Here is a 72089-nt window from a genome sequence, read left to right as displayed (position 1 = left end):
CAAAAGTCAACTATACTAAACAGCTATAAGATGTGAGGTTCCATTTTCTAATCTGAAAAATGAGCATAACAGTAACTACCTCACCAACTTACTGAGGAGTAGTTTTGCTAATACCTAAAAAAATGCTTGGCATTATGTCTGGCTCATAGGTGCTTAGGACAAGTAAATTCTCTGCATAAAAATATTAATACTCTGCCCCAAAACAAGATCTCTTGATCTGTATTTTGATCTGGATCAAACAGACACATTAACAAAGAGAAGAAAATCACTATAATTATGAGGATTCAAAGGTACAGCATTCACATTACCTTTAACAAACTAATTCAGGAACAGAAAACTAAGTATCATCTGTTCTCACTTATAAGTGGGAGCTAAATGATGAGAACACATGGACACATGGGGGAGAACAACACATACTGGGGCCTGTCAGAGGGCAAGAAGTGGGAGGAGGGAGAGGATCAGAAAGAAAAGCTAGTGGAAGCTGGGCTTTATACCTGGGTGACAGGATGATCTGTGCAGCAAACCACCATGGTATACGTTTACCTATGTAAAAAAACTGCACATCCTGCACATGTACCCCTGAACTTAAATTAAAGTGGGAAAAAAAGTCTGGAATCCATCAAGATAACACTGTAGTATAAACTACCTCAAGGATGGTATAAGACATTTCAACTTATTTTCATCGCTAAGTAACTAGGCTTAAAGTTTCTAAAAGCATACTACCACTGTATTTGGAGAAAATCATCCTATCTCAAAGAAAATTTTAATTCTAAAAGGGTATTTTACTGATATCTTTCATTTCCCAGCAATTACCTATCCATGTAAAATCTATTACCTGTGTTAAAACATTCTTGATTAACCCTCCAGGGGATCTATAATTGCTCAAAAAGCCAAAAAAAGCAAGAAGAAGAATTGAATAAACAAATTCAACTTTAAAAGATTTAGAAATACTATTTAATATAGAGAAAAATAACTTGTAAATTTAAAAATCAGTTCCAGATTTTTATCTTGATGTAGATAATTATATCAAACAATATCTGTGTGTATGTGTGTGTGTGTGTGTGTGTGTGTGTGTGTGTGTCTGTGTGTGTCCCTATAACTACTTTAATATGATGGTCTCATGTCCTATGGTGTTAAAAACTCAAGAAGGGTGATTTTATAGAGAATACTCTTTTTTATGGCATGCACACTTTGTTTCAGGATTTCCTCTCAATAGGGAAAATTATTGAATATTTCTCTCAAGACATTATTATTGCTAGCTTAAAAAGAGAGAGAAAGAGAGAAATTGGGCAAAAATCTACTCTAGAAGTGATGGAATAAGCCAGACACAGCTATTGAAACTGTAAATAAAATGGTGTGACTTACAAACACAGCCAGCCATGAAGTCATGAACTCAGGCAAAGAAAAAGAGCAAAACAAGGCAATTTTATTTCCTTGGAGAATGGTGATGGTGTGAAACTCTAAAGCATATGTCTAAGATTTCTTTTACATAATTATTACACTCTAACTTAGCTTTAGTAAATATTGCCTTAAGTATATTTAGTAAAAATTACTAAAATTTTTGGAATTGTTAAGAAATAAAGGCATTATGTGATTTCAATGATCTCAAAGTATTGAATGAATATGAAGAACAAACTCTATTGAGAAGTGGGGTAATAGTTTCCTTGGTATTAAAATTTCCTTTAGTTCCACATCTTGCCATTCATTCAAGCGCTGGATATATTAAACTAATAAGATTGTCAGACATATTAAACAGTCCGAGTAACAGGGTATTTTACATTGACTTTTGGAATACCAAATTAGATATAGTTTTCTACTGGTTCATATTCTAGTAATGACTTATTTGAAAAACTGGCATCCAGTATTACCATCAACATGGTCATGGTCATGAAAAACTATCATGATTTAAGCTGGGATTAAAACTTGATTTCTTACCTAATTTTATGTAATAAGAACAGTGACTAAGAGCAAAGTCTCTGGAATTAGACTCTCTAGATTACATCTCAAGTTTATTACTCGTTAGCAATTTTTTATACTCTCTTTTTATCAGTCTTTTAATTTGTAGAATAGGAATCATAATGGACACTATGCCATACAGTTTTTGTGAAAATCAAATGAATAATATAAGTTTAGGAATTACCTGGCATTCAGTAAGTGGTCAATCGGTGTTAGTAATTATTACATTTTAATTGATTTCTGTGTAGTACCTGCTTTATATTATCAAATAATTATGTAATGCTAAAATTAATTTATTGTTGTGACTTTCATCAATTTAAAAATACATCTTTCTTAACTGCTAAAACCTGAAAATCAAATTGATTTCTACAATCACCATTGATTCATTTTATTTCGATGGTTAATTTTGACATGGAGAAAACCAAAATGATACTGACTGAAATGTATGTAATTGTTTTTCTTTTATTTTTTGGTACCTATTTGAATTACCATGGAGTTAACATCATGAATATGTTGCACATTGTTCAAAAGGAACCAGGAGTTTTTTGTCAACATCGTAATGTAAATTCCTTTGAAGACAGTAACTGTAGATGGAAAAACTTGGGCTATAAAGCTAAATGCTTTCTACATCAGATGTTTTGATCAAGTAGCTTGACGGTATAGGTATAGGTAAGGAGATATTTAAATATAAGATACAGCAAAGGAAGTGTAAATATTCAGAATCTTTGTTAAGATCCTGAAAGTAATAATCTATAAACAATGAAATATTGCTCTGTTAGGTTCTTTTGACATGTTTTTCCATGTATAGTTTTCCCTATTTTTGAATTAATTTCCAATTATTTGACTTTAATTTATAACTTGAAGCTGTGAAGCAATGGATATTTGTACTGTTTAATGTTCTGTGATGCAGAACTCTTAAAATTTTGTGTGTGTGTGTGTGTGTGTGTTTTATAAAATCAAGGTTTAAGTGAAAGCGAGGAAATAAAGTTGTTTGTTTAAAAAAAAAATGTTCACCGTTCTGCTTTTTTTCAAAAATATTCAGGAAATTACTTATTTGTAATAGTAAATGTTTTCATTGCACTTTTGATAAATTTTTTCTTCCCTTGGTTTGACTTCCCTTGGTAAATAATTGCTTGGCTGCCTTAGTTACACAATATATAACGTAGTGAAAAAACACTTCTCTATATATGCTTATTTAAGAGCAATTAAACCCTTATTTCAGGATTAACATTTAATTTTTAAAAAATTAAGTATTACGTGTTTTCTTCAAAATAGCAATGATAAAGGTAAGGTTGATAATAACAATAAATAAAAGCACCAATTATTGATTATGTAAAATCTACACAGTGATGGACATATAACAAAATTGTCTCTATCATCTCAAATATCCTGTATCTTATAAGAAAAATGAGAAGATAAAACTATGACTTTCTGTAAGATAAAACTATAATTGTAAATGATTAACTTAAAACTATGAAAATGACAGTTCCAAGGTCCTCAGGGACAGTGTCAAGTTTCAAACAGAAATCCATCTTCAATAAAGTGCTCTAAAAGCCATGCTAGAAAAATGAAGGCAGTATATCAATATAGTTTAAAAAAGAGTCTTTATAATTTGCCTTGGCTGTATTTTAAGTACTGGTTTCACCACCTGTTACCATAAAATACAATGGTAAAATAATAATTGAATCTATCAATCTTTAATAATTAGGCTTATTGTTTGGTTTGGGTTGGTAGCAAAAGTAGCAACCCACCTGGAACAAGGTTAGACTAAGAGAGTAATTAACTGAAAGGATTATAGAAAGAAACTCAAAGATGCAAGTCTTGCATTCTCCATCTTTCACTATTTTATGTGTCTGCTTGACTGCCTGCTACTGAACATCTGTTTCTTCTACAAAAGCAGGTCCTTCACTACACTCCACAATGTCAGGCACCAGGGAAATACAGAGAACTTCCTTTTCTGAGCTCAAGTTCAATAATCTCTCCATAAAACTCTAACTGATTGTACTTGGGTCATATTTCTTGCATCCTCTTTTTCTACTCAATCTCAGTGGCCAGAGGAAAGGTGTTTATGTAAGATAACCTCTTCTAATTGACTCACGGTATGAAAATTAATTCTTTAGGAGATGGCATATACTACTGTCCTGAGCAACTAAACATTTTATGTCCAAAATACTACCTCTGAATATTAAGTCAAATAACTTATATAAAGCACTTGGCATGCTGGATGGCATGGAGCAAAAAATTTTAAGTCAAGTTCTTTTGTATACATTCCATAACTAAAAGGGCACATAGAAATTATACAGAGAAAATCATGTATTTGAAGCCATTCTAGGACTTTAGCATTGGGTGTGACATAGAATAAGAAGGAGGGAGTAATTATATAAAAGGCTGAGGGTTTTGGAAAAGATAGGACCCATGGTGTATTTATATGGGGATTTGAATAGTATGTTTTGAGGTATCTGGATTTTTCTCATTTTCTTCACAAGTTCCTTGATGTTTATATGAATTTTGTTTTATTTTATTTAAAAACGACATGTAAGCTGAATTTATTTTGGTGGCAACTTATAGAAAACAAACAATTTTTAAGTGAATTTATTTACTTGGATAACTAAGAGCAGAGATATGGTACCTTCAACCTTCAAGAGAGTCTTGATTCAGCAACAGCCATAAAAATCTCAGGGATTGTTTTTGCATTGCCTGTCTTACCTGCTTTTGTAATGTCATCTTGGCCCTTGGGGTCCATATAATAGTTGCCTTTCCCACTATAACTAAGTCCTTTGGCTGCCCTAAGCACTTCTCCTTAATGTATCAAAAAAGTTACAATAATTTTTAACTTCATATACAAACATAATTTTATTTAGTGGAAAATAAATTTTATTTCTTTTCTTCGGATGGCTTCAACATATGTTCACCTTTACAGGTGAAAAATCTTAGCCCCACACTAAGGAAAAGTAGTACTTACTCATCAACTGTCCATGTTTTCTGTCTATATGTTTTCTGTGTATTTCCCTGCCTCTTTTAAAATTGGATCGAGGTCATGAGATTACCTCTGCCTAACGGACTACAAACGGAAATGGTATGTCACTCCTAGACTGAGGCTATCAGAGCAATTGTGTTTCCAGCGAATCTCATTCCTTTCTTGATGACTTTCAATTTGTATGTTTAGGTGGCAGCTTTGCAAGAGGTTGGTATACTGAACCTCAAAGTCACGAGTTGAAGCAGACATGGATTTTCCTACAATGAACTTATCATGAGGGAGAAATAAAGCTGTGTTTACTTAACCACTAAGATTTGGAGGTTTAATTGTTATTACTACATAATTTGCCTATTCTTACTAATACACCCACAAAACCACTTGTTTGCAAAAAGAGTGACAATAAAAAAATTAGCAAGGACTCTTACCTCTGTCACTTAAGAATCATAATTAGAAGTTATTTCTCTGGCTCCTTACCTAATTAGACTTCATTTCCATGCGTAGAAGAGAAATAAAAAGAACTTCCAGCAGAATATTATATTTAACAAATATCACTCCAGGGTACTAAATGGATTTATCAGGACTAAAGAACCCATGACCACCCTCAGAAGTCATATGCACCTACATCTAATGTATCTCTAACAACTGTCAGTTAAAAATCTATTCTCATTAAGGCTATATAACTTGAGTATAACTTAATGGGAAGATTTATTGTATATAATAATACTAAACATTATAATTTATAGCAAAGGATCTTTAACCCATTGACAAACAAAAATATTCAATGCACAGTTATTTGTAATAGCTCAGATAATTTATTCAACTCTTATACATTTGATAGGTTATCAAACTGTAAAACTTGTTTTATTAATGATGTATCAAGTGATAAGATATTAAACCAGATATTCTCTATTCATAGATTACATGTCTACATATTTGTTGCTTATATTTTACCTGAAAGAAGCAGAATATACAGTAGAGCTAATAGAATGTCTGGGTGCAAATACAGAATATAGCTGATGTGACTGAATGACAGTGAACCTTCGTTTACACACCTGTGGAGTCAGCAGACAACGTATTGTATCAACCAACCAACCAGGACTTTTTGTGAGTGAAACAACATCACTAATAACAATTGTGCCAACAAAGTAAGCACAATCATACATAACTTTTGTGTGATGTAGCACGCACCAAGTCTCTGCTATCCATACAAAAAGTGACCCATGGTTCTCCTTTTCATTTATAAAATTAAAGTATTTTAAAAATTGAAGTCCACAAAGAATGAGTGTACAGAAAACAAATGAGAGAGTAAGTTTAAGATAAGTAATACAGTTAGGCATAGGCTTTTGACTTCAGAAGGCTCTTTATCATAAACACAAAAGTACAAAATGCTAATCCCTCTAGTCCTTGGACTCTGGCATTATTCATGGCATGGAACAACCCAGAAACCAAAATACCCACTTTCCTGACAGTCTTTAGGCATCATGGAATCATTCATCTTCAGCTATCCCTGTGCCTAGAAAACAAAAAGCACCTGTTTCTCTGGTTTGTGAAGATTTGTAGGCTGCATCACTGCTACAATGGAGAAAGCATTCTGGTGTAAGAGCACAGAAAGAATTAAAACAGTGAAAGAGCTAAAGTAAAATAAAAAATACAGTAATTGGCTTTCAGATTACTGGAATGCAATAAATATAATAAAACTAAATATTTTCTAATTGAATTAAGCATTAATTTTCTTGCTTCCCTTCATGTTGCTTTGCCTGGATGCAGAAATATTTATGAGTAAGTACATTTGTGAAAGTGGCATGAGACAGCTAAAGATATTTTACATCATTTTACATTCACTTTATTTTATATTTTTGATAAAAATATACTTTGCATATAATCAAATTACATTTTTATTGTTATTGTGAATATAACATAAATTATGTACAAATTTTGATTATAACATAGTAATCTTGTAAATAACTATAAAATATATAAAATGGAATGCTGGATAATTTGTGAATTGTGTATTCATACTTATTTTCAGAACACCTGCACTCTGACATTCTTTGAACTTTGAGTCATTAAAATCATAGGTTAGGCAGAGCTAGAAGGAAGCACCAGCTTTGGTGGAATAAAAAGCCTCAGAAATCTGTCTCCTCATCTAGCCAAAAATTATACTGGCATAATCTTTCTGATATAACCAATTTTGAACTCTTTTGAGTCTACAGAAAGCTTGCAACTTTTAGAAGTTGTAATTAATTTATCTCTTAACATGGAAGGAGCTGTCTATCATTCATCACTTGGTCACAAGGCATGCAGCCTGTGGAGCATTTTGCACATGATTTGTGGGAGTCAGAGTGGACAATAAAGACCCCATCTTCCAAATATCCAGGATCAGTGTTCTGTTTACTGATTTTGATTGCAAAGATGTCAACATTTATGTAGGAAATCATTGTTATTAGTGTCTCTTCCAGTAGCTGGTGCCATTCAGGGAATTTAAGGAAACAGAATCATTTCTCGTTTCATTTTTCACCTTTCCCTCTTTTGAGGGACATAAATTTAATATAAACAATCAAAAGCAACTACATATACTAAAGAATTCAAAAAGTCACTGTGTGTGCCTAGGGAACAGCACAGACTCAGAAAGACCTGAGAAGACATTAAGTTACACCACAAGCTGAATCATGGCATAGAAATATCCCACAATAATTTTTTAAATAAAAAAAGACTAACAAAACCATTATTAAAAAAAGAGAATTTGATTACTACAGTTAGTGTATTATAAAATTAAAATTATGGTTTTCAGCAAAATGTGTGTATACACAGGATGCACAGAAAAAACAAAATTATGACATATTTAAAAAAAAATAAATATACAGAAACTGTCTCTGAGAAAAACCAAATGGGCATACTAGACAAAGACTTTAAAATAGGTATTTTAGAGATATTCAAAGATATCAAGTAAGTCATATATAATGTCAAGAAAATGATGTCTAAGCAAAGTGGAAATATCAATAAAGGGAAAATAATAAAAGGAAACTAAAAGGAAATTGTAGAGCTGAAAAGTACAGTAACTAAAATAAAAATTTTACTAGCAGTATTTAAAAACAGATCTTAACAAACAAGTAAATTAATTAGTTACTTTAAGATACAACAGTTGAAATTACTGAGTCTGAGAAGCAAGAATAAAAGGATTGGAGAAAAGAGAACAGAGCCTAAATAACCTATGGAACATGATCAAACTGACCAACATATACATTGCGAGAGCCTCAGAAGGAGAAGAGAAAGAGCAGATTGTTTGAAAAATATTGGCTGGAAACCTCTCAAATTCAATTGAAGACATAAATATAAACATTCAGGAAGCTCAAAGAATACCAAACAGGATAATGCAAAGAGACCCCACATGAGAACACATTAAAATAAATCTGTTGAAACCCAACAACAGAGAGAATATTGAAAGCAGAAATTAAAAAAGGACTTGTCATAGATTTTCAATAGGACAATGAGAAGATTTCTGATCAGAAACCTTGAAAGCTAGAAGACAGTGGACTGTTATACTAAAATTGCTAAAGGGGCAGAACACAAACAAAAACCTGCCAACTAGTAATTCTATGTCCAGCAAAATTATTCTTTAAAATTAGAGGATAAATTAAGATATTACAAATAAAGAAAATGTGAGGGAGGCCAGGCACAGTGGCTTATGCCTATAATCATGGCACCTTGAGAGTCTGAGATAAGTAAATTGACTGAGCTCAGGAGTTTGAGACCAGCCTAGGCAATGTGGCAAAACCCAGTCTATAACAAAAATTCAAAAAATTAGCCAGGTATGGTGGTTCACACCTGTAATCTCAGCTGCTTAGGAGGATGACGCATGAGAATTGTTTGAACCTGGGAGGTGGAGGTTGCAGTCAGCCGATATCTCTCCATTGCACACCAGCCTGGATGACAGAGCAACACTCTGTCTCAAAAAAACGAAAGGAAAGGGAAGGGAAGAGGAAGATGAAGGGGTATGGGAAGGGGAAGGGGAATGGGAAGGGTTAGGGGAAGGGAAAAAGAAAGGAAAGGAAAGGGGAAAAGAAAAATAAAAGAGAATGTGAGGGAATTTATTACCACCAGACCTACTTTGTGAGAAATGCTAAAAGAAATCTATAAGGGCAAAATAAAAGAACACTAGAGAGTAATTTGAGACTGTGTGAAGAAATAATGATTCCTGGTAAAGATAAATACTAGAAAATTATAAAAAAGTAGTTCAACTGTAACTGTAGTTTGTAACTACACTTTTTTATTTTCTATATGATTTAAAAGACTAATACATTGAAATAAGTACTAGTCTATGCATTTTTACACACAGTATACCAATATGTAATTTTGTGACATGAATAACTACAAGAAGTGGGAGACGGGGTTGTATGGGAGGAGAGGCTTTTATGTTATTTATGTTAAACCAGTATAAATTCAAATTATGGTTTTGTAACTTCATTATTTTAAATGTAATTCCTATAGCAAACACAAAAAGAACTACAAAATATACATAAAATTAAATAAGAATGGGACTAAAATGCCTCTCTCCAAAAATCTAACAAGTACAAAAGAAGATAGTAATGCCGGATTTGAAGGAGAAGATAAAGCTACAGGGCATATAGAAAACAAATAGATGACAAGTTCCTGTTATCAATAACTACTCTAAATATGGATGAATTAAAGTTCCTAAAAGAAAGAGACTGGTAGAATAGAGATTCAAAAGAGGATGTAATCCAACTATATGCTGTTTACAAGAAACTCACATCAAAACTAAACTCATAAGTTGAATGTGAAAAGATGAAAGAAGATTATATTTTCTATAATTAGTGTTTTTTTCTTTTTCTACTCAATTCATTACTTGTCCACATAATCATTTTACCAGAAGCCAATGTGTACCTAATATAATTGGGGAATGAGTGAAAAATCTCTCTTTGCAGATAACCTGACTGTATATTTAGAAAACTCCATGGTCTCAGCCCAAAATTTTCTTAGGCTGATAAGCAACTTTAGCAAAGCCTGAGGATACAAAATCAATGTGTAAAAATCACAAGCATTCCTATACACCAATACTAAACAAGCAGAGAGTCAAATCATAAGTAAACACCCATCCACAACTGCTACAAAGAGAATAAAATACCTAGGAATACAACTTACAAGGGATGTGAAAAGACTTCTGCAAAGAGAATTATAAACCACTGCTCAAGGAAATAAGAGAGGACACAAACAAATTGAAAAACATCCGATATTCATGGACAGGAAGAATCAATATCTTAAAAATAACCATACTTCCCAAAGTAATTTATAGGTTCAATGCTATCTTCATCAAGCTACCACTGACATAGAAATATCTAATGAGATGATGAGTTAATGGATGCAGCATAACACCATGACAGGTTTATACCTATGTAACAAACCCACATGTTCTGCACATGTATCTCAGAGCATAAAAGTATAATAATAATAAAATAAAACAAATAAAATAACTAATTTTAACCAAGCAAAATATATTAGGGAGTCAAATCTTTACAGGAGAAAAATTTTAAAATAAAAGACAAATATATGCAAGTCTCTTCAAACAAAATTATGAAGGAGAGGGAAAAAAATGGATGCCAAAACTAAATACATATCTGTGAAAGGGGACTAAACTATATATTACATATTGTATACCTATATCAAAATATTTTATATCCCTGTAAGTGCATATACCTATTATATAAAAACAAAAATTAAAAACTGGGGAAGCAGCAAGATGGCTGACTAGATGCAGCCAGGGTGAACATCAGCCACTGAGGAGTAGGGACATTGGGAAGACTGGTGTACTCCTAGCAGATCTTCAGAGGAAAGACACTGAGAGTAGACAGAGAAAAGATATTGATGCTGGGCTGAAGGGAAAAGAATCAGGGAAACTTTCATGGAGCTGGCCTCTAATGACTCATGGGAAAGGGGTGAGTCCAGCAGGCAAGGAGCAACCTGCTCTCACCAGAGAAGTAAATGTTGAAGAAATTTGTTATTACCAGATGTGCCTTACAAGAGGTTCTGAAATGAGCACTAAATATGGAGAAAAGACTGTTACCAGTCACTACTCAAACACACTTACGTATGCAGACCAGTGACACTTCAAAGCAACCACACAAACAGGTCTACATAGTAACCACTAACAATGTGACAGGATCAAAGCCACTCCACACATAGTAATACTAACCTTGAATGTAAACAGGTTAAATGACTCAATTAAAATGCACAGAGTTGCAAACTGAAAAAAGGATCAGAACCCAATTATATGCTTTTCTCAAGAGACCCAGCTCACATGTAATGACACCCATAGGCTCAAAATAAAAAGATGTAAGAAAATCTACCAAGCAATGTAAATCAGAAAAAAAGCAGGGGTTAAAATTATAATTTTAAATAAAACAGGCTTTAAGCCAGCAAACTTTTACTTAAAAATGGCATCATATAATGGTAAAGGGCTTAATTCAGCAAAAAGACTTAACAATTGTAAATATATATATATATATATATATATATATATATATATATATATATATACACCTAAAGCAGCAGCACTCAGATTAATAAAGCAAGTTCTTAAAGAGCTGCAGAGATGTAGACTCCCACACAATAACAGTGGGAGGCATCAACAACTCACTGACAGCATGAGACAGATAATTAAGGCAGAAAATTAACAAAGATATTTAGGACCTGAATTCAACACTGGACCAAATGAACCTTATAAACATCCACAGAACTCTCAACCCAAAACAACAGTATGAATCTGCATTATTCTCATCGCCACAAGGTATATACCTTAATACTGACCAGACTATTAGAAGTAAAACAATTCTCAGAAAATACAAAAGAAATGAAATTATACCAACCAATGTCACAGACCACAGTGCAAAAAAACAGAAATCAAACTAGGAAAATTACTCAAATACCATACAATTACATGAATATTAAAAAACTAGCTCCCAAGTGACTTTGGGGTAACTAATTTTATTAGTCTGTTCTCACATTGCATTAAAGAACTATGTGAGAATAGGTAATTTCTAAAGCAAGGAGTTTAATTGACTCATGGTTCCACAGGCTGTGCAGGAAATATGGCTGTGGAGGCCTTGGGAAACTAACAAGCATGGTGGAAAATGAAGGGGAAGCATGCATGTTTTACATGGCCAGAGAAGAGAGAAGAGAGTGGAGGAGGTAGTACTATGTGCAATTAACTAAATCTTATGAGAACTTAGTATTATGAGAAGAGAAAGGTGGAAGTCTGCCACCATAATCCAATCACTTTCCACCAGGTCCCTTCTTCAACATTGGAATTTACACTTTGATATGAAATTTGGAGAAGAACACAAATTGAAACTTCGTCATGCTGCCCTGGCCCCTTGAAATCTCATGTTCTTCTTACATCACAAAATATAATCATCCTTTCTCAAAATTCCCCCATTTCAACATTAACTCGAAAGTCCAGAGTTCAAAGTTTCATCTGAGAAAAGGCAAGTCTATGAGCCTGTGAAGTCAAAAACAAGTTAGTTAGTTCCAAGATACAATAGAGTCACAGGAATTGGGTAATTACACCCAGTTCAAACAGAAAAAATTTGCCAGAACAAACTGGCTACAGATCCCATGCAAGTCTGAAACCCAGCAGAGCACATATTAAATCATAAAGCTCCAAAATAATCTCATTTGATTTTATGTCTCACATCCAGGCCACACTGATGCAAGAGTGGGCCTCCATAGCCTTGGAAGGTTCAACCTCTGTGGTTCTGCAGGGCCTAGCTTTCATGTCTGTTTTCAAGGGCTTGCATTGAGTGCCTGTGGCTTTTCTAGGTACATGGTGCAAGTTGCTAGTGGATCAACTATTCTGGGGTCTGGAGGATTCTGGTCCTTTTCTCAAAGCTCCACTAAGCAGTTCCCCAGTGGGGACTTTGTGGGAAGGCTCCAACCCCACATCTTCCCTTCATACTGCCCTAGTAGAGAGTCTCCATGAGGGTTCCACCTCTGCTGCAGACTTCTGCCTGGATATCCAGGCATTTCCATATATCCTCTGAAATCTATGCAGAGGTTGCCTAGTCTCAGCTCTTGCCCTCTCTGCATTCACAATCTTAACATCACATGGAAGCTGCCAAGGCTTAGGCCTGCACCATCTGGAGCAGAGGCTTGTGGTGTATCCCAGGTCCTTTAAGGTACAGATGGAGCTAGAGAGTCTGGAATATAGGAAGCAGTGTTCTGAAGTTGCACAGTTGAGCAGGGCTCTAGACCAACTCCAAAGCTAGCAGAAGACAGGAAATAACCAAAATCAGAGTTGAACTGAGGAAGATTAAAACACAATAAAACATTAAACACATCAACAAATCTAGGAATTTGCTTTTAGAAAAAAAGTAACAAGACAGACCACTAGATATATTAAGAAAGAAGAAAAGAGAGAAGACTGAAATAAACAGAATTAGAAATGTCTAAGGGGATATTACCACTGACTCCACAGAAATAAAAATATCATCAGAGACCACTATGAGCACCTCTATTCATAAACTAGAAAATCAAGAAGAAATAAATAAATTCCTATACATATACACCCTCCCAATACCGAACTAAGAAGAAATTAAATACCAAAACTTACCAATAACACACTTGAATCAGTAATAAAATGGCTACCAATAAAAAAAGCCCAAGACCAGATGGATTCACAGCCAAATTCTGCAGATGTTCAAAAAACAGCTTGTACCATTTTAACTGAAACTATTTGAAAAACTGAGGATGTGGGACTCCTCCTCAATTCATTCTATGAGTCCAGCATCATTCTAATACTAAATGCTGGGAGTGACACATGAAAAAAAATAAAACTTCAGGCCATATCCTTGTTGAACTTTAACACAAAAATTCACAACAAAATACTGGCAAAATGAATCCAGCAGTACATCAAAAAACTAATCTACTATGATCAACAAGGTATTATCCCTGGATGCCAGGTTGATGCAAATCAAGAAATGTGATTCATCACATAAACAGAACAAAGACAAAAACAACATGGTTATCTCAATAAATGCATAAAAGGCTTTTCATAAAATTCAACATCCCTTCATGTTAAAAACTTTCAACAAACTAGGGATTAAAGGAACATACCTCAAAATAATAAAAGCCATATATGACAAAACCACAGCCAACATCATAGTGAATAGGCAAAAGCTAGAATCATTTCCCTGGAAAACCAGCACAAGACAAAGATGCCCTTTCTTGCCAATTATATTCAACATAGTATTGAAAGTTCTGGCCAGAGCAATCAGGCAAAAGAAAGAAATAAAGAAAAAAAAATTATCTCAGTTTGCAGATGATAAAATTCTGTGTTTAGAAAAATCCCATAGTCCCTGCTCAAAGTTTCTTGATGTAATAACCAACTTCAGTAATTTTTTAGAATGCAAAGTCAATGTACAAAAATTAGTAGCATTTTTATACATGAAAAACAGACAAGCCAAGAGCCAATTTAGTAATGCAATCCTATTCACATTTGCTGGAAAATTAGTTAAATACCTAAGAATGCAGCTGATAAGAGAGGTAATAAAGCTCTACAATGAGAATTATAAAAAAACGTTCAAAGAAATCTGAGATGACACAATCAAATGGAGAAATATTTCATGCTCATGGATAGAAAGAGTCAATATTTTTTTAATAAGGCAATATATTTTTCTTTTTTTCTGAAGGAAAGAAAAAAAGGAGTGAAGGAGAGGAAGAAAAAGAGGGAGAGAGAATGGAAATGTTGCTTTATTCTAAATTGCTAAAATAGTCAATATTGCTAAAATGGCCATACTGCCCAAAGCAATTTACAAATTCAGTGCTATTTCAGGCTGGTCTGAGTGCAGTGGTGTTTACAACTAACTGATCACAACCGGTTACAGATTTCTTTGTTCCTTCTCCACTCCCACTTCTTCTAGCCTTTAAAAAAAAAATTCAATGCTATTTCTCTCCAACTATCAATGACATTCTTCATTTTTACAGTAATAAACAAACACTATTTTAAAATGCATATAGAACCAAAAAAGTCTTGTATAGCAAAAACAATCCTATGCAAAAAGAACAAAGTTGGAGGCATCATGTTACCCAACATCAAACTTTACTACAGGGATTTAGTAACCAAAACAGCATGATACTGGTAGAACAGCAGACATAGACCAACAGAAGTGAACAGAGAGTTTAGAAATACTGCTACACACTTATAACCATCTGATCTTTAACAAAACTGACAAAAACAAGCAATGTAGAAGAGAATCCCCCACCATTCAATAAATGGTGGTGGGAAAGCTGACTAACCATATGCACAAGATTGAATCTGGGCTCCTTCTTTACATCATATACAAGAATCAATTCAAGATGGCATAAAGACTTAAATGTATGACCCAAAACAATGAAAACCTTGGAAGGTAACTTAAGCAATACCATTCTGCACATAGGAAAAGGCAAAGATTTCATAATGAAGATGCCAGAAACAACTGTAACAAGAAAAGTAACTGATAAATGGTCTCTATTTAAATTAAAGAGATTCTGATCAGCAAAATAAACTATCAACAGAGTAACAGAGATAAAACAGAATGGGAGAAATTTTGCAAATTGTGTATCTGAAAAAGGTCTAATATCCAGCATCTATTAGAAACTTAAAAACATTTACAAGAAAAAGCAAACAACCCCATTAAAAAGTGGAAAAAGACATGAACAGACCCTTTTCAAAACAAAATATGCATGCAGCCAACGAGCATATGAAAATAAGCTCAATATCACTAATCATTAGAAAAATGCAAACCAAAAGCACAATGAAGTGCCATCTCACACCAGTCAAATGGCTATTACTAAAAAGTGAAAAAAAATGTTGACATTGCAAAGCAAAGGGAACACTTAGATACTGTTGGTGGTGTTAGTTCAACCATCATGAAAGACAGTCTGACAATTCCTCAGATAGCAAAAAACAGAATCACCATTTGACCCAGCAATCCTATTACTGGGCATATAACCAAAAGAATATAAATCACTGTAACATAAAGACACATGCACATGTATGCTTATTCCATCACCATTCACGATAGCAAAGGCATGGAATCAACCTAAATGCCTATTAATGGTAGAATGGATAAAGAAAATGTGGTTCATACACACTAGGGAGCACAATGCAGTCATAAAAAAGAGTGGGATCATTTCATTTATAAGAACATGAATGGAGCTGGATGCCATTATCTTTAGTAAACTAACACAGGAAAAGAAAACCAAATACTGCATGTTCTCACCTATAAGTGAGAGCTAAATGATGAGAACACACGGATACATACAGACACTGAAACAACAGACACTGGGACTGATGTGATGGCAGAGGGTGACGGGGGTAGAAGTAGGAAAAAAAACTATGAGGAACAGGCTTAGTAACTGGGTGATGAAAGAATCTGTAAACAAACCCTTTTAACTGGAGTTAACCTATGTGACACACCTGAATGTATACCTCTCACCCTAAAATACAAGTGTAAAAAAGTAATAGCTACAATGCTTTTTAAAAACACTAAATGGGACTGCCACCTCTTTAGTATTGTTATAGACAGAAATTGTAAGAGTGTTTGTAGGCTTTTGCAGAAAATAGGTGCTCAATTTAACATTAGTAAAACTTGAAAATAATAGGTTCACTGAAATATTTTGGTTTTTTCATTATGAAGATGTTTGTCAAGAAAGAAAAGTAGTTTTTAACATTTTGCAAGGTAACTTATAAGTTCTAGATATCTGGACATTCAAGTATGTACTGTGTTAATCTAAGCCTGATCATGTTGTATGGGTGAGTAGGGGTATTGTTAAAAGAATTCTGATATTTCACTGTAGGATAAGAAATGTTAGCTGTTACAACAAAAATGCTATTTCACAAGACCAGTGGTTTTCAACATTCACTGCAAATTAAAGCCAGTGGGGAACTTTCAAAAGGTACAAATGTTTGGGCCTCACCTTCCTTACCGGTCTGGAATATTATTTCATGGCTTCAACATCTGTTCTGGGATTTGCTATTCTGCTTTAATTCAAATTGAAATTTGAATCTGAAGTTATAAATTACTGAGTTAGAGAATAGTGCTCAGACATTAGCATTCCTCAGAGTAATCTGGAAGGCTTATTAAGACACGTATTGCTGGGCCTCACATGCAGTTTTTTATTCACTAGATCTTGAGTGGGACCTAACAAGACATTTCTAGCATATTTTTGGTATGCTAATGCTGCTGCTCAGGGACTACACTTTGAAGATCATAGGCCTGATAATAGCTCTTATATTTTTAGAAATAATAAAATATTTTAAAAATAATAGATACTATTAAAATTCCCAACCCCCAAAAAGTGTGTCTATATATCTATGTGTGTGCATATACATATACACATACATGTATCTAGCATATATGTATATATACACACACATAAATACATATAAATTATATCTATATATAAAATATTGCGTATAATTTCACAGATTTCACAAATTAACAAACACCTCCATTGAACTTTTAGGAGTTCAAATATTTGAGGCTACAACTCTTGATCTAAAAAATTTCTAATATTATCATCTATCCCTTTAGCTCAAAGATCCAATGTCATCATTTTCTGTTGAAAAATAATTTTATTACAAATAAAAAATTAAAATACTTGCCTATCATTTAAGAATTTTTATTGAAAAACAATGTAATTGTTTAAATACACAAAAGATGATTTGAAATCTTAGATGAAAAATCAACAGGGGTCCAAAGTGGCTCCCGCCGGAGGTCATGGCACTCGCGAAGGCGAGGTCATCAGTTCAAGGCTAACCTGAGCAACCTCATAAAGCTCAAACTGATTGGCAAAAAAAAAAAAAAAAAAAAAATCACATTGCTTTCATCTACCTTTTTTCTTATTTTTCACATTTATATTTTTGTCTATTTTAGTGTAGGAAATAGGCTTAATCTTATAAGTAATTTTATGATCATTATTTTTAACTTTTATTTAATAAAAGACTAAATATTTTACTGACATACTCATAAGAATCAATGCCACACTTTTGTTTTTGTTTCATTCATTTATTTATTTAATAATACGTATTGAGACTCTGTTAGTTCAAGGCACTGTGCTTGGTAATGGGAATAGTACAATGAACTAAATTTAAATTGTTCTATCTGTCAGATAATTAAATTTTGAATAATTTCTGGCATAAAATGGCTTTTGTATTTTCAAACACTCTTTGGGGATGTTTTTGGCCCTGTACCAATGCATAACTTTTTAAAGAAATATTTTGAAAGACTTGCCTGTTGTAAATATATTTTTAATGAGCCAGCAACAAATAGTAACTGTTCACTACATAAGGCACACATGATAAAGGTAAACATTATAAATGCTTGCAATATATTTTGGACTCTACTGCTTTATAGATATGTTGAATTTTAGGCTGAGAAAATATGTTTCATTTTATAAAATTTAATTTTGTAGTTTTTGAAATACATTCAACAATGGCACAGTACATACAATATAGTAACAGATTTTAAGATAATTTGATCTGGGCCAGGCGTGGTGGCTCAAGCCTGTAATCCCAGTACTTTGGGAGGCCGAGGCGGGTGGATCACGAGGTCAAAAGATCGAGACCATCCTGGTCAACATGGCGAAACCCCATCTCTACTAAAAATACAAAAAAAAAAAAAAAAATTAGCTGGGCATGCTGGCGCGTGCCTGTAGTCCCAGCTACTCGGGACGCTGAGGCAGGAGAATTGTTTGAACTCAGGAAGTGGAGGTTGCGGTGAGCCGAGATCGCGCCATTGCACTCCAACCTGGGTAACATGAGCGAAACTCCGTCTCAAAAAAAATAATAATAATAATAATTTGATCTACATCAAGGTATCTCAATAGTAAGGTTTAGTATGTTTAGCAAAATGTAATTGCATAAAGAAATTCACCTGCTTATGTAATGTTAATTAGACAGTCATGTTCTACATGTCACTGCTAGCTTCGCTTCATAGAGCGACAGAAATTGCCACTTTTGAGCTTGATAAATTGTTCTTTGTTCATTTAGCTTTTAATTTCTTTCTAACAGTGCACAGTTCCAGTATCATAAATCACTGATCTCTAGTGTCCTTGTATTCTTTATTTTTTAATTTTTACATTAGAAGGAACAAAGAACTCATGTCATGTCAGCTTCATATATTCTTTTAGTTGACCATGATCGATTAATTCAAATGCAAACTGAAGATCACAATAAGCATTGTCAGAAGTACCAATATTGGGTTAAGGCGTTTGTTTTTTATTAATCATTGCTGCTATCCTAACTAATGTAAAACAAATTCACGATTTATTTTCTGTATTAGGAAAAATACCTTATAGCTGAGACATACAAATATGTATATTTAATTTTTAATGTTTTTTTTAACTTTTAACATTTTTATTTAAAGTTATTTTTATTCATTAGAACATATAAATAAATGAATAATAAATAAACACTCTAAGGATAAATATAAATTGAAAACAAGAGGCTTAATTTTTCCTGGTGAAAAGGAGGAAGAGATTTCTCTCGGAAAACTTGTGAGTACTTTCTTAACTCTTTCTGATGGATATAAATCCTTTTGAAGATTGAATATTTGTCAGCTGGTCTTTTGTCAGCTTTATGATGCAAGTATGTATTTCTCCAGAACCTGGGAGCCATGTCTTTGAAATGTATACAAGGAAGAGAGCATCTCTCCTAGTTTCCATGAAAGAGCAGAGCCTAACTTCAGTGGGCACCTTGCTCTAAGTTGTAAAACTACCTCCTATCATAAAGATAGGAGAAGGTTGTTTCTCCCCTTGGATCAAGCCAATTAGCTAACACAGATGGTCACCCCAATTACCAGATAAATTAAAAATAAACTATGTGTGACTAATGGTACTGTCATGTCCTCTTTGCTGAGAACTAGTTATTGTTTTTCTTGAAAACATGTGCATAGTGAGTTATATCTGGTTGGCTATATAAAAAGGTGAGCTTATCTTTTGTCCTTGCAGTCCTTTAGCAAGTGGATTTCCTGGTATTTGTGTTAAATGCTACCAATGGAGGAGCACATATTTATGATACTAAAGTAAAAGTGAAAATAAGAAAGAAAACATAAATGAAAGATAGAAGTTTTCCAAAAGCCTTTTGCCTTTTAGCCATGAGCTATTCAACTCTCGTTCAAACATCTCTGCTTCAGTAGCTCCCTGTTCCAACTAAAGCAAATTATTTGGTGGCTTTTATATACACCTCATCTTCTACTTTCGTACTTTAGCACATCTTCTCTTTTCAAATGAAGACACTTCTTCCATCTCCAAATATTAAATGTCTATCTTTATTTATGCTTTTATTACAATATTTATCTACCTGTAGGTGTTTATATGTGCATATGGTTTTATATTCCTGTGATACTGTAATCCTCATAAGAAGAATCTGTGATTTGTTTACCTTCCTCAGAAAATCAAGATGGGGAGATCTGAAAGGAATACCATAGTGATGGCCAGAGGCATTGTATATAAGAAATGCTTCAATTGAGAGCCACTCCACTTTTCTAGCATCATAATTGCCATAAATATTTTTACTTCATATAGCATAGACATGCATACTATCTCTTATCTCTCTCCACAGTTCAGAGTTATCTTGAACATTTTCTCCTATCGTGCCTCAAAATTTTACAATAGACAGTTGCTGAGTTTAAGATGATTAGCATCATGCTTAATATTATCGTGAATCCCGCCAAATCTATTATTACAGAAGCCCAAACAATTCTATTGAAATCATCATAAATGATGAAGATCATTTTTTAATACATCAAATCAAATGACAAGTGAAAAACTATCGTCTGGTTTATTTCACTTCAGAAATGGTTAGGACGGGATACAATGTTATGTTTTGTTGAAGTGGTTTGTTTTTGTTTTGCTATTAAATATACTCTTCATAATCCCAGCACTTTGGAAGGCCGAGGCAGGCAGATCACGAGGTCAAGAGATCGAGACCATCCTGGTCAACATGGTGAAACCCTGTCTCTACTAAAAATACAAAAAATTAGCTGGGCATAGTGGCATGTGCCTGTAATCCCAGCTACTCAGGAGGCTGAGGCAGGAGAATTGCCTGAACCCAGGAAGCGGAGGTTGCGGTGAGCAGAGATCGCGCCATTACACTCCAGCCTGGGTAACAAGAGTGAAACTCCATCTCAAAAAAAAAAAAAAAAAAAAAAATGTATATATATATACACTCTTCATTCTAAAATGTAAACAAGAAAAGTCAACTAGTTATTACCCTAAGCTGGTGAAGTATAAGCATAATGACGCTGCAAAGTGTTTCCACAGTTTAGAGGCCTCTGAGAGAGCATTTCAAAATGCTGAGTGAGGTAATTTCTGTATGTAATTTCTAGAAGTCAGTGCTTTACAAACATTTGTTTTAGAACATGGAATTTAAGCTTATACCACTAGCAAAAACATACAACAGACTAGAAATTCTGTTTTTTGCCAGTAGGCAGAAGAAGAGAAAGGATCAAGGAAATGGCTTAACAACAAAGTGGGAAATCATGTTTTTTAAAAGCTTAAAATACTTTAAAAATCAACATCCTAAAGCTACGAAGTGTTTTTATTTTTCAAAGAGCACAGAAAGATTTCTAGGGAAAAGTGGTAACCTAAGTAAAAACATAATATGTTTTGCTTCTCCACTTTATCCCCTCTCCAGAATCATCCTCCAAAAGAAATAACCTACTAAACTTTGAAACAGAAGACACTGTGCACAAGCTCTGTTTGCAGCAGGGCCCAATGACTACCAAGAGTAACAGCTCCTACATGCTTAAGTCAGTCCGGTTGATTTTATTTGGAATCAACGGCATTCTGTATGACACAGTCAGCTACACTAGACAAGGGGTGAATGACGATGAAGGAGGAAGTAACAGAGATGCAGTGTAGAGAAAGGCATGATTAACAGACAGAGTGCAATTCTTCATTGACCAGAAGATCAGAAGTGCTGTCAGGTAATGTCAGACAAGCAACTACAATGGCAGTTTTAATAATGAAGATAAAGAAAATCTATCAGTATTGGCATATGGTAAAGTTATCAGGAGATTCATCTGAAAAAAATGTATATAAAAAGTGAGCCTTTCCAACATGGTGAAACTAATAAAATAAAATAATTAGCCAGGCCTCGTGGTGGATGCCTGTAATCCCAGCTACTTGAGAGGGTGAGGCAAGAGAATCCCTTCAACCCAGGAGCCAGAAGTCGCAGTGAGCCGAGATTGTGCCATTGCACTCCAGCCTGGGCAACAAGAGCAAAACTACATCTAAAAAAAAAGTGAGTGGTCAATGAAAATACCTCACATTATAATATGCCAAAACATATGGCTTGGTATAAGAAAAGCCAAATAATTAACTTAATAAAAATATTCCAAGAAATGAATAGAAGCTACACAAAGAATTTAATAAAATAATCATAATAAATAAAGGAAAGCCACAAATAAATACAGAGAAAAATTGGGAGAAAGGAAGATGGCCAAAGCAGAGGATAATATCAAATATCCACTCACTTTGAAAATAATGTTTTAAATTTGTTATTAAATAAAGTATACAAGAAAGCTATCAATAATCTAAGGGGTATAAAAAAATAAAAGCTTATGGTTAAAATACATAAAGCTTCATAGGGAAATGGGATGCACATCTTCATCAATATTAATGAGTGCTAGAATGCATATGAGACCAAAAGACATACCATTTAACCACAGTGATGCAAGCTTCAATGTAACAGTGAAAAACTCCTTTTACTTATCAACCCACTCCCCTTTACTCATTTCCTTCAGTGGTGGTTTAGCTTTTACATATATTCCTACACATTAAAAATAAAGGACAACATATTTTAACTAGAATCTAATTCATCTCAATTTAGTCCAAATGTGTCAGGAAAAATAAAACAGCTTGTCATTGAAAATCTGCATTGTGAATGATACTTTCAAAATTGGAACTGACATAACTGTAAATTAAAATTAATTTCTCTGAGTTTAAACAAATGTTAATTTTAAAATGTCTCCTTTTTAACTTCATAAAATTCTCAGGTTTTCATAAGTAACTACATTTTAAAGAAAAAAATTTTAATCTAATGGGAATTTCATTTGAATATCATGGTCATATAAATCCTAAATATCTTTTAAGAGTTTCTTTGGTATTTTATCTCTATATCTCACTAAGGCTAGTGATTTAAGTGACCAAACTCAAATTAAATATGGAATTGTATGGCCAATCTGGGAAGATAAGGAATATTAACAAAACTCTTGTATTGGTGTAAAAACATTAACATTTCAGCAAAGAAATCTTAATTTATATTATAGAACATATGTACATGCTTTCTAAAATAGATCAAAATTTATTTTTAGAAACTCATACATGTAAGTAAAGACTCATGGTTTGTTTTTCATTTTTATTAATTTTGATAAATAATTGATATTATCAGTTCATGTATTTTTAGAAAGAAGCTATGATATGACTTATTTAAAAAGTAAGGGCTACTTCCTATCTCACATAATACAATATCTGAGCTAAGGTTAGTAAACAACTGATTGATTTGAAATGTTTAAAACTATCTAAGACCTAAGTTTCATTGTGAATGCTTGAGATGCTCTTTATCATCATAAAGCACAGGAGCTCCAAGCACGATATCTGTATATAACATCATTCTAAAGATGTCGCCCTAGCTTGTGTATCTCACTTCAGATGAGACTAAATTATTCTCAAAAGATCTCTGACCCACTATATTTTCTCATAAACTATTATCCAAAATTTACTTTTTAAAGTTAATTCAATTTAAAAGGCTACTTCAAGATTGGAATGTAGCCTTAACCAGGATACAGAGTTAACTTGTCCTTAGCTGAGTTTCTATTAAAAAGCAGCCATAAAATATTTAAATAAAAAGTTATGTCTTCACCTCAGGCAACTCATATTTCCAATATAATATTCAATATTAATATCATGTCAAAAAATCATTACTTCTTTCCTCTGAAGAATTAAAGACATCAAAAGAACTCTAACATGTGAACCAAAAGATCTCATCTAAGACCTGTCACTCTCCAGTGATGTAACCTTTGATAAATTATATGCATATAAATCTGATTTATATATTTGAAAAATAAGAATAAAATTAATACTTCTGTAAGTACTTAAGAATTTAAGAAGCAAACAGATATGCATTTCAATGCACTTTATAAATTATAATGTAGTATATAAACTTGAATTATACTTATTTATTACTTGATATCTTGTCACATCAAATTAAAAAATAAAAATAAACATTATTATTATTTAAACTTAATTACTATCTACATATCAGTTTTGTTCCAAAGGAGAAACAAGTTGGCAACAGAAAAGCAATGAAGACTAGACGGTTCAATGAGATGTATTCAGAAAAGAATAAAAATTTTCTTCTTTCCCCCATGCAAATACAAAGATTTGTATTGCATCCAGGATGTTTCATCTTTTAAACATAGTCAGCGATAGGTTTTTGTTTAAATTTTTAATTTCTGTGGGCACATAGTAGGTAGATATATTTATAGGGTACATAAGATATTTTGATACAGTCATGCAATATGTAATAATCACATTGTGAAAAATGAGTATCAGTCCCTTCAAGCATTTATCCTTTGTGTTACAATTCGATTTACTCTCATCATTATTTTGCTATCAAATAAATACTAGGTTTATTCATTCTTTTTTTTTCCTTTTTTTGGTATCCATTAACAATCTCCATCTGCTCTTCACTCCCAACTACCCTTCCAGGTTTCTAGGAACCATTCTTCTACTTCCTGTCTATATGAGTTCAATTGTTTTGATTTTTAGATACAACATATAAGTGAGAATACAGGATGTTTGTCATTCCATGCCTGGCTTATTTCAGTTAACATAATGACCTCCAGTTTTATCCACGTATTACAAGTGACAGGAGCTCATTCTTTTTAACTGCTAAACAGTACTCCATTGTGTATATGTACCACATTTTCATCATCCATTCATCTTTTGATGGACGCTTGGGTTGCCACCAAATCTTGACAATTATGAATAGTGCTGCAACAAACATGAAAGTGCAGGTATCTCTTCTATATACTGACTTTCTTCATTTTGCATATCCAGTAGTGGAATTGCTACATTATATGGTAGCTCTATCCTGAGTTTGGGGGGAGAACCTCAAAATCATTCTCCATAGTGGTTGTACTCATTTACATCCCTGCCATGTACAACCAAACTTTTTCTCCACATCCTTACCAGCATTTGTCATTGCCTATCTTTTGGATCTTTTGGATATAAGTCATTTTAACCAGGATGAGATGATATCTCATTGCACTGCTGATTTGCATTCTTTTTGTGATCAATGATCACAAAAGGTTGAGCACCTTTTCACATGACTGTTTGCCATTTGTAGGTCTTATTTTGAAAAACATCTGTTGAGATCATTCAGATATTTTGCCTATTTTTAAATCAGGTTATTAGATTTTTCCTAATAGAGTTGTTTGTGCTCCTTATATGTTCTGGTTATTACCGCCTTGTCCAACAAGTAGTTTGCAAATATTTTCTATTTTGTGGGCTGTCTCTTCACTTTGTTGATTGTTTCCTTTGTTGTACAGAAGCATTTAAACTTGATGTGATCTCATTTGTCCAATTTTGCTTTTATTGACTTTGCTTGTGGGGCAGTGCTCAAAATTTTTTGCCCATACCATGTCATGGATATTTCCCCAATGTTTTCTTGTAGTAGTTTCATACGGTGTGGTTTTAGATTTATGTCTTTAATCCATTTTGATTTTCATACATGGCAAGAGATGGGGTCAAGTGTCATTTTTCAGCATATGAATATCTAGTTTTCTCAGCAGCACATATTAAAGAAATTGTATTTTCCCCAGTGTATGTTCTTGGAACCTTTGTCAAAAATGAATTCACTGTAGGTGTGTGGATTTGTTTCTGAGTTCTCTACTCCATTCCATTGGTCTGTGTGTGTTTTCTACGTCAGTACCATGCTGTCTTAGTTACTTTCCACAGTATGATTTGAAGACAAAAAATGTGATTCCTTCTGTTTTGTTCTTTTTGCTCAGGGTAGCTTTGGCTATTCTGGGTCTTCTGTGAATCTACATACATTTTAATATAGTTTTGTATTATTTCTGTAAAGAATGTCATTAGTATTTTGATAGAGATTGTACTGAATCTGTATATTAATTGGGTAGAATGTACATTTTAACAATATTGATTCTCCTACTCTATGAACACAGAATTACTTTCTATTTTTTGTGTTGTCTCCAATCTCTGTCATTAGTATTTTATCATTTTAATTGAAGAGATCTTTCATTTCTTGAATTTCTAGGTATTTAATTTTGTTTATGGGTATTGTAAATAAAATTAGTTTTTTGATTTCTTTTTCAGAGTGTTCATTGTTAGCATATAGAAATGTTATTGATTTTTTATGTTGATTTTGTACCCTGGAATGTAACTGAATTTATCAGTTCTAATGCTTTTCTGGTGGTGTCTTTAGGTTTTTCCAAATATAAGATCAGGTCATCTGCAAAGAAAGATAACTTAACTTCTTCCTTTCCAATTTGGATCTCCTTTATTTATTTCTCGTCTGATTGCTCTAGCCTGGACTTGTCAAACAACAGTAGTGAAAGTGGGCACCCTTGTCATGTTCCAGATTTTATAGAAAAGGCTTTCAGGTGTTCTTCATTCAGGATGATACCAGCTGTGAGTCTGTCATGCATGGCTTTTATTATGTTGAGGTATGTTTCTTCTATATCTAGCTTTTTAAGGTTTTTTTTGTCATCATGAAGTGATGTTAAATTTTATCAAATGCTTTTGCAATGTCAATATAAATTGTCATATATTTTCCTCATATTATATTGATATATCACACTGACTGATCTGCAGGTATTTTACCACCCCTGCATTCATTCCTAGGAAAAATCCCACTTGGTCATGAGGAATAATTTTTTTAATACACTGTTGAATTTTGTTTGCTGTTCTTTGTTGAGAATTTTTGTATTAATATTTATCAGATACACTGGCCTGTACTTTTCTTTTTCTGATGCATCTTTGGTTTTGGCATCAAGGTAATATTGGTCTCATAGAATGAATTTGGAAGTCCTTTCTACTCTGTTTTTCAGAATGCTTTGAGTAGGATTAATATAAGTTCTTCTTTAAATGGCTGGTAGAATTCAGTAGTGAGGCCATCTGGTCCCAAGTTTTTCTTTACTGGGAAATGTTTTATTATGGCTTGGATGTCATTACTTGCTATTGGTCTGCTCGAGTTGTTGATTTCTTCACAGTTTTAACAGTAGGTTGTATGTGCTTAAGAATTTGTACATTTCCTCTAGATTTTTCAGTTTATTGGCATATAGTTACTCATAGTAACTACTAATAATCCTTCGAATTTCAGGGATATCAGGACTTCTATAACAACTACCTGGCTACCATCTACGTTCACTCAAGATTTTAGGGCTCTACAATCAGCAGACAATGAAGCCAGACAAGTTTTTCTTTTTCTCTTTAGGGCAGTGAGTTCTCCCAGGCCTGAGGCAGGTCCAGAGATACTGCCTGGGAGCCAGGGATTGGAGTCAAAAACCTTCTACATTTACCTGATGTTCTAGTCCACTGTGGCTAACCTGGAATAAAACCACAATTCAAAGTCCTCCTGCTCTTTTCTCCCCTTTCCATAGGCAGAAGAGCAATCACCACCTCTGGCTTATGGGGGTTCTATCAGTTCGCCACTCTTTACCTAAAGCTTAAGAGCTCTTCAGTTATCTGGTGGTGAATGTTAACAGGCCTGGAACCCATGCTTTAGGGTAGTGGACTCACCTCTGACCCAGGACAGGTCCATAAATACTGTCGAAAAGCCTATGCTTGGACTCAGGGACCGCTGGAGCCTCGTTTGTGCTCCACTTTACCATAGCCGAGCTGGTACGTAAGGTGCAACACAAAGTCCCTTTTATTTTCCTTCTGCTTCAGGAAAGCAGAAGGTGTCTTTCATTTTAGTCACCACAGCTGGGAAAGTGCTGGTTCACACCTGAAGCCAGTACATCTTAGAGTTTGAAGCCCATGACATCATACTTTTGTATCCCCACTGATTATTCCAGGCCTATGGGTTCTTTAGTCAGCAGGTGATAAATCCTAGCAGAATTGGGTCCTTCACTTCAAAGCAGCAGGTTCTCTTCTGGCCTAGGGTACTTCTAAAAACTGTCATCTGGGAGCTGGGTCCTTGAATGGGGGTCTCATGACCCTGCCCAGTATCCTATCTTAGTGTGACTGAGCTGGTATACAAGGTGCAAGACAAAGTCTTTTTACTTTTGTTTGTTATATACTTTAAGTTCTGGGGTACATGTGCAGAATGTACAGTTTACATAGGTATACACATGCCATGGTGGTTTGCTACATCCATCCTCCAATCATCTACATTAGGTATTTTTCCTAACGCTATCACTCCCAATCCCAACACCCTTGCTATCCCTCCCCTAGCCTCCCACCCACAAAGAGGCCCTGGTATATGATGTTCCCCTCCCTATGTCCCTATGTCCATGTGTTTTCATCGTTCAACTCCCACTTATGAGTGAGATCATGTGGTGTTTGGTTTCTGTTCTTGTGTCAGGTTGCTGAGAATGATGACTTCCAGCTTCATCCATATCCCTACAAGTACATGAACTCATCCTTTTTTATGGCTGTATAGTATTCCATGGTGTACATGTGCCACAGTTTCTTTATCGAGTCCATCTTTGATGGGCATCTGGGTTGGTTCCAAGTCTCTCCTATTGTGAACAGTACCACAATAAACACATGTGTGCATATGTCTTTATAATAGATGATAGATTTATTTTTATGTGCTTATATTTTCAATTATTTTATTTTTATTGTACTTCAGGTTCTGGGGTACATGTGCAAATCATGCAGGGTTGTCACACAGGTACATACATGGCAAGGTGGTTTGCTGCCTCCAGCCCCCTTCACCTTTATCTGGCATTTCTCCCAATGTTATCCCTCCCCAAACTCCTACCTGCCACTGTCCTTCCCCTAGTACCCCCCCAACAGACCCCAGTGTGTGATACTCCCCTCCCTGTGTCCATGTGTTCTCACTGTTCAATACCCACCTATGAGTGAGAACATGTGGTGTTTGATTTTCTGTTCTTATGTCAGTTTGCTGAGAATGATGGTTTCCAGATTCATCCATATCCCTACAAAGGGCATTAACTCATCATTTTTGATGGCTGCATAGTATTCTATGGTGTATATGTGCCACATTTTCCTTGTCAAGTCTATCATCAATGGGCATCTGCGTTGCTTCCAGGTCTTTGCTATTGTAAACAGTGCCACAATGAACATATGTGTGCATGTGTCTTTATAAAAGAATGATTCATAATCCTTTGGGTATATAGCCAGCAATGGGATTGCTGGGTCAAATGGAATTTCTATTCCTAGATCCCGGAGGAATGGCCAAACTGTCTTCCATAATGGTTGAACTAATTTCCACTCCCACCAACAGTGTAAAAGTGTTCCTATTTCTCCACAACCTCTGCAGCATCTGTTGTGCCCAGATTTTTTAATGATTGCCATTCTAATAGGCGTGAGATGATATCTCAATGTGGTTTTGATTTGTATTTCTCTAATGACCAGTGATGATGAGCATTTTTTTCATATGTTTCTTGGCTGCATAAACATCTTCTCTTGAAAAGTGTCTATTCACATCCTTCACCCACGTACTGAATGGGCAAAAATTGGAAGCATTTCCCTTACAAATCTCCACTAAACAAGGATGCCCTCTCTCACCACTCCTACTCAATTTAGTATTGAAAGTTCTAGCCAGAGCAATCAGGCAAGGAAAAGAAAGAAAGGGTATTCAACTAAGAAAGGAGGAAGTCAAATTGTCTCTATTTGCAGAAGACATAACTGTATATCTAGAAGACCCCATTGTATCAGCCCCAAATCTCCTGAAACTAAGAAGCAACTTGAGCAAAGTGTCAGGATACAAAATCAATGTGCAGAAATCACAAGCATTCCTATACAACAATAACAGACTTAAAGCCAAATCAAGAGTAAACTCCCATTCACAATTGCTACAAAGAGAAAAAAATACCTAGGAATACAACTAACAAAGGATGTAAAGGACCTCTTCAAGGAGAACTACAACCCACTGCTTAAGGAAATAAGAGGGGACACAAACAGATGGCAAAACATTCCATGCTCATGGTTAGGAAGAATCAATATCATAAAAATGGCTGTACTGCCCAAAGTAACTTATGGATTCAATGCTACCCCCATCAAGCTACCAATGACTTTCTTCAGAGAACTGGAAAAAAACACCTTAAATTTCATATGGAAACAAAAGAGAGCCTGCATAGCCAAAACAATCCCAAGCAAAAAGAACAAAGCTGGAGGCATCATGCTACCTGACTTCGAACTATACTATAAGGCTACAGTAATCAAAATAGCATGGTACTGGTACCAAAAAAGAGATATAGACCAATGGAACAGAACAGAGGCCTCATAGGTAACCCCACACATCTACAACCATCTGATCTTTGACAAACCTGAAAAAACAAGCAATGGGGAAAGGATTTCCTGTTTAATAAATGGTGTTGGGAAAATTGGCTAGGAATGTGAAGAAAGCAGAAACTGGACCCCTTCCTGACATCTTACACTAAAATTAACTCCAGATGGACTAAAGACTTAAACATAAGACTTAACACCATAAAAACGCTAGAAGAAAACCTAGGCAAAACCATTCAGAACATGGTCATAGGCAAGGACTTCATGAATAAAACACCAAAAGCAATGGCAACAAAAGCCAAAATAGACAAACGGGATCTAATCAAACTCCAGAACTTCTATACAGCAAAAGAAGCAATCATTAGAATGAACTGGCACCCAACAGAATGGAAAAAAAATTTTGCAATCTACCTATCTGACAAAGGGCTAATATCCAGAATCTACAAACAGCTAAAACAGATGTACAAGAAAAAAACAAACAAACCCATTTAAAAGTGGGCTAAGGATATGAACAGACACTGTTGAAAAGAAGACATATAGGAGGCCAAGAAACATGAAAAAAATATTAATCATCACTGGTCATTAGGGAAATGCAAATCAAAACCACATTGAGATACCATCTCACGGCAGTTAGAATGGCAATCATTAAAAAATCTGGATCATTCAAAAATCATTAAAAGAAAACAGATGCTGGAGAGGATGTGGAGAAATAGGAACACTCTTACACAGTTGGTGGGATTGTAAATTAGTTCAACTGTTGTGGAAGACAGTATGGTGATTTCTCCAGGTTCTAGAAATAAAAATTTTTTTGACCCAGCAATCCCATAGCCGTTTATATACCCAAAGGATTATAAATTGTTCCATTATAAAGACTCTTCAGGCCAATATCCATGAGGAACATAGATGCAAAAATCTTCAAAAAAATACTGGCAAAATGACTACAACAACACAGCCAAAAGGTTATCCATCACAATGGAGTAGGCTTAATCATGGTGATGCAAGACTGGTTCAACATAAACAAGTCTATAAATGTAACCCACCACATAAACGGAACCAAAGACAAAAACCACATGATTATCTCAAAAGATGCAGAGAAGGCCTTCGAGAAAATTCAACAGCCCTTTATGCTAAAAACGCTCAATAAACTAGGTATCAATGGAACATATCTCAAAATAATAAAAGCTATTGACGACAAACCCTGAACCAATAGAATGATTTATAATTCTTTGGGTATATACCCAGTAATAGGATTGCTGAGCCAAATGGTATTTCTAGTTCTAGATCCTTGAAGTATCGCCACACTGCCTTCCACGATGGTTGAACTAATTTACACTCCCACCAAAAGTGTAAAGTGTTCCTATTTCTCCACATCCTCTCCAGCATCTGTTGTCTCCTGATTTTTAATGATCACCATTCTTACTGGCATAACATGGTATTTTAATATGGTTTTAATTCGCATTTCTCTGATGACCAGTGATGATGAGCTTTTATCTGTCTGTTTGTTGGCTGCATAAATGTCTTCTTTTGAGAAGTTGGGTTTCTATCATTTGCCCACTTCTCGATGGGGTTGTTCTTTTCTTGAAAGTTTGTTTAAGTTCTCTGTAGATTCTGGTTAGTTAGCCTTTTGTCATATGGGTAGATTGCAAAAATTTTTTCCCATTCTGTTGGTTGCCAGTTCACTCTAATGATAATTTCTTTTGCTGTGCAGAAGCTCTTAAGTTTAATTAGATCCCATTTGCCTATTTTGGCTTCCGTTGCCATTGCTTTTCGTGTTTTAGTTACGAATTCCTTGCCTATGCCTATGTCCCAACAAAGTCTTTTTTCATATTCACTGTCCTTTTCTTAAGCAGAAGGAAGAAGTCACTTTCATTGCTAGAAGCTGCACTGTCTGAGGCTGGAGTAGGGTAGTGCAAACACTCACTTAGGTGCCCCAGTTTCTGTTTCCTTTGGTTACACACCACACTAGTACACTGGCTGTAAGCCCAGCTCAGCATTAGAAGTTACTGAGGAATTTCAGTCCTTACGTCCTAGACTGAGTTTCAGATTTATGGAGGACCCCAGAGCCCTTTGGCCTGAGGTGACGAGGTTTGCTGAGAAACTAAATTTCTGACCACCGGTACAGGCAACTTCCCTCTGGCGAGGTCTGGCCCAAATACTCCGTGTGTGTGCTGGCTGAGTCCAGCACAGCTTTGCTCTCCACTGTGACCAAGCAGAACTGAGTTCAATGTAAAGTTCCTCAGTCACTGCGCTCTTCCACCCACAAGGACTCAGACTCTTTCTCTGCATCTTATGATCAGAGATGGAGGAGGGGTAGAACCAATGATGCAATACTGTCTCTCCTGCAGTCTTCAATTCCTCTTTTACTGATACAAACTTAAAACCAGGCACTGTGATTGCTCACCTGGGTTTTGGTTCTCGTGACAGTTCTTCTCTGTGTGTAGAGAATTGTTAAAATTGGGTGTTTCTGCTTCTATTCTCTCACGTTGCTCTGCCCCTCTAGTTTCTCAGCAATATGTTTTGTTGTTTGTGGTTGTTGTCAGGAAAGACACAAATGTAGATGGAAATGAACAGAAGTACCCTGTATGTGTAAGCACTGTGTTACATGCACCTTATGTCCATAAAAGAAGGATTAATAGGTTAATAAAACCCAGCCCTCATGTCAAAGAAATCTTTCAACATGGAGGAAGAGACCACCACATACACATAAAATGCTTATAGAACCATAAAGTGTAGATGTTAAAGATGCACAATCAGAAAGATATGGATTTATGTCCCAGCTCTGCTGAAGACTGCCTTTTTAACCTTGAGCAATATGTTTTATAACTCTGAGCTTCCAGAATCTTTTTAATATACTACTCACTGCTCCCTAACTTTTCCTGATTCCTTATTCAGAATTAAGAAACTGACATGTTACTATAATAGCTTGTAAGTGACACTATAATATATGATTTGTACAAGATTCTACATGAGGTTATGGCACTTGAGAGAAAAGAAAGCAAAACACAGAGGAAATAATTTAGGCATAGGATTCCTGGTTCTTCTGTGAGAAATGAAATTATCTAGTAAATGGCAAATAAATTTTAACTGCTCTCAGTGTAAAATCTAAATAGTTTGATCAAATAAAACATGGTACAAATCTATCAATCTAAATACATTTTAGCTTCCCTTTTGTTCTCTGTCTAGGCAATGAAAATATATTTTTGCTTCTTATAGCACCTACACAAAATCTAATCATATTTTCTGTATTAGGCTTTTTAAAAGCATCATTAAGTAGAAAGCTGAGGTAAGAACCATTTAATGTTACTCTAACCCTGACGCTTGATTCTACTAAAAAGTGACAGAACAAAAAGAACTGGTCAGACTAGCCCATTTGATCTTGTCAGCAACAAAGGCCATTTAAAATGACCAAAGGAATGCCCCATTTGAAATCATCTTAATGTGACTCAACTCTATTTAATTTCTTAACAGCAATTCCTAGCATTCCAATCATTTTCTGCTTAAAAGTGTTTTATGTCAAGTCAACAGAAGCTCTTCACTGGATCAATCAATATTATCAATCAAATTTAATTTATAATTCTCACAAGTGTACAATTTTTTTCTCCTACTTTTAAAACATGACTGGTGTTTTCATTTTTAAAAAGTTTTCTCTTGTTTCTCTTCTTTGTCTATCAGTATATTAGCGAAAACTACGTTTTTGTAAAGTTACCTTTTTAAAAGAGTCTCCAAAATATTTCAAACCTCAGATGAATATTTTTGTGAAATAAGAGGAAATAAATTAGGAAAACAAAGACAAAATGAAAACACAAAAGCATGCTTTCTTTCTATTTTGATTAAAAATTATCTCAATGAAAATTTTTGTTATGTGATATCTTGATACAAAAAAATATTTCAAATATTATTTTTTGAATATTTCTATTCACAACATGATTTTTCTCCCCTGCATGTTCATAAGGAACTAATGGAACAGATGAGGTAAAGAACAACAAATGTAAAATTGATGATTAGAGGGGCTTGTTGAAGAATACAGAATTAAAGTTCGGTAGGAGTAAGCTGTGTTCTACAGCACTGTAGCATGACTATAGTTAATCATAACATATAGTTTCAAATAGCTAGAGGGAGGATATTGAATGTCCCCAACACAAAGAAATGATATATGTTTGAGATGATGTATATGCTAACTACCTTGATCTGATCAATATATATTGTGAGTATTGAACCATTGCTATGTACTCATGAACACATACCATTATTCTTTGTGAGTTAAGAAAATAAAATTTAAAAAGATATTTGCAAGTTCAACTGTTGATATCTACTCTATTCTTTAAACAAAAATCATGAGCTATTAATTATGATCATTTAAGAATAAGGGCATAAGAATGTTGGCAGTAAAGAAAAAAGAAAAGAAAAATAGAGCCTTTACCATCATTACACCCTCACTGGAATCCAAAAATTCATAAGAATATGGAACTTGAGATTATGAAGTTAAGTAAAGCCAGGCACAAAAAGACAAACACCACATATTCTTATTTGTGGGATCTAAAAATCAAAATATTTTAATGCATGGACATAGAGAGTAGAAGAATGGTTATTTACCAGAGGTTGGCGAGGTAGTAGGTGGCTGGCATGGGGAGAGGGGATAGTTAATGGATTCAAAACAACAGAAGGATGAGTAAGATCTATTATTTCACAGCACCACAGGGTAACTATAGTCAATAATTTAATCACACATTTAAAAATAATTAAAAGAATGCAATTAAATTGTTTATTACACAAACAATAAATGATTGACGGGATGGATAACCTATTTTCCATGAGATGTACTTATTTTACATTGTATGCCTATACAAAAACATCTCATGTACACCCCATAAATATATATACCTACTATGGACCCCACAAAAATTAAAACAAAAAAAAAATTAAAAAGTCTGGGTGGGGTGGTTCAGGCCTGTAATTCCAGCACTTTGAGAGGCCAAGGCTGGTGGATCACCTCAGGGGTACGAGATCAGCCTGACCAACAAGGAGAAACCCTGCCTCTACTAAAAATACAAAATTAGCCAGGCGTGGTGGCTGGTGCATGCCTGTAATCGCAGCTACTCAGGACGCTGAGGCAGGAGAATGGCTTGAACATGGGAGGCAAAGGTTGCCGCAAGTCGAGATTGTGCCACTGCACTCCAGCTTGGGCAACAAGAGTGAGACTCTGTCTCAAAAAATAATAATAATAAAATAAAATAATCAATTTTACCAAGACAAATATTACAACCTGAGTAATAAATAATTTATATGTTATTTTGGAAAATTTGGTTATCTTTTGCAATTAAAAAATAAAATATAGAATGTTTGGGCTCAAGTTACTCTAAGAAGGGTGCAAGAAGAATCAGATTTTTTGTTTGTTTGTTTTTAGCACTGCGTTTCGATCAAGATGTCTGGTAAAGCAAACACTTTCAAGAAAAACTCTCAACAGTTAAAAAGAAATCCAAAGAGAAAAAGGACAATGAGGAAATGCTGTTGTTGGAGAAAAAGGTTAGAAACACATTGAAAAGAAGTAATTCATCTGAAAGATCTGTCTTCTGAAGGACAAACAAAGCACACTAACCTGAAACAGCTAAAGATAGCATCCAACAAGAGAAAAACCTGGCAACCTCTTTCAAAGAGTAGCAGAGACCACTTGCAAACTATGATTTAATCAGTAATAATAGCAATTTTGAGTAATAGTATTTTAAAAAAGAAGAATTACAATACTGTAACAACTTTTTTTTTTTTTTTTTAATTTTTTATTGGATTTTAGGTTTTGGGGTACATGAGCAGTGCATGCAAGACAGTTGCGTAGGAACACACATGGCAGTGTGCTTTTCTTTCCTTCTCCCCTTCACCCACATTTGGCATTTCTCCCCAGGCTATCCCTCCCCATCTCCCCCTCCCACTGACCCTCCCCTTTCCCCCCCAATAGACCCCACTGTTTTGTACTCCCCTTTCTGTGTCCATGTGTTCTCATTTTTCATCACCCACCTATGAGTGAGAATATGCGGTGTTTCATTTTCTGCTCTTGTGTCAGTTTGCTGAGGATGACGTTCTCCAGATTCATCCATGTCCCTACAAACGACACAAACTCATCATTTCTGATTGCTGCATAATATTCCATGGTGTATATGTGCCACATTTTTCCAATCCAGTCTATTATCAATGGGCATTTGGGTTGATTCCAGGTCTTTGCTATTGTAAACAGTGCTGCAATGAACATTCGTGTACATGTGTCCTTATAGTAGAACGATTTATAGTCTTTTGGATATATACCCAGTAATGGGATTGCTGGGTCAAATGGAATTTCTATTTCTAAGGCCTTGAGGAATCGCCACACTGTCTTCCACAATGGTTGAACTAATTTACACTCCCACCAACAGTGTAAAAGTGTTCCTTTTTCTCCACATCCTCTCCAGCATCTGTTGTCTCCAGATTTTTTAATGATCGCCATTCTAACTGGCGTGAGATGGTATCTCAATGTGGTTTTGATTTGCATCTCTCTGATGACCAGTGACGATGAGCATTTTTTCATATGATTGTTGGCCTCATATATGTCTTCTTTCATAAAGTGTCTGTTCATATCCTTTGCCCACTTTTGAATGGGCTTGTTTGTTTTTTTCCTGTAAATCCGTTTGAGTTCTTTGTAAATTCTGGACATCAGCCCTTTGTCAGATGGGTAAACTGCAAAAATTTTTTCCCATTCTGTTGGTTGCCGATTCACTCTAGTGACTGTTTCTTTTGCCGTGCAGAAGCTGTGGAGTTTCATTAGGTCCCATTTGTCTATTTTGGCTTTTGTTGCCAATGTTTTTGGTGTTTTGTTCATAAAGTCCTTGCCTACTCCTATGTCCTGGACCGTAACAACTTTCTAAAGAAACGATTGCTACAACTGTGTCAAACTCCCTCCCAAAAAGATGGAAGATTTAACTGATGTTTCAAGTCTACTGAATGCAGACAGGGCACCAGACAATGCTAATGAAGAACCTCTGGCATTACTACAGGAAACAGATAAAATGGTAGAGGCCACAGAGTTAATGACTGGGAATATTCAGAGCATAAAGAACAAAATTCAAATTCTGGCAAGCAAGATGGAAGAAGAATAGGAGAAGGTAAAACAGATGCATCAAATAAATAGCGGCATCATCCATCTTCCAGAACTTTCTCAGAAAACTCTCAAAGTACCCACCCTTCAGAAATTTTGGCACTAATTCCAAACCAGAAAGTCCTTCTAAAGGACTTGGATATTCTTCATAATTCATCACAGACGAAGAACATGTTAACATTCATTGAAGAAGCCTGTAAGAAACCGAGTGTCTCTTAAAGAGTGTTTTTTTAATTTAGATTGCTCCTTGTTAATTTAATGTTCACGAATTTTAGAACTCTTAACCTATGATTATATGTACAGAGGCTAAGGCTTCTGCAGGATTTATTTGTTTTCTGTTTCATCATTAATTCTCAGGATAATGGCCTCCAGCTTCTTCCATGCTGCTGCACAGGAGATGATTTTGTTCTTTGTTAATGTCTGTGTAGTAGTTCATGGTGTATATGTGCCATTTTTTTTAAATAAAATCTACAATTGATAGGCACATAAACTGATTCCCTACTTTTGCTACTGTGAACAGTGCTGTGATGAACATACAAATGTATATGTCTTTTTGGCAGAATGATTTATATTCCTTTGGGTATATAGCCAATAATGAGATTGCTGGGTTAAACTGTAGCTCTGTTGTAAGTTGTATGAGAAATGGATTATTGGTTCACTTTTCAAGGAACTGATAGCTAGTAAGGAGGAGACTTCACATTCATCCTTGATGAAGGATTAGGGATGGAAGAGCTGGCATCTACTATGAATTGTGAAAATTTGGAGAAGGAATGTCAAAGAATCATGTAAGGAGAATGTGTAGACAAAAGAGTCCAGGCTGAATTTTTACTTTTCTTTTGAGAAAACAGGGGGAAAATGAGGATATTTACATAGGAAGGACATGGCTGAGTTTGGACTTTAGTGGGTGGGGGTTAAGAGAGGCATAACATTATGAGAAATACCTAATGTGGATGATGGGGTGATGGATGCAGCAAACCACCATGGCATGTGGACACCTATGTAACAAACCTGCACTTTCTGCACATGTACCGCATAACCTAAACTATCATTTAAAAAGAAAATAAGTAAAAGAAAAAATTATGATTTCAGTGAGGAGAATAGAAACTATAAGATGCTAAAAATTAGGCTAGGTTGTGCAGTAATCAATGTTAGAGATGAAGACCAGGATGGATCTAATAATTTTAGTAATTTCATTTGAAAATAAGAGTTTAAGGAAACACTAATCCCAATATCCCATGGCAATAGAAAGTTTACACTTACTCTTAATTTCAAAAGTTCCAAGTTTTGTGACTTGTATTATGTGATAGTTTAATTGCCACCTTGCCTGTAAGAAAGCACTTTCTCATGTATAGACATGTTTGACATCTTTTTTCCTGATATGACTGTGTCTATAATATCTTGACATCTCCCCAATGTGTTAGTGCAAGAACAATTAGAGAATAATGCGTCTACTGAGCATTCTCATCATTAGAGTTTAATGTTGCATACTGTTGTAGAATAAAAGTTTTAATATTTAAAAATTTATTGCTTCTTGCAAATACTGATGCACCTAAGTAGGAATAACACCACAGATAATTTTTTATCATTGAAATTACATATACATACATGTATATATATGTATACATAAACATACATGTATATATATGTATACATAAACATAACCATATAGTAAAATACAGTGGTAAGTTCTGAATAGAATTTCTTGATTCATACTTCATGAGGTAGAATGTATTGTAATGGATGTCACTGAACATTATTATAAAAGGCTAACTGAGAAAAGTCATAGACATACTAGTCCTCTAGAGTAAGCCTAAATTAATATTGATGTTGACATAAAGAGATATTAATAATGAATATTATGTCAAAGATGCATGTCAAAGATAGTAAAATAAATAATTCAGAGGATGCCAAGACAATTTTTGTATCAATTTCCTACCAGAAATATGACATTTAACTACCATTTCCTAACAAACCATAGCATACAATCTTATAAATATCTGTACTTTAGGAAGTGAAGACCATGTCATTTTAGGAGATATATTCTGAAAACAAAGATAAGAAAACATTATATAGACAACATCTCAAACTTGTTCCTTTTAGTCCATTTTTACTGCCGTTACCTTAGTAGAAGTCAACATTATTTGTTATCTAAACAGCCAAAACAGCTTTCTCAAATAAATGGCCCCACAACTACTTTAAAGATTAATTTTGAATTACTTAAAATAATTTGTAAGGCCTTTCATAAAATATTGCATAAATGTTTATTTCACTTTTGTTTTTTCTTTATCTCAGTCTTTTGATAGATTTATTGACATGTAATTGATATACAGTAAACTATATACACTTAAAGTGAACAATTTGATTAGGTTTGACATACATACACCAACTTGAAATCATAACCATAGTTAATACAATCAACAAATTTGCCATTCCCCAAAGTAGTTCTTTTCCTCGCTCACCCCTCCTTGTACCACACTCCCTGCTGTTACACATTTCTTGTAACTGCAGTTTGTAGTTTTCAGAATGTAAGAAAATAGAATTATATACTATGTTCTATTTTTCTTTTGTTTTTTTTTTTTTTTTCTCATTCTGTCACTCAGACTGGAGTGCAACGGCGCAATCTCAGCTCACTGCAACCTCTGCCTCCTGTGTTCAAGCGATTCTCCTGCCGCAACCTGCTGAGTAGCTGGAACTCTACGAGTGTGCCACCAGGCCTGTCATATTTTTTGTATTTTTTAGTAGAGACAGTGTTTTACCATGTTGGCCAGGCTGGTCTTGAACGTCATTCAGGTCATTCACCTGCCTTACCTCCCAAAGTGCTGGGATTACATACATCAGCCACTGGGCCAGGTCCTGTGTACTATTTTTTGTCTTACCTTTGTAACTTACTCTAATTATTTTAAGACTCAACTACGTAGTTGCATCTAACTCAATAATTTGTTGATGAGTATTATCGTATTGTATGAATATACCACAATATATTTAGCCATTTAGCTGTTTATTGATATTTAGATTGTTTCCAGTTTGGGCTATGAATAAAGTATTTATCAATATTTGCTTAAAAGTCTTTTTGTAGATATAAAAAACTCAAACAATGCAAGTAAAAAGAAAACAACCAAAATCAAAAGTGAGCAAAGGACTAGAATAGACATTTCTCAACCTAAGTGTCCATCAAGGAACAAATGGATTAAAAAAATGTGTTATAAACACAATGCTATACTATTCAGCCTTAAAAACAGAAGGAAATTTTGTCATTTGCAAAATGATAGATGAACTGCGAAGGCATCACATTCAGCACAATAAGCCAGGCATAGAAAAACAAATACTGCCATATGTAAAGTCTTAAAAAAGATGAACTCATAGAAGTAGACAGTAGAATGACAGTGACCAGGGGCTGCAGGGAAAGAGGGACTTGGTAAGATGTTGGCCAAAACATGTCAAATTTCAGTTAGATAGAAGGAATAAGTTCAAGGGATTCATTATACAATATGATGACTATCGTTAATAATAATGTATCACATACTTGAAAATTACTAAGAGAATGAATGTTAAATGTTCTCATTACAAAAATAAACAAGTATGTGAGGTTATTCATTTGTTAATTAGCTTACTTTAGCCATTTTACAATGTGTATATATATATATATATCTCAAAGTATTATACTGTACAACAGAAATATATACAATTGTATTTATAAATTTAAAAATACAAAATTTTTAAGTCTTTGTATAGACATGTTTTTACTTACTTTGGATAAATATCTAGGTGTGAAATGGCTGTGTCACATGATAAAATGCATACTTTGCATTTTTAAAACCTGCCAAACTGTTTCCCAAAATGTTTGTATCATTTTGTATTTCAACCAGTCATTGCTCTCGTTGCTCCTCCTCTGTTTCCCAGGCACTTTCGTTGAAAAAAATTAGGTATGAAATAAAAGTATGTGTTTTCCTGTAACTCAGCTGAATTTCTAGATATCAGTGACTCATTATGATAAGGAAAGTTAATATATTTATTTTTAGGTAACATCAGTGAAAATAGTAGTCACTCAATATTTCAATTATGTTCAAATTAAGTCAAATTATGAACTTAATCTCAGCATATTCAGAAAGCTGCCTTTTCTCTTGGAATGCAGTAAGTTCCAAGGAGTCTTACCCACATCCAGGCATGAGCTGAGTGAGGAGTGCTAATTGTGCTGGGATGCTTCTCTTATTTTGTGATTTGATGATGTATAATTTTACTCTTTTGGTTTGTGTTTGGCTGCTATGACATAAGCATTGGCATTCAACCCTTTTTGAATACACTGAAATGATCTAAGTCTTGACATATTCAAGGATTTACATTCTGATTTTTGCTTGTACTGACCACCGCCTCCTCCATAAAGTACAACAGTTCACTCTTAACCACTTTCATACTGAGACATTGGTACAGCAGTCTTCTCTCAACCACTAGCATACTGAAGCTGGGTTTTATAGGTATATGGCTGTTCTGGTACCTGAACAATGACACATCCTGCAGAGCCATTTCCTTGAACTTTTCACTCAATTATTGCTACTCTGCCATTCATGCCTGTTGGATACAAAGTTTCTCTATCATATTATAATCTCTTGAGCTACACTCCAGGAAGTCAGATATAGATTGCTCTATGATACTGCAGTCTCCCAAAACGCAAGCATTCTTATCACCACCTAATTGAGATGAGTCTAGCAAAAAAGGTAAAGAATATGAGAGTGCTCTGTTGCTCTTCTTTTTCTATTCATTTTCTATCTTTCTTCTGGATGACATTATTTTTCTAAGGGCAAGAAAACTATCTTTTTCATGATAGTGTCATTTCATTGGATGTGGTAGTCATCATATGCAATTTATACCAAGGCTTTAAGATTACTTTGCCTGCTCTAATTTAACTATTTTTCAAAATTTATTTGTTCCTTATCTGCCCTAGGGTAAATACTTTCTCTCAAAAAAAAATGACCACTGACTCAGTGCCAAGTGTTACACACCAAATGAAAGACTAAAAATAAAAATCTATCAGTAAAATGTAAAAACATTGGCCCACTACAGTTCTAACAGCGTCAATATTTGGGCCTATGCCAAGGGACATGCTCATATGTCATTTCCACTCTCCCACAAAGGAGTGTGTCCCAGTTATCAGGTAGACCTAGATATCTGCTGTACATTAAGTTTTTTCAGAATGAGTAATTATTCAAATGAACATTACATTACTGTGTTACTAATTGCTAGTAGGGATCCCTTGCTTGTACATCCATTCTAAATGGGGAGCAGGTTACTATTGTCAAAGACAAACTGAGCCAGACTCCAGTTAAAGTTGTCAGGTCCGATGTAATCAGTAATATACTACTGTGAAAGGGAAAACAGAGTTCAGCAGGAAATAAACTGAATTCCTATTTGTACAGAGGTGGGTAGAATTTAAAAAAAGAGAAAATAAAGTTTAATTAAGCCTTTTTAAGTAGATGTGGTGATGGAGGCTAAAATTTGGATTTATGAAATCGTTTTTGGTATGGACTTTTCTATTCAGATGAGATCTACTAGAACTAAGGCTACATTCTGGCTTGTGGACAAGCTTGAACAGGGGAATGAACAGTGAACTGTGGCTGAGTAAAAACCTAGTATGTTAGAGAAGTTAAATAGTTGTAATTGGAGTTTTTGTTTTAAAAGGTGAAATGAGAGATCAGCAGCACAGGGTTGGGAGGCTGAATCAACGTTCAGTAGAGTCAGAGAAGTGAAAAATTACCAAAGCAGGAGGGAAGTGAAGAGTTGGTTCACGCAAAAGCCATCTGGATGTGTTGCCTAGAGCTTAAGGAAGTTCATCTTTTCTCCTCCCATAGAAACTGGGAGAAAGGGGTGCTATCTTCAGCTGGTGACTGAAACAAACAGTAACTTCTTTTGACAGTCTTCACTTTAATCAGGCAGACACTTTCAGAGGGGGTTCAGGGTCATTCTAGGGATATTATTGTGAGGGGTTAGAAACTACACCAACATATTTTAAAATGAGGAAGCCTGATGCTTTCCCTCCAGCTTTCTTCTTCTTTCACAAGATCGCTTTTGCTATGTGGAATCTTTTGTGGTTCTAAATAAAGTGTAAGATTTTTTCCCCTATTTTTGTAAAAAATGTCATTGGAATTTTGATAGGGATGGCACTGCATCTGTGAATCACTTTGGGTAGTATAAACATTTTAACAATACTAATTCTTTCAGTCCATGAACACAGGATGTTATGCATTTGTGTTTGCTTTCATTTCCTTCATCATTATTTTAAGTTCTCAGAGTTCAGGTCTTCCACCTCCTTGGTTTAGTTTATACCTAAATATTTTATTCTTCTTGCTGCTATTATGAGTGGAATTGCTTTGTTAATTTTCTTTTCGGATACTTTCTTGTTAATACATAGAAACACAACTAATTTTTGTATGTTAGTTTTTCATCCTGCAACTTTGCAGATAACATAATCAAGCGTATATATATTTAAAAAAAGAAAACCTCTAAAAACTTCACAGAAAAATGTGAGAACTAATAAATAAATTCAAGACATGTAATTTTACATTTTTTTCTCTCTAATTTATATGCTTTTTATTTCTTTGTCTTGCCTAATTTCTCTGGCTAGGACTTCAGTCCCATGAAAAAAAGCAGTAGCGAAGTAGTCACCCATGTCCTGTCCCAGATATTAGAAGAAAAAAACTCAGTTTTTCACCATTTAATATGATGTTAGCTATGGGCTCGTCCTATATGGTACTGACATAAAAACAGACACATAGGAAACAGAAAAAGAGAGACTGGAAATAAACATAAACACATACAGTTAACTGATCTTCAAGAAGTGTTTCAAAAACACATAATGGGGACAGAAAATCTCTTCAACAAAGATAGCCACATGCAAAAGAGTGACACTGGACTCTTACCTTACACCACACACAAAATCAACTCCAAATGGATTAAAGACTTAAACTCAAGACAACTTTAAGACCTTAATCTAAAAATCCTTGAAGCAAATATAGGGGGAAATATTTTTGACATTGGTCTTGGCAATAATTTATTGGATTTGACCCAAAATCATGGGCAACAAAATAAAAAATAGACAAATGAGGCTACATCACAATAAAAAGATCTATACAGGAAAAAATAATCATCATCAGAGTGAAAATATTGGAGAGAAAATATTTGCAAATCATTTATATGATACAGGGCTAATATTCAAAATACGTAAGAATCTTTTACAACTCAATAGCAGAAAATAAATCACCTGACTTAAAAATGGAGAAAAGACATATATAAACATTCCTCCAAAGAAGACATACAAATAGCCACCGGGTTTATGAAAGGATGTTCAACATTGCTAATCATCATGGAAATTCCAATCAAAAGCACAGTGAGATATTATCTTATACCTTTTAGAATGGCTATCATCATTGTATTAGTTTTCATGCTGCTGATAAAGACAAACCCGAGACGGGAAGTAAAAGAGGCTTAATCAGACTTACAGTTCAACATGGCCTGGGAGGCCTCACGATCATGGTGGGAAGCCAAAGGTACTTCTTGGGGGTGGTGGTGAAAGAAAATGAGAAGGAAGCAAAAACAGAAAATGCTGATAAATCCATCCTGTGAGACTTATTTACTATCAAGAGAGTAGAGTTGGAAAGATCAGTCCTCATGATTCAATTACCTCCCACTAGGTCCCTCCCACAACACATGGGAATTCTGGAAGACACAATCCAAGTTGAAATTTGTGGGGGAGCACAGCATAACTATATCATTCTGCCCTTGGCCCCTCCCAAATCTCATGTCCTCACATTTCAAAACCAATCATACCGTCCCAACAGTCCCCAAAAGTCTTAACTCATTTCAGCATTAACTCAAAAGTCCACAGTCCACATCTCATCTGAGACAAGACAAGTTCCTTCCAACTATCAACCTGTAAAGTCAAAAGCAAGTTAGTTACTTCCTAGATACAATGGGGGTACAGGCATTGGGTAAATACAGCCATTTCAAGTGGGAGAGATTGGCCAAAACAAAGGAGCTGCAGCCCCCATGAAAGTCTGAAATCCAGCAGGGCAGTAAAATTATAAAGTTTTGAAATGATCTCTTTAATGCCATGTCTCACATCCGCTCACACTGATGGAAGAGGTAGGTTTCCATGGTCTTGGGGAGCTCTATGGCTTTTCAGGGTTTAGCCTCCCTTCTGGCTGATTTCACAGGCTGGCATTGAGTATTTGTGGCTTTTTTGGATGCATGGTGCAAGCTGTTGGTGGATCTAACATTCTGGGGTCTGAAGGATGGGAGCCCTCTTCTCACACTCCACTAGGTGGTCTCCATAGGGACTATCTGTGAGGGCTCCAACCCCACATTTTCCTTCCACATTTCCCTAGCAGAGGTTCTCCATGAGGGCCTCGCCCACTGCAGCAAACTTTTGCCTGGGCATGCAGACACTTCCATACGCCTTCTGAAATCCGTTCCAAAACTTCAATTTTTGATTTTTGTGCACCTGCAGGCTCAACACCATATGGAAGCTGCCAAGCCTTAGGGCTTCAATACTCTGAAGGCCCACCCTGAGGTGTATGTTGGCCCCTTTCAGCCAAGGCTTGAGCAGCTGGGTCACAGGGTACCAAGACAATAGGCTGCACCCAGCATGGAGACCCTGGGACCGGCCCACGAAACCATTTTTTCCTTCTGGGTCTCTGGGCCTTTGATGGAAGGGGCTGCCATGAAGGTCTCTGACATGGCCTGAAAACATTTTCCCATGGTCTTCTGGATTAACGTTAGGCTCTTTGCTACTTGTGCAAATTTCTGCAGCTGGCTTAAATTTCTCCCCAGAAAATGGGTTTTTCTTTTCTATCACATAGGCTGCAAATTTTCCAAGCTTTTATTCTCTGCTTCCCTTATAAAACTGAATGCCTTTAACAGCACCAAGTCAGATCTTGAATGCTTTGCTGCTTAGAAATTTCTTCTGCCAGATACTCTAAATCATCTGTCTCAAGTTCAAAGTTCCACAAATCTCTAGGGCAGGGGAAGAATATTGCCAGTTTCTTTGCTAAAACATAACAATAATCACCTTTGCTCTAGTTCCCAACAAGTTAATTTGAGATACCTCAGCCTGGATTTTATTGTCCATATTGCCATCAGCATTCTGGGAAAAGCCATTCACAAAGTCTCTAGGAAGTTCCAAACATTCCCACATTTTCCTATCTTCTTCTGAGCCCTCCAAACTGTTCCAACCTCTGCTTGTTATCTAGTTCCAAAGTCACTTCCACGTTTTTGGGTAGCTATCAGCATCACCCCACCCCACTCTATGGATACCAATTCACTGTATTAGTTTGTTTTCACACTGCTGATAAAGACATACTTGAAACTGGGAAGTAAAAGAGGTTTAATTGGACTTATATATCCACAGAGGCCTCAGAATCATGACAGGAGGTGAAAGACACTTCTTACATGGTGGCAGCAAGATAAAATGAGGAGGAAATAAAAGTGAAAAACTCTGATAAGTCCATCAGATCTCATGGGACTACTCTCATAAAAATAGCACGGGAAAGACTGGCCCCCATAATTAAATTGCCTCCCACTGGGTCCCTCCCTCAACACATGGGAATTCTGGGAGATACAATTCAAGTTGAGATTTGGGTGGGGCACAGCCTAACCACATCGGTCATCATCACTGAAAAAGTAAAGGATAAATTTTGGCGAACATGCAGAGATATTAGAACCCTTGCACACTGTTGGTGGGGATGCAGCATGGTACAGCTACTATAAAACCTCCACAGTATGCATCCTCAAAAATATAAAAATGGAAATATCATATGATCCAGCATTTCTACTCCATGTATATATCCAAAAGAATTTAAATCACTATGTCGAATACTGTCTGCACTTCCGGGGTCACTGCAGCATTATTTACAATAGGCAAGATACAGAGACAACCCAAATGTCTTTTGAAAGATGAATTAATAAGGAAAATGTGACATATGCAACTCCTACCATTTACACCGACATATATCAGCCTACAGGACATTAGTTTATGTGAAATAAGCCAGTCACAGATGAACAAACACTGCATGATTTCACTTCTGTAAAGTATCTAAAGTTGTTAAAACTCATAGAAACAGAGAATAAAATGATAGTTACCAAGCACTGGGGGAAGAAGGAAAAGGAGGATTGTTTGCTCAATGGATGTAAAGCTTTAGTTATGCAAGATGAAAAAGTTCTAGGCATCTGCATTACAACACAGTAGCTAGAGTTTAAAATATACCATATTGCACATTTTAAAATACATTAAGAAAACAGATCTCATGTTAAGTGTTCCTACTACCAAAACAAAACTAAAACAAAAAATAAAAGGAGAAAAATTTTAAAAGTGATGGGTATGTTTAATACCTTGACTGAGATGATGGTAACATAAATGTATACATATGTTCAAATTCACCAAAATGTGTACATTAAACATGTCCATTTTTTTTTTCTGAGATGGAGTCTCACTCTGTCATTCAGACTGGAGTGCAGTGGCATCATCTTGGCTCAGTGCAACCTCCATTTCCTGGAATCGAGCGCTTCTCCTGCCTCGACCTCCTGAGTAGCTGGGATTACAGGTTTATGCCACCATGCCCAGCTAAATATGTACAATTTTGCATATCAATTATCCCTCAATAAAGCTTTAAAGAAAGCCTATAGTGGGGTTTTATTCAAGTCTCAGTTGGCCAGGATTGAGGTCTAGTTGAGAATCAGGTTCAAAGGAACCTGGCTAGGATTTGGTAAAGAAGATAATATGTGTGTGTGTGTGTGTGTGTGTGTGTGTGTGTGTGTGTGTGTGTGTGTAAGAACCATATATCCCCTCTGTTAAAAGAGCTTTGTGGAGTTTCAGTGATGATATGTGAGCAAATATCTTTACCTAAACTAAAGTCTTCATTGGCTGATACCTGTTGGAAATCTCTATATGCTGCTTCTCCTCATCCCTCTGTCTGTGTTTGAAAATGGACCCTGGTATATAAGCTCTTCTAGGACTGGTAAAGCCCCAGTGGCTCCTTTCTGCTTCCTGTGTTTCAAGTTAACCTGAGTTTCTACATTACCTACAGGACATTCCTTACTAATAAATTTTTGTTTTTACTACAAACAAAGCAGAAGTAAAGATGTTTCCACTTCTCCCAGCAGTCATAGTAATGTTTTCCAGGGTGAGCAGTGTTCTTTCTAGCTTGGCTCTGGAGTCATGACCCTGCTGATACAGTAATCAGTCTGTCCCATCAAGTCCTAGGTAATCCATGCTTAATTTGTCCTAAATTCTCACAGAGGAGGTTCACTTCTTTGAGATAACTGCTTTTGAGATGAATTGTCTCAGCTGCTCTAGCTTCTCTTGTTTACATCCCTACCTTCTGCTTATCATCCTGTATCTATCCTTTCAGATTCACTCCTACAATTGTCTAAGCATGGTTTTAAAATAAACAATGGTTTCTAAGACTGTCTTACTTCTGCCTCTTCACAACTCTTCTCTCAAAACGTAACAGCTATCGCCTCAAGATAACTTGACTTTTTAACTCTGGTCTAGTATGACCTTGGTGCAGATACATACTGCATGACTATTCAGCCATGGATACATGCTGTGTATATTGGCTATATGTTTCATACACAACATAGTCTTCACAATCCAGCTATGTAATAAATAAGAGCACACAAGCACACCTAAATTTCTTATTCCCCAAATTCAACGTAATTTCTAGATGTTGAATACATGTTCTTTCTGCTTCATAACAGAAAACTAACAATCCAGCTATGTCTATGTACCTGCAGTCAAATTCATTTAAGTGTTATTTCAGGTTTAGCTATTATAACAACATAAAAAGAACAAAAATTATAATTATTCAAAAGGTATTTGTTTTCCATTAATGTCACTGATGTCTAAATTGTGGAAAACTTACACGTGAAGAATTTTCACATTCACTGCCTCATTTGATATTTATTATCTTTAGTGAGGTAGTTATGAACTTTATAGATCATTTTATTTTCTTACCATTGCTAATATCAGAAGTAAACTATGATATCAGAAATGCACTATGTACCTTGTGCTCACCCACTGAATCGGTTACAGAACCACATGGTCTCTCAGCTGTGCCACGTGCCCTTCCTTCCATTCACATTCTAGTTAATGTAATTTAGATGAGATGCTGCTTCTGGGATCTGGGACAGTGAAAACATGAATTCAATTGTCTTAAGCAAGTTGACTTACTGCCCTGTGTTTCAATTGCAGTTTTAGAATATAAGTGAGGAGAACAAGGTAATATCTAAATGGGCTTCCAACTCAACATTCTACAATTCTGCCTACTTCAGCCAGAAAAAAAAAAGAGCATTAGTAAATATGATCAGAGTGGGAGTATATTTTATTCTGTGTATTCATCTAACCGCATTTGCAAATCAGCTTTTGCGGGAGATGAACAGAAATGAAAGAATAAGTTTTAACAAGAGATAAAAGAAAAACAACTGCCATTGCATATGTATACTTACATACAGTTTAAATCTGTGAGTAGAGGGAAACTGTGGGAGATAAAGAGTCAGAAAGAAACCACATAGGAGTAATGAAGGAAATATTAGCAGTGGTGAAAATGGGACAAAAACATAGCCCAAGTCAGGAAACTTAAGAAAAACAAGCAAATTCATACAGACTGTAATCAGTCTTTTAAGAAAATGTGAGAGACAGCAATTTGCAAAAACAAAATTATATACCAGGAATCAGTAAGCCCTGGATGACAAACACAATTTTTACACAATGAGATCTTTAATAAGGGATTCTGTAACTATGGACATGAACGGCTGTGCAAAATACCACATACAATATGGTTTTACATTTTAAATTTGAAGGTAATTCTTAGAATCATAAGATTATTTTCTTACAATTGTTATTACAAGCTATGAACAACTCAAGAAAATCAAACTTCCAACAAGAAAGCTGTTACCTAGTTTTGATGATTATATATGAGCCAAAGTTAACTCAAAGTCTTTATGGCGTCTTGATTTCTTTCTGTCAGGGACATAAACAGGCCAACTGCAGTAAGAGAAATATGAAACTATTTTCTTACTGGGAAACAGTATATACAAGAGAATGAGGCATTGAATTTGTTAGCCTTCCTGTATGCTTTCAGTTGTGTATAATTCCCTGACAAAGATTTACTATCAAAGCCTAAATCACATAATACTTATGATGCTGAAATATTTTCTTTATTTTAAAAAACATGTAATGCAAAGACTCTCTGATTTTGTTCTCCACATTAGGACTACAGTCCCCAAAGAGAGGTCCTTTGAGGGCAATGTTACTGTTTCAGATTTCAAGTTTTTCTCCAAATTCATGAAAAATATACAATTTATATATATACTAAGCAGGTTTATTTTCAATGAGAATGAATAAATTTACATTTCCAAAGATACTTAAAGAAGAAATAAGAAGTTTCAGCTTTCAAAGGTCCTTCCTAGATAACTGGAAATATAAAAGCATATTTCAAAGATAATGAAGAATTGAAAGAACAATAATCATTAAAATTGTTTTCAAATGACATTTTGCAGAGCCTTAGGATGTGCCATGGATGTCTTCAGGGTCAGCACGTGGAAGAAGTGATAAAGAAGCAGGAAGTCTTCTTAACTACCTCTCATCTCTTACCAAAACAGCTACACTTTAAATGCTTAGGAGTCAAAATTCAGCTAACAATTTCATTAATGAAAGGTCTCACAATGAAAAGTTTAAAAATCACTTAAATAGACTAATCTCCTCATTTTTTCCAATATTTTATTGGAAAAATATTTTATTTGAAAAACTTCAAATATACAGAAAACATGAATTTTTCCAATATTTTATTGGAAAATATTTTATTTGAAAAACTTCAAATATACAGAAAACATGAATTTTATAGTGAATATCCGTAGATCCTGTACTTAGATTCCAAAATTAAAATTTTACTGCACATGCTTAGCATATATCTGTCCATTTTTCTATTGATCCATCAAGCCCCCTTTTTAAAAACTGGGCATTCTGCATTTTTTAACCTTTATTTTAAGTTCAGGAGTGTATGTATAGGTTTGTTTTGTAGATAAACTGGTGTCATCAGGGTTTGTTGTACACATTATTTTGCACTAGGCATTAAGCCTAGGACCCATTAGTCATTTCTCCTGATACTCTCCTTCTTCCCACCCTCCACCCTCCAACACGCCCCAGTGTATGCTGTTCTCCTCTGTGTGTGTTCATGTGTTCTCAACATTTACCTCCCACTGATAAGTGAGAGGTACATGTCATATTTGGTTTTCTGTTCCTGCATTAGCTTGCTAAAGATAATGGCCTATGACTCTATCCATGTTTCGACAAAGGACATGATCTCATTCCTTTTTCGAGCTTCATAGTATTTCACGGTATATATATATATATATATATATATATATATATATATATATATACCACATTATCCAGTCTACCACTGATGGGTATTTAGGTTGATTCCACATCTTCACTATTGTGAATGGTGCTGCAATAAACATACACATACATGTATCTTTCTAACAGAATGATTTATGTACCTTTAGGCATTTAGAGTCCCATCAGAGTAATGGGACTGCTGGGTCAAAAGGTAGTTAGCTCTGTTTTTAGGCATTTGAGGAATTGCCACAGTGTCTTCCACAATGGCTGAACTCATTTACACTCCCACCAACAGTGTAAAAGAATTCCCTTTTCTTTGTAACCTTGCCAGCATCTGTTATTTTTTTGACATCTTAATAATAGTCATTATGATTGGAGTGAGATGTTACCTCATTGTGGTTTTGATTTGCATTTCTCTAATAATTAGGGTAATGAGCTTTTTTTATTTTTTTTTATTGCATTTTCGGTTTGGGGGTACATGTAAAGAACATGCAAGATTATTGCATAGGTACACACAAGGAAGTGTGATTTGCTGCCTTCCTCCCCATCACCTATATCTGGCATTTCTCCCCATGTTATCCCTCCCCAACTCCCCACCCCTCACTGTCCCTCCCCTATTTCACCCCGACAGACCCGTGTGATGCTCCCCTCCCTGTGTCCATGTGTTCTCATTGTTCAGCACCCACCTATGAGTGAGAACATGTGGTGTTTGATTTTTTGTTCTTGTGTCAGTTTGCTGAGGATGATGGTTTCCTGGTTCATCCACGTCCCTACAAAGGACACGAACTCATCGTTTTTGATGGCTGCATGATATTCCATGGTGTATATGTGTCACATTTTCCCTGTCCAGTCTATCATCAATGGGCATTTGGGTTGGTTCCAGGTCTTTGCTATTGTAAACTGTGCTGCAATGAACATTCATGTGCATGTGTCCTTAGAGTAGAACGATTTATAATCCTTTGGATATATACCCAGTAATATATGATTGTTGGACTCGTGTAGGTTGTCTTTTGAGAAGTTTCTGTTTATGTACTTTATCAACATTTTAATGTTTTTTTCCTGTAAATTTGTTTAAGTTCTAAATAGATGCTGGATATTAGACCTTTATCATATGCATAGTTTGCAAAATTTTCCCCCATTCTGTATGCTGTTTAATCTGTTGATAGTTTCTTTTGCTGTGCAGAAGCTCTTTAGTTTAATTAGATCTAATTTGTCAATTTTTGCTTCTGTTGCAAATGCTTTTGGCATCTTTGTCATAAAATCTTTCCCCATTTTTACATCCTGAATAATATTATCTAGGTTGTCTGGCAGGGTTTTTATAGTTTTGGGTTTTACATTTGAGACTTTAATTCTTCTTGAGACAATTATTGTATGTGGTTTAAGGAAGGAGTCCAGTTTCAATCTTCTACAGATAGGTAACCAGTTATTTCTGTACCATTTATTGAATAATGAATCCTTTCTTCGTTGCATGTTTGTGTTGACCTTGTCAAAGATCAGAAGGTTGTGATGTGTAGCATTATTTCTGGGTTCTCTACTCTGTTTCATTGGTTTATGTATCTGTTTCTGTACCAGTACGATGCTATTTTGATTATCGTAGACTTGTACTGTAGCTTGAAGTTGGGTAGTGTGATGCCTCCAGCTTTGTTCTTTCTGCTTAACACCTCTCTTTTATTTTAAATTTTAAAAATTCATGTTTTCTTTTCATTTAAAAGTGTTTAACATCAGAAGACTTTTTCTTAAATATTTCAATATGCATATCTTTATCTAAAGAGTTCAATATGTTGTTCATTTTTTTCTTATGGAACATAATTTACATTCAATAAAATGTACAATTTTTTTTTTTTTTTTTGAGACGGAGTTTCGCTCTCGTTACCCAGGCTGGAGCGCAATGGCGCAATCTCGGCTCAGCGCTATCTCCACCTCCTGGGTTCAGGCAATTCTCCTGCCTCAGCCTCCCAAGTAGCTGGGATTACAGGCACGCGCCACAACGCCCAGCTAATTTTTTGTATTTTTAGTAGAGACGGGGTTTCACCATGTTGACCAGGATGGTCTGGATCTCTTGACCTCGTGATCCACCCGCCTCGGCCTCCCAAAGTGCTGGGATTACAGGCTTGAGCCACCGCGCCCAGCCTAAAATGTACAAATTTTTAGTGTACCATTCTCTGTCAGTTTGTTATAAGAAATTCAAATATACAAAATAAAATGGAAAGGCTTTACAGTGAATTTCCATTTATCTTCCACCTAGATTCTAAAATCAATATCTTCCTACACTTATTTATCACATGTCTATCCGTTCCTATTAGTTCTGGTATATTTAATTCAGTCATCAGTATTCTATTTTAAAGAATCATGATATCTGCAAATAGACACAGTTTCCATTCTTCTTTTTTTACTTGCTTTTGGTATTGTTTAAGGCTCCAATTCATTTTTAAGTAGGTGATGAGGGCATCCTTAGTATTTCTGTGATTTTAAAAATAATGTGCTTTTCAATATTCATCCATAAATATGTAGCTATTACATATTTCTGTAGATTCTTTTTTTTTCCTTTTTTTTTTTTTTTTTTTTTTTTTGAGGCAGAGTCTTGCTCTGTCGCCAGGCGCCAGGCTGGAGTGCAGTGTCATGATCTCGGCTCATTGCAACCTCCACCTCCCAGGTTCAAGCAATTCTCCTGCCTCAGCCTCCGGAGTAGCTAGGACTAGAGGCACACACACCATGCCCAGCTAATTTTTGTATTTTTAGTAGAGACTGGGTTTCACCATGTTGGCCAGGATGGTCTCAATCTCTTGACCTCATGATCTGCCTGCCTCAGCCTCCCAAAGTGCTGGGATTACAGGCATGAGCCACTGTGCCTGGCCTGTAGATTCTTTTTTATGAAACTGAGGAAGTATTTTCATTTGCAGTTTGCTGTGACTTTCGTTTCAGTTAGAGACATGAATTTTTTCAAATGCTTTTGCTACACCTTTGAAATGATCAGGCAGGGTTTCCCCTACGTTCTGTTGTTATTGATTGTTCTAATGATAAATTATTTTAATGTTAAATTAATCTTAAATTACTGGGGTAAAAAATGCTTGTTCATGATTTATTATTCTTATGTATTGCTCATTTAAATTTTCTAATATTCTCTTAAGGAAAATGTTTCATGAGGAACACTGCTCTATAAATTTTCTGTGATGTCTTTATCAATTTTTAATATTAATAATGTGCTGGTTTAAGGCACAAGAAAATGATGCCCTCTCTCACCACTCCTATTCAACATAGTATTAGAAGTTCTGGCCAGGGCAATAAGGCAAGAAAAAGAAATGAAGCATACTCAATTCAGAAAACAGGAAGTCAAATTGTCTCTGTTTGCAGATGATATGATTGTGTATTTAGAAGACCCATCATCTCAGCCCAAAATCTCTTCAAGCTAATAAGAAACTTCAGCAAAGTCTCAGAATACAAAATCAATGTGCAAAAATCACAGGCATTCCTATACACCAATAACAGACATAGAGCCAAATCATGAGTGAATCCCATTCACAATTGCTACAAAGAGAATAAAATACCTAGGAATACAACTAACAGAAGATGTGAAGGACCTTTTCAAGGAGAACTACAAACCACTGCTCAAGGAAATAAGAGAGGACACAAACAGATGGAAAAACATTCCATGCTCATGGTTAGGAAGAATCAGTATCATGAAAATGGCCATACTGCCCAAAGTAATTTATAGATTCAATGCTATCCCAATCAAGGTACCACTGACTTTCTTCACCAAATTGGAAAAAAATACCTTAAAATTCCTATGGAACCAAGAAAGAGCCCACATGGCCAAGACAATCTTGAGTAAAAAAAATAAAGCTGGAGGCATCATGGGACCTGACTTCAAACTATACTATAGGCTACAGTAATCAAAACAGCATGGTACTGATATCAAAAGAGAGATAGAGACCAATGGAATAGAAAAAAGCCTCAGAAATAACATCACACATCTATGACCATCTTATCTTTGACAAACCTGACAAAAACAAGCAATGAGGAAAGGATTCCCTATTTAATAAAAGGTGATGGAAAAACTGGCTAGCCACATGCAGAAAGCTGAAGCTGAATTCCTTCTTTCACCTTATACGAAAATTAACTCCAGATGGATGAAAGACTTAAACATAAGACCTAATACCATAAAAACACTAGAAGAAAACCTAGGAAATACCATTCAGGGCATAGGCATGGGCAAGGACTTCATGACTAAAAAGCCAAAAACAAAGGCAACAAATGCTCAAATTGACAAATGGGATCTAATCAAACTTAAGAGCTTCTGCACAGCAAAAGAAACTGTTATTAGAGTACACTGGCAATCAACAGAACGGAAAAAACTTTTGGAGTCTATCTATCTGACAAAGGGCTAATATCTAGAATCTATAAAGGACTTAAACAAATTTACAAGGAAAAAAAACTCATCAAAAAGTGGGCAAAGGATGTGAACAAACACTTGTCAAAAGAAGACATTTATGCAGCCAACAGCCAACAAACATAAAAGAGAAGCTCATCATCACTGGTCATTAGAGAAATGCAAATGAAAACCACATTGAGATACCATCTTATGCCAGTTAGAATGGTGATCATTGAAAAGTCAGGAAACAGTAGATGCTGGAGAGGATGTGGAGAACCAGGAATGATTTTATACTGTTGCTGGGAGTGTAAATTAGTTCAACCATTGTAGAAAACAGTATGGCAATTCCTTAAGGATCTAGAACTAGAAATACCATTTGATCCAGCAACCCCATTGCTGGGTATATATGCAAAGGATTATAAATTATTCTATTATAAAGACACATGCACATGTATGTTTATTGTGGCACTGTTCACAATAGCAAAGACTTGGAACCAACCCAAATGCCCATCAATGATAAACTGGATAAAGAAAATGCAGCACATATACACCATGGAATACTATGCAGTCATAAAAAAAGGATGAGTTCATGTCCTTTGCAGGAATGTGAATAAAGCTGGAAAGCATCATTCTCAGCAAACTGACCCAAGAACAGAAAACCACTCTAACATGTTTTATAAGTGGGTGTTGAACAATAAGAAACATAGACATAGGAAGGGGAAAGTCACACACCGGGGCCTGCTAGGGGTTGGGGGGCCAGGGAAGAAATAGCAGGGGTGATGGAAGAAGCAAATCATCATGGCACATGTATACCTATGTAACAAACCTGCACGTTCTACTTATGTAACCCAGAACATAAAGTATAATTTTTAAAAAAAGAAAGAAAAAAAAGTGCTGTTTAATACAATGATTTAGGAAGTGTTCTTTATTTTCTGGAAGAATTAAAAATTGTAGTTTTCTTTTCAAATTTACAAATATAACAATTTGCATCTAAAGTTTACTTTGTAAGAATATATTGTCACAAATTTATTTCTTTATTAAATATAATGACAATTATATTTTTATCATTCAACACCATTAGTAAATGATATATCTCAAGAAACTTGTCTATTTCAACTCACTTACCAAATTCCGTGAAGTAAGGTTGTTAATGTTATTCCCTTATTATTGTTTTAACACTTGATAAGGATTAATAATAACCCCCTTTTATTCCTTAATACTAATAATTTGTTTCTTTTCTGTTTTACCTTGATTAGTCTGTTTCAGGTTTTGTTATTTTTTATTAGAGATAGTTTTAAATAATCAAATTTTGGTTTCATAGAAGTTTTTTTCTAAGTATTATCTATTTCTCTTCCTTTAATTTCCCTTACATCATCTTTCTGATGTTCTTTCTACTTAATTTGATTTAAATTTGCTTTTTTCTCCCTAACTATGTAGAATACAACCTTAGATCATTGACTTTAGACATTTTTTCTAACTTAAACATCTAAAGCTATAAATCATTTTTAAAGCATTGCTTTAGCTTATTCTGTAAAATTTGATATATTGTTATTAAATTATAATTTATTTTGATTTTAAAAATATTTTCTTGGGGTTTCACCCCTGAGCCATCATTATTCAAAGCATATTCTTAATTTGCATTTTGGAGTAGCTTTTTCTAGAAATCTTATGGTTAAGAAACCTTTTAAAATTATTGAGACTTTTATAGCAGCTTGTTTATATTGTCAAAAATGCCCTACACGCATGAAATTAATGTACATTCTTCACTTATTTACAACAATCTGGAAATACCAACTATTTCAAAGTGATTGGTGGTATTCTTCAAATATTCCATTTTTCAGATTCTTTGACTAATTGCTATATCAATCGTTGTGAAAATTAAAACTAAGTACTACAATCTAAACAATGACTGTGAAACTATCTTCTTTTAATTCTATACATATTTCCTTCCTGTGTTTAAATCTCTGTAATGTTTATTTTGTTTAGTATTAATATATCAGCCTTCTTGTGATCTGTGTTTGCAGTATATTTTCTTTTACATACATGTGCTTTCTTCCTAGTTTTGTCATCATAGTTAGAGTATTTCTCTTTCCTTATAGATAGTGTATGGTTGGGTTTTCTGTTTGTTTGTTTAATAATCTCTACCTTTTCACTGACTAGTGATTGGACTTAGTTATACCAGTATCCTATTTGTTGTCTTTTTGTTAATTCTAGATTCTTCTTTCTGATTCTCCTTTCCTGCCTTTCTGATTAAATAAATATATATTATAAATTCAATTTAATTTATCTATTAACTCTTCAGCTATACTTCTTTGCTTTAGTTTTGGTGGCTGTTCTGCTAAGGTATACATTATAATACATTCTTAAACTTTTGCAATTTGTTTATAGTTAATACTGTAACACTTCACACAATTTATAGAAATTTTGCAATTATATATATCTATATATCCTTTCATCCTTTATGCTATACTTATCATGTTATATCTACATACTAAAAACTCTTCAATATCACAATTTTTACTTTGAACATTCATACAAATTTTATAGAAATTCAATGGGATATTAATTTATTTAACTTTTTAAACTCATATTTAAACTTCATTAAACATTAACTATTTTAACTTATTTATCACTTCTAATGATGCTCATTTCATCCTTAAGGTCCAGCTTTTGTCTGAATTTGAATGTCTTTTATTCCCCATATAGTTTAATACAATATATTTTTATGGCTAGTAGCCAACCTCTCAATCCCTTCTCACTTGACTATAGTAACAGAGGCTTTTAAAATGTACTTACCAGTTTCTAGAGAGTTATGCAAGTACTCACGTTTGTGCACAAACTAGTATTGGTGGTCACTGGCTGGCAGAGATACTCCAGCCTAAACTCCAAAGTTTTAGTCTCTCATTTATCTCTAGAGGTGCCCTTTTGAATTATCCCTCTCTTCCCTAAGCCCTAGCAACCACTGATCTTTTATTGTCTCCACAGTTTGGCATTTTTCAGAATGTCATCTAGTTGGAATCATATGGTTCTCACATTTTCCATTTGGCTTCATTCACTTGGTAATATGCATTTAAACTTCTCCCATCACTTTTCCTAGCTTGGTAGCTCATGCATTTTTAACCCCTAAATAATGTGCCATTCACTGTCTGGGTGTCCTAAAATTTATGTGTCTACTCACCTACTCCAGGATACCTTGGTTGCTTCCAGATTTTGAAAATTCTGAATAAAGCTGCTATAAATATCTATGTACAGGTTTTTGTGTGAACATAAGTTTTCGACTCCTTTGGGTAAATATCAATAAACCCAGCTATTGAATTTTTTGGTAAGAATGATTAGTTTTATGAGAAACTGCCAGAGTGTCTTCTGGAGTAGCCACTCCATTTTGCATTACCCCCAACGAGCAAGAGTTCCTGTTGTACCACAATTGTCACCAGCATTTGGTGTTGTCAGAGTTCCAGATTTTGGCTATTCTAATAGGTGTGTAGTAATATGACAATATTTAAGGTAATGTGAGAGACAAATGTATATATGGGTTAATAATTAAAACCAAAAATATATTTTTTTCCTATGAATAGAATTTTGAGCCCTTGGTTCTTCCAATTTTTTTAAAATTTTCCCCCTTCCTTGCTTTTGACCAGACAGAATAAACATCATTAAGCTTTCTTTCCAATTTTCAGGACAAAAACAACTCTCATTTTGGCATTGGTAAAATGACTTACAAAGACATTTCTAAGTGTAATTGCTTATAAGTTTTTCAACTTGAATGTTTGGTTTTGGCCAGTCACCCAATTGTTGCTCAAACTTGGAAGATTCACAGAGCTTCATTAAGGAGTTTCTGCTTCTTTTATAAAGAAAACAAGGCTGGATGTGGTGGCTCATGCCTATAATCCCAGGGCTCTTGAAGGCTGAGGTGGGAGGATCACCTGAGCCCAGAGTTTGAGGTTATAATGAGCTATGATCATGTCACTGCACTGCAGCCTGAGTGAAAAAGCAATACCTTGCCTTAAAAAAAAAATTTAGATTGTACTCTTTTTACCAAAATATAAAATAATAAAAATAAAAGAAAATAGGGCTAATCTATTTTACAGGCATGGACCACAGTAAATACGTTTACCACTTTTTTTTGTCTTGAAATGTGTTGAGAATTTACATAAGTAGCCTTTATAAAATATAAAGAACATTTATTCTAGGACAGCTGAATGATCTGGAATGTTAACTGCAGAACAAACACAAGACATGGTTTTTCCAATAAATGCCTTAGGAAGCTCATTGGGTCACAGTTAATTATCATCATTTGATTTAGGAGAGGTCAGGTATCTTACAATGTGATAGAGGCGCTACCATAATGGTCAACGAGTAATATTTATGTGAAGGAGCCCTCAACTTTGTAGTAATATTTTGCCCAAAATATTTGTTTACATAAAAGAAGCATTTCCATTGTGCAATCTCTGCTACTAAAGATAATATTGAAAACAAAATTCTGCATGAATGCAGTACAAATTTGATAATAAAAACAATTTACTCAGCATTAGTATAATTCTAAGATCACACTAGCTGCATCCAAGTCTTTTGAAAAATCTGTTTTTAAAAGTGTAAATCACTGATTCTCTAAATTAAATGCCTCTATATCTTGCAAAAATGTCCTATTTCGATATTTATTTGACTTCAGATTTTTCTTGAAATGTTAAAATGTTTAATTAATTTATATGCTGTTGTTTAACTTGGAAAATATTTTCACTGATAAGCACATTTTACAATGGTAAGATTAGGGGACTTTCTTAATACAATAATAAGAGTTGTTTTGGTTACATGATGCTGCAATGAAAATAGCATACTTAAATACAATTTATATCTCTTTAACTGAATCCAGTGAAGATAAATCATTGTGATTGAAGTTTCATCTCTTCATAATTGCCGTGATCTAAAGCCATAGCTGTTGGCTATCAGGTACTGCCAATGTTGGTAATCGATTCAATGGATTTTTAAAAATAATCAATAGGTTTTGTAACAATGCAAATTATCTAATAGATTTTTTCTTTTGGATAATTAAACAAATCATCTATTGACTTTTTTCCTCTTTACATTTTGTTACTTTTGCTGGAGGTCATATAATATGTTAGTACAGGGTTCTTTTATACATTCCATTAGCAGCAAATTGACATGTCATTTAAACTTAAATTGGAGAAAATATCTTTAGCATTAAGTATATTTTTATTATTATAAATACTACATTAACAGTATTCTTAAGTTATTTAATATCTAGTATCTTTTTTGAGTAGCAAGGTAATCACAATCATTGTGTGTGTGTGGGGTGTGTGTATGTGTGTGTATGTGTGTGTGGGGGGGGTATTTTAGTCTCCCTGACATAATAAGCAAAATATGTCAGTATTTAGAAAAATGGTAAATTCTGTACAGCAATTCTGTAGTGACATATGTGGTAAGGCTTGCACTGGCACAAGTAGTACATACTAAGCATCTTGTATCAACTATTAGTAGCATAGATAACAATATTAAAACTATTCTAAGGTTGTAAATAGATACCAGTGTATATTCTCTAATAATAAAACTCTTTGATAAGAAGTTTATTTTCCCCCAAACTGTGCCTTAACAAAACAACCTCATCAAATAAACATATCAATCTTAAGTTTATGAACTCAGTTCCTACTATGAAAGTTCTGGGTAGATTGCAAAAGTGACTAAGAGTATCTTGAGGAGAATTTCTGATTAACAACAACAAGAAGTCTTTGGGACCTGAAAGCATGAATTACCTAATCAAAATACTAAGATAAGTACCGCTGGAAAAAAGTAAAAACAAAACAAAACTTTAATTTATTGCTCACATGACCCAAAAGCAAGTTTAACAAGGCTCTCCGGATTACAAGTGGAAACAATGTATTTTAAAAATAAAAAGTTTATGGAAAGGACGGTAAATTTTTCCTTGGGACCAGTCATTATACTACTTTATGGACAAAAATGTGTACTTCTCAACCGGTTGGAATAAATTGCTTAGCGCTCCAGTGAGCTGAAGGTCACACAGCAGTCACACTCTGACATATGTACCTGAAGACTGAAGACCTTTTCTTTAACAGACTTCTTGATGCAAACAAATATGATTCTATACTCAAGAAAAGAAGGATGAAAATTAAGAAAGGACCTTCAAGAGATTTTTTTGTTTTTAGTAACAGACATCAAAAAGAGCACATAAAGCATAAGTCTACACTCTTTGGCACTGCTTGGGAAATGTTCAAGAGGATTGGCTTTTGGGACATCCTTCAGATTAAGAAATAGTATATTACCAACAAAAATTTACCTAGAAGCCCCCCAAGTCATTAGTACCTAAGGGTAACTACTAATCTGACTAATTACATCATATATAAATTTTGTCTTTGCTTGGTGTTCACATAAATAGAACTACAGAAAATATTCTCTTGGTATCCGGCTTCTATTTCTCAACAATATGTCTCTAAGACTTAACCATATTGTTGCATATAGTGGTAGTCTATTCATTTGCATTACTGTTAAATATCTTTTTGCATGAATGCACCACAATTTTATCTACCCTTACCTATCCACAAGGACATAGTAGTATCCTTAGATTTTCTCTAAAAGGTATATAATTTTATATTTTATAATTTATATGGAATTGATATTTTTATATGACAGAAGGCCAAGATTATCCATTGTTCTTGTGTGGATAGCCAAGTGATCCAGTGTTAATAAAAAAGCCCCCCATTTCTGCACTGCTCATGACTGCTACCTTTGTCATAAATCAAGTACTCATGTAAGTATGAGTATGTTTTTGTGTCTCTATTCAGCTTTACTAATCTGCTTCTGTCTCTTTGGTAAAAAAGACATCTCAGTGAATACACTGGCTTGTGCCTGTAATCCCAACATGCTGGGAGGCTGAAGTGGGAGAATTATTTGAGGCCAGGAGTTTGGGACCCACCTGGACGACATAGAGAAACCCCGACTCTAGAAAGCAAAACAAAAAAAAAAAGAAACGTGATCTATTAATCATTATACCTTTATAATAAGTTTTTCTAGGAATGTCGCTTCTTCAGGTAGACTGTGCCTTAAAATTGTCTTAATTATTTTTGCTAATTTCATTTCCATACAAATTTTAGACTAATCTAGGCAACCGCCCCCTTAAATTTCTTTTTTTGATACTTTAATTAATTTTGCCTGGTACAATTTCTGCTCAATAAATTTTTGTTGAATCAATTAATGAGCAGGATAGCATAATAGTTTTTAAAAATCTTCCTGTAGAGCCTTCTTTTGTTTATTTATTATACTTTAAGTTTTGTGTACATGTGCAGACAGCGCAGGTTTGTTACACAGGTGTACACATGCCATGGTAGTGGTTAGCTACATCTATTGCCCTGTCATCTACATTAGCTATTTCTCCTAATGCTATCCCTCCCCAATGCCCCCACCCCCTGCTATTCCTCCCCTAGACCCCCACTCTCCAGGCCCCAGTATGTGATGTTCCCCTCCCTGTGTCCATGTGTTCTCATTGTTCAACACCCACTTATGAGTGAGAACATATGCTGTGTGGATTTCTGTTCTTGTGTCAGTTTGCTGAGAATAATGGTTTCCAGTTTCATGCATGTCCCTGCAGAACACATGAACTCATCTTTTTTATGGCTGCATAGTATTCCGTGGTGTATATCTGCTACATTTTCTTTATCCAGTCTATCATTGATGGGTATTTGGGTTGTTTCCAAGTCTTTGCTATTGTGAACAGTGCTGCAACAAACATATGTGTGCATGCTTCTTTATAACAGAATGATTTATAATCTTTTGGGCATATATCCAGTAATGGGATTATTGGGTCAAATGATATTTCTAGTTCTAGATCCTTGCTGAATCATCACAATGTCTTCCACAATGTTTGAAATAATTTACACTCCTACCAACAGCGTCAAAGTGTTCCTATTTCTTCACATCTTCTCCAGCATCTGTTGTCTCCAGATTTCTTAATGATTGCCATTCTAAATGGCGTGAGATCGTATCTCAATGGGGTTTTGATTTGCATTTCTCTTATGACCAGTAATGATGAGCTTTTTTTCATATGTTTGTTGGCTGCATAAATGCCTTCTTTTGAAAGGTGTCTATTCATATCCTTTGCCCACTTTTTGATGGGGTTTTTTTTTTCTGGTAAATTTGTTTAACTTCTCCATAGATTTCGGATATTAGCCCTTTATCAGATGGGTAGATTGCAAAAAATTTTTCCCATTCTGTTGGTTGCTGGTTCACTCTAATAATAGTTTCTTTTGCTGTGCAGAAGCTCTTAAGTTTAATTAGATCCCATTTGTCTATTTTGGCTTTTGTTGCCATTGCTTTTGGTGTTTTACTCATAAATTGCAAGCATTTCTATACACCAATAATAGACAGACAGACAAATCATGAGTGAAATCCCATTCACAACTGCTACAAAGAGAATAAATACCTAGGAATACAACTAACAGAAGATGTGAAGGACCTCTTCAAGGAGAACTACAAACAACTGCTCAAGGAAATAAGAGAGAACACAGCAAATGGAAAAACATTTCATGCTCACAGTTAGGAAGAATTAATATCATGAAAATGGCTTACTGACCAAAGTAATTCAATGCTATCCCCATCAAGCTACCATTGACTTTCTTCACAGAACTGCAAACACCCACCTTAAACTTCATATGGAACCAAAAAAGAACCTGCATATCCAAGACAATTTTAAGCAAAAAAAATAACGCTGAGGCATCACGTTACCTGACTTGAAACTACACTACAAGGCTAAGGTAATCAAAACAGCATGGTAGTGGTATCAAAACAAAGATATAGACCAATGAAACAGAAAAAAACCTCAGAAATAATGCCACACATCTACAATCATCTAATATTTGACAAACCTAACAAAAACAAGCAATGGGGAAAAGATTCCCTATTTAATAAATGGTGTTGGGGAAACTGGCTAGTCATATGCAGAAAGCTCAAACTGGATCCCTTCCTTACAACTTAAACAAAAATTAACTCTAGATGGATTAAATATTTAAATAAGAGGCCCAACATCATAAAAATTTTAGAAGAAAACCTAGGCAATACCATCCAGGACATAGGCATGGGCAAGAACTTCATGACTAAAACACCAAAAGCACTATAGAGCCTTCTTATATGAAATATTATCTGCAGCACCAAAGTGGGGTTGGAAACATAATCATATAATCATCCAACCAAGTTAATTTTATTCCCTTAGTATATATTACTAAAGTACAATTCAATGTCAGGCACTGTGCTGGTCACTGGGTATATAACGTGAACTAGATTTAGTTTGAGATTTTAAATAAATCTCAAAAGAAGAACCAGTATTAAATTATATACTATTACTGCACAATATCAACAAAGTTGTTATATTTTAAAGAAATTTTCCACTTTTTCTAATTTTTAATTATTAATAGCTTAATTGCTAGGCTCGTTTACTTTTTAAAAATATAAACAATTATTTTGACAGAGTCTTGCTCTATCACCCAGGCTGAAGTGCAATGGTCTGACCTTGGCTCACTCCAACTTCCACCCCTGGGGCTCCAGTAATCCTCCCACCTTAGCCTCTGGAGTAGCTGGGACCACAGGCACTGGTCATCACACTTGGGGGCTATTTTTTTGTATTTTTAGTAGAGATGGGGTCTCACTATGTTTCCTAGTCTGGTCTCGAACTCCTGAGGTCAAGTCATCTGCCCACCTCAGTGTCCCAAAGTGACAGGGCTGAGCCACCACATCCAGCCAAATAAATACATTTTTAAAGAGGAAAACCAGTGTATGGAATCAAAATAATCTGAGACAAATGGTATTGAAAAAAATGCCTAAAAATCATTATATAATTAAAATTCTACCAAGTAGCATATGGTTTCTTTCTAAAATTCTTTCATAAGGAGGAGATAAGCAATTTCACAAGCCACACCATATGAAGTGTCAATACCTACACAATTTTGTGTTTGGTAGCTTGTAGTGACTTTTATAGCCACCAGAGAATGAAACAGGCAACGCTGGGAAGTTTTTATTTCACTGGTGTTTCCAGCTTAAGTGTACAGAAAGAAAACATACTTTGTCAAAGTAACATGTACACAATTGTACTGATAGATAGAAAAAAAATGAACACAACAAAACTCATTATATCCTTAATAACTGGAAATGCTGATACAGAGGACATAGAGGTCTACAAAAAGAATTTAACTACTACTGAGATACCAAATAACCATTCTGGGTTAAAAAAACAAATTCATGACAGAGCTAACAAAATTGAGAGTGCTGAAGCTATATACTGGAGCAGAACCATATACTTACAGGTTTCTGCAGCAAATTCATGAAGAGTTTTTTTTTCCTTGTTCTTAGTAGATACAAAGTAAAGGACATTCTTTAAATGTTAATTTTGGAGAGTATGACAGTAAGAAAGCATAATCTTTCCAACCAAATGGAAACTTTAATATTAATATATTTTCAAAGACATATAAATACATGTTACTTTCTGGACTGTTCTATAATGAAATAATTTGGCCTGGCCCCGTGGCTTACAACTGTTATCCTAGCACTTTGGGAGGCTGAGGAAGGTAGATCACATAAGTCCCTGAATTCAAGATCAGCCTGGACAACACGGCAAAACCCCGTCTTCACTAAAAATATAAAAAATTACCCAAGAGGGTGGTGCACACCTGTAGTCCCAGCTACTCAGGAGGATGAGACACAAGAAACACTTTAACCTGATCCAAGAAGTAGAAGTTGCAGGGAACCAAAATTGCACAACTGAGCTACAGTGAGTAGACAACAGAGTGAGACTCTGTCTGAAAGGAGAAAGAGAGAGAGAGAGAGAGAGAGAGAGAGAGAAGGGAAAAGAAAAGAGAAAATAAATTTACAGAAGTTTGAGATTTAACAATCTGCAATTAAATTTATTATTTCAAGATGAAGACAACATTCTCAACAAAAAAAAGATTAATCCAAATGAAACAATATAGAAATTCATGTGTTTGTATACACACATGTATGTATAAATTTATTTTTTAAAGTTCTGTGTTTGTGTACATTTTTTGTAAATAAACTTGGTACATTTTTTGTAAATAAAAATATGAGGTGTAAACATTGACTAACAATGATTTATAATCTTTCCAAGTATACTCAGATCTGATACAACAATATTTTAATCCTGGATCATTAAGAATTAAAATAGGGCCTTGCTATAGAACATAAAAAATATTTAGTAGCCACAGCCAGCTTACAATTACATTCCATAGTTTTCAAACAATAATAGGTAAAAATAGATATATTTCTGAAATCCTCATCTAGAGGATTTCCTATTTATGGAAACAGTAATTATTTGTGTATGAAATAAGCCTAAGAAAAACTTCAAGATTGAGGAAAAAAGAGTTGATTTAAACTCTGACATTGCTAACATAGTACAAAATTTTAAGAGGAACCCTGAGAGGTGTGACACTTCATAGCATGTGTTATAACTTGAGAGACTAGTCTTCCATTCTGGCTGTCTCAAGGTTGATTACTTCCAGTATCTTGCCGTAGAAAAGATGATGTATCCGAAACTCTAGATCCTCATTCAGGCTCTTGGATTGTATACATTTGCAGAAAGAGGTGTCTCCTTATGCATCAAATTATCCATGTACCTCCATGTGGGATTCTGTTCTGTCTCTAAGAGACTCTCATCCTACTGATTACTAGAAATCTTCATTTCTTACCAACTTTAGGGTGGATGGGAAAAATTGACTTAATCTTAGTGGGACTATGTGATATCATCTTTTTATCAAAAACAAAATAAAACTCTCATACCTAAATCTGGATAGAAGGATAGTGTAACATCATGCAGTAAAGGAGACCCTGACTTTCTCAGTGTTGGTTCCCAAGATCATGCTGTGATCCCTACCCTTCTACAGACACATCCCTTAAACTTAAATAAGGGATGTTTATTAAATTAAATAAATTGCACATATCAATTTTGATGTCATTTTTCTATTTTGAAAGCTAAACTCTTGGAAATTATTGGAAAATATGATGTGGGATGATAGGCTATGAAAAACAGTAATTAAATTAATGCTTCCCAAAGGTAAGAAAACAAATGTTTCTACAGACATTCTGTCAATTCAACATCAAAAACAACAACAAAAACAAAAAGGACAGGGAGAGGTTGTACAGATCTTTGTGATTTCAACTGCCCAGCTTCTCATGGAGTTACTACATCCTCCTCCTTTTTCCTAAAGGAGTTTTATTTCCTCTGAGGATATCTCCTGAAATAACGGTGCTAGTGTTTTTGTGCTTCAGATAATCCATGCCAATGGGAAATTGAATAAAAGAGTAATTCTGAATAGAGTCTTACTGAAATATTTTATTCCAGAAGGCCAATATGATAGTCTTCTATTGTCATTCATCAGAGAATAATTTCATGCCTCTAAACACACTCAATCTTCTTGCTGGAATGCCATCCATACCTTGACTTTCACTGGCATCGTAAGAGGCTCTTTTATACCCCCATCCACACATAAATCATGTTAATTCACTGCATTGTATTCAAATGGTAACTTGCATCTATTGCTGCAGTATAACTTCAGGAGAGCAAAGGTCATCTATTTTCTTTTTCACTTCTGTATTCTCAGTGCTAGCTCAATATTTAGAGAATACATAAGCTTTTGTTTCAATAAATTTTAAATGATTAGATAAATGAAAACTTGGACAAAGTGCTTAAATGTGTTGGTTATTGAGTATCCAAAGAGATATAGTCCTTGCTTTAGAAAATTAAAATTTTGAAGATGCAAGGAAGAAAGTTAGTGTTCTTCATCTCAAACTCTTGCAATTCAATAAAAAGACAAATGAATAGAAAAAAATGGACAAAGAAGATAATTATATAGTTTCCTTTATAAAAAATTTTTATAATGGTAAATGTTTGTAATATAAAGAGACAACAGATGCTGGAGAGGATGTGGAGAAATAGGAACACTTTGACACTGTTGGTGGGAGTATAAATTAGTTCAACCATTATGGAAGACAGTGTAGTGATTCCTTGAGCATCTAGAACAAGAAATACCATTTGACCTAGCAATCCCATTTCTGGGTATATACCCAAAGGATTATAAATTATTCTGTTATAAAAACATATGCACAAGTATGTTCATTGTGGCACTGTTCACAATAGCAAAGACTTGGAACTAACTCAAATGCCCATCAATGATAGACTGGATAAAGAAAATGTGGAACATATACACCATGGAATACTATGCAGCCACAAAAAAGGATGAGTTCATGTCCTTTGCAGGGACATGGAGGAAACTGGAAACCATCATTCTCAGTAAACTGACCCAAGAACAGAAAACCAAACACCGCATGTTTTCACTCATAAGTGGGTGTTGAATAATGAGAACACATGAACACAGGGAGGAGAACGTCACACACTGGGGCCTGTTGGAGAGTGTGGGGCTTGGGGAGTGATAGCAGGTGGGTGGGGGACTAGGGAAGGAATAGCATTAGCATTAGGATAAATATCTAATGTAGGTAACAGGGTGATGGATGCACTAAACTACCATGGTATGTGTATACCTTCGTAACAAACCTGCACAATCTGCATATGTACACCAGAACTTATAGTAATCATCATCATCATAAATGATTTACATATATTAACCTGTTTAATCCTCTCAACAGCAAGTTGTAGATAATCTCACTGTTATCCCATTTTATGGAGGAAGAAAGTGAGATGCAGAGAAGTTACTTGAATATGGTCACACTGCTGTTAAATGCTGGACTTGAGATTCAGTCTGGCTCCAAACTCTGAACATTTAACCACTATTCTTCATTGCTCTAAAAACAATAAATACAAGAAAAAGTGGTCTACCTAGGTAAAAAATGAAAATTAAATAAGAAATGGTATCACATTTCAACTCAATCTAACAGAATTTTAAAGACTGATAAATAGGTGGTCCATATGCTTTTGCCAGAAGTGTAAACTGGAGGACAATTTGCAACATCTGTCAGATGTACTATCACATGTGTGCTAAGACACATACACAAGGACGTTCAAAACAGAATTGGTCAAGTAAAAACTCTGAAAATTACCTATATCCAAAAGGAAAGGTTTCTGGTCACACATATGCTTTTATAGCCACACAATGAAATAACGACAGTTGTTAAGAAATACCAAAGCAGATATACAGGTACATACTGATAGGAAAAGTTATCTTTGGTCTGATTTCAACTAAAAAAAAACCCCAGCAAAATACTGACGATAACATATATTTAAAGTTTATGTTGATATATATTAAAATGTATCATTTATATATATCAAATTTCTGGAAGGACATGCATTAAAATATTAACAGTAATTATATCAATTGAATTGCATTGGAGTGCTGAAAGAAGATAGAATTGGGAAAGTTTTAGTCTTTAAAATGCACCTTTCTATGCTGAATTTATTTTAATGAGTATATATATCACTTTAAGATTATAAATAATTAGAAAATGATATACACTTCTTACCATTTTTTGTAAACATTAAAGTAATACACTGCTCAAAATAAACAAAATGGAATCTCCACGTGCAAAGGAGACCCAGATCCAAGCTACCCATCCCCAGCAGGGCTCTTACATTCAGAAATTTGGAGTCTCCTGTCTGTTGTCTGTTTTGGCCCCACTTAGATTCATTAGAGAATTTCTTGCGGCAAACAAATTCTGATGGTATCAGTCTTACAAAGAGATCCTCAGGGCTTTTCTTCATGTTACTTAGTGTGGCAATTCCACAAAACCGCAGCATAGTATAAGTTTCTGAAATTGCCGTTAGCTTCTAGAGAGTGGGAGCTCAGATGGCATTTTCTTTCCTTGTCTCCTGGTTAATGTAATATTATGTTTCCCTAGAGGACTATTACAGACCTACCAACTCTTTCTGGGGAACTTAAATGGATTGACCACATGTCTTCAGACTCTCAATCCATACCATGTTTTGCCATTATTATCAGTGGTATTTAGAGCCCAGGAAGAGGACACAAATGATAAAGCATTTAATACCCAAGCAAAAAGGCTTTTGCTTCCCTACCCTTTTACCAGGCCAAACATCATTTCTACACTATAAGTAGTTTTCTCCAACAAAAGGAAGTCAGCAGGCTAGAACATGAACCACATAAAAAGAAAGGTTTACACAGCTAAAATACACAGAAGAATAATTTGTTTTCCTTCATCTTTATTTTCTGGAAGATACACATTCATAAGAAGTTTTGATGACCACACATACAGCATATACTAAAAGGATAGCAATGCGACGCAATTTGTAGGCACAGAAAGACATGAAGAGGAGGCGTCGTAATTTAAGGAGGGTGGAAGATTATAGGGAAACAATTCACTGTCTTGAAACTGGTGATTAAAAAATATCAAGGCTTTGTCTTGCCATTCCTGTATTAGCTTTACTACAGGATAACCAGATAATGCATACAAACATTATTGAATTAGCATATCCCCGCTTTTCAACTTCCAGTAGCTCAGGTTCTTTAACAGATACCTTGTTAAAAAAGAAAAATAAATAACAATGCTTTAAAAATGGGCAACACTAAATTACAGTGTCCCAGAGGCTCTCTTGATTGACGAAACTATAAAAGTTGCAAAGCTGATTAGTGTGTGAGTGAAATGGTATAGTTACTTTTGAGGGATAAAAGGGTTATGATTGGGATGGTGTATATGGAAGGGTTTTTTGTTTTGTTTTGTTTTGTTTTGTTTTTGAGATGGAGTCTCACTCTGTCGCCCAGACTGGAGAACAGCGGCACAATCT

At 34.8% G+C, this 72089-nt stretch overlaps 1 pseudogene; it reads left to right on the top strand.

Moving 5' to 3' along the window:
- Positions 1 to 35855: 35855 nt before the first annotated feature.
- On the top strand, positions 35856 to 37932 carry LOC100393327 (centromere protein Q-like; annotated as a pseudogene).
- The last annotated feature ends 34157 nt before the right edge of the window (positions 37933 to 72089 follow it).

This window comes from Callithrix jacchus, chromosome 9 (assembly GCF_049354715.1).
Source record: "Callithrix jacchus isolate 240 chromosome 9, calJac240_pri, whole genome shotgun sequence".
Taxonomy (NCBI): domain Eukaryota; kingdom Metazoa; phylum Chordata; class Mammalia; order Primates; family Cebidae; genus Callithrix; species Callithrix jacchus.
This window is presented reverse-complemented; position numbering and strand designations above follow the sequence as displayed.